At 39.3% G+C, this 72,089-nt stretch overlaps 1 protein-coding gene and 1 pseudogene across 7 annotated transcripts; both read right to left on the bottom strand.

Annotated features, from left to right (window-relative positions):
- Positions 1–3,061: 3,061 nt before the first annotated feature.
- On the bottom strand, positions 3,062–48,082 carry CD55 (CD55 molecule (Cromer blood group)). Of its 7 annotated transcripts, XM_034666947.1 has the most exons (11): positions 47,704–48,082; positions 46,723–46,905; positions 45,118–45,309; positions 44,643–44,742; positions 43,469–43,554; positions 39,906–40,094; positions 33,357–34,427; positions 30,511–30,531; positions 24,084–24,153; positions 21,941–22,049; positions 19,987–21,059 (listed from the first exon to the last, which is right to left on the bottom strand). In XM_034666947.1, exons 1-11 carry the CDS (start codon positions 47,780–47,782, stop codon positions 21,045–21,047), a joined length of 2,115 nt encoding a protein of 704 aa, XP_034522838.1. In that variant the 5' UTR covers positions 47,783–48,082; the 3' UTR covers positions 19,987–21,044. The 7 variants fall into 7 exon arrangements, 6 of the variants coding, with proteins under 6 accessions (XP_011234842.2, XP_011234847.2, XP_034522838.1 ...); XM_011236540.3 differs by lacking the exons at positions 19,987–21,059; positions 21,941–22,049; positions 24,084–24,153 and adding exons at positions 3,062–5,101; positions 5,833–5,914; XR_860840.3 differs by lacking the exon at positions 24,084–24,153.
- On the bottom strand, positions 42,038–42,138 carry LOC117803588 (annotated as a pseudogene).
- Positions 48,083–72,089: the final 24,007 nt, after the last annotated feature.

The raw sequence follows: 72,089 nt of genomic DNA on the forward strand, positions 1-72,089 counted from the left end.
AAAGAACATTTCAGTGATAACCAGCGTGGACCAAAGACTCAACCCCCAATACCCTGTCCGTTGGAGTTTGAGACAGCCCTGGGGTGGGTGTGGAGGGCCCAGGAAGGAGTGAAGAGGAATTTTCTATCAGCTGGGAAGGAAGAATTTAATTAAATTAATTAAATTAAAACTAAATTGACTTAAGAGGTTGAAAAAAAGAATGTGGAGAAAACAGAACCCTTATGCATTGCTGATGGAATGTAAAATGGTAGCCACTATGGGAAAACAGTTTGGCAGTTCCTCAAAAAGTTAAACACAGATGTGTTTGATCCAGCAATTTCACTTCTTGGTGTATATCCCAAAGATTGAAAGCAGGGACTCCAGTGGGTACTTGTACGCCAACGTTCACTGCAGCATTAGTCACAATAGCCCAAATGAGAAAACAGACCAAATGTCCATCAACAGAAAATGGATTTTTTAAAAAAGTGACATATACATACAATTGCATATCATTCGGCCTTAAAAAGAAATGGAATTTTGATTCATGCCACAACACGGATGAACTTAGAAGACGCTATGCTGAATGTAATAAGTCAGACACCAAAGGACAAATGCTGTGTGATTGCACTCATGTGGGGTCCCTAAAATAGACAACTTCATAGAGGCAGAAAGTACAACAGAGGTTACCAAGGGCTGGAAGGTCGAGAGGATAGGGAGTTCTTGTTTAACGAGCACAACATTTCAGTTTGGGATGATGAAAAAGTTCTGGAGATGGGCAGTAGTGATAATGCTTAAGTGTGATTAAAATGGTAAGTTTTACCACAATAAAAAAAATCCTTAAAAACACATTTATCTTTTTGCGTTCTTAAGTTTTATTAAGTGGGTTCAGAACAGTCTTTAGAGTTAAGTTAGCCTTCATGGTAGGGCAATAGCCTTTTAGGTTTCTTCCTGATGCCCTCTGCATTGCGGTCTCCCTACTCTTGCTAGTGGTTGTTCCTAGCCATGCTGAGCCTCGGGAATTTTCTGCCTTTGTCCTTCCGGTGCTCATTTCTCTGGCTTCGGGTGATTTCTCATACATGTGTAGCTAGTACTCAGCCAAATACTTGCGAGTATCCTTCTGTTGATTGCTGAGCAGCTTGTCGTCTCTCTGATGTTCAGCCCAGCGATTCTAGCCACCTCACGCCCCCCAAACTCCAATCTCGGCCTGTCAACTCAGCGAGGCTGCTGGCTCCCCGCCCTGTAGCTTGGTGACAGTGTCTAGCTGTTCCCGCGGTAAAGCTCACCCTGTCTGTTTCCCTTCTCACAAAGATCGCAGTCCAAGGCTGCTTCGTGTACAGTGTCTCAGGCGGATGACCCCTTCGGGATTCCTGGAGCTCTTTCTGTGTGTGGCCTCCTCCACTCTGGTACCCCCCCCGGGGAACTCCTGCTACTTGAGACTCCCTGAACACTAGTCTCTACGTCTTAAAATCTTTGAGCCCACTGTGTTCTGCCTGGGTTTTCCCTCTCCCTCTTGTGACCCAAAATATGTGTCCACTTAGGAGCCAGAGTGATTCTCTTTTCCTCTGTGTTATTTACTATCTGAAACTTGCTGTGCACATTTTATCCGGTGTGCTAGTTGTTCATGGTATCGGGGCACATCCGGGACTAGTTCGGCTGTCTGGCCAAATCTGGAAGTGTGAATTACTGTATTTTTAATTTTTAGAATTTGTTTTCTTCTTTTTTTAAAAAAACAGATCTGATCCTTTTCATTATGTCTTGTTCTTATATTACGGTTTCCACTCTTTACTTCCCTTTGAACATTGTAAACATCCTTAATGTAAGGCACGTTCGTGTTTTTCTCTTACCTGTATTTCTTTGGATGGGAGTCATCCAATTTACTGCACTCTCTCTCTTCCCTAGTTCTTTGTCTCCTCTTGTGGGGTACACATTTGTATTAGGAATTCTTCTTCCGTGGGAGTTAGTTCCACATGAATCAAGCGTACAGATTTGTGGAGGTTTTCTCCGTGGGGTAGGAGCACATTTGACTCCATCTGTCAAGGCCCCAAAGGTTTCAGTTTTTATAAGACTTATCATTTGGGGTTTTCCAGATAGACAGGGTAATGCAAATTCATACAACACACCAAGCGAGTTTCAGAGGCAGGCTTCCTATTTCTTTTTTCTCCACCCCCTTGCTTCTTTGCTGCCTCGCTGGCTTAGTGAGTGAGGTATTCTCTCAGATTTACAGAAAGGCCCATTTCTAGGTGGCAATGTTGCCTGGGACTTTGGACTCAAGTCTAGAGCTTCGTATGTGCTAAAACCACAGTCCCCATAGGGATTTACTTCATTCTGGCTCCTTCCTAGGTCACCGGGTTTAGCTCTTGCTCACTGCATTGATTTTGAATATTCTATTTGTTCTTTTACCTGGGGACTTCCCAGTCTTAATTTCAAGCTCAGCTGTTTTAAAAATTAATTTGGGTTTATCATATCCTGTTTTTCCAAGCCTTTTGCATGGGATGGGAAGCTTCAAAACTCAGTCCTGTCCACCATATTGCCTTGAAGGATGTGTGGTATTAAGAACTACATCTTACTGCCTCTCGAGTCATACAGTTTCTGGAATCATACTCTTTAACTTTTAATGAATGTATTATTTATCTCCTGCTTTGTTCCAGAGAGAATTTTCAGTGCCAGTGGTGAATTTTTTATATCCTTGTGTGATTATAAGGTCCTTACGTGGCGTGGAGCACACTGCTTTAGTTCCTGCACTCTGGGACACCTGAAGCAACACCAGCCTAGAGCAGTGCAAAGTAAGTATCTGTTGAAAAGAACAGAAGGAAAGTTTCTAAAACTTTTTAAAGAACTTGTGTTTATTAAGTTCAACTTCTTTAAAATAAAATGTAAGACAAACTTTCACTTTTTTTTATTGGACTGAGGATAACTCTTGGCTATTTAAATACGTAGACAATCCCTCAACCAGTAGATGTTTTTGATTTCCTCTATTAACCTGCTAAGAAAATAGAGCTTTAGAAAAAAGCTCAATAAAAAAATAATACTTCCCCAAAGAGGCAGTGCTTCAATTTGCTAAAATGGGAAGTGACAAAATAGATCCTCCAATTCTTTTAGATTTTATTGGTTATCACGAAGGAATTCAGATACACAAAGAGGCAGAGAGAATGACATCATAAATGTCTAGCAAAGAGTGTAAGAAACAAAACTTCCGAATGGAGATGCGGGGGCCAGGAAGGAGTGGGTGGTGGTGCTCTCTCAGGAGTCTGTTATTGGATCCCCAAGGGACATCCTCCAGATCTGGAGCCAGAGCAGAGTGAGATGTGGAAGCAGGGGCCCCTTCTGTAGGGAAGAAGCTCTGAAACCCCCTCACACTCGCTGCTGGTAGCTGTACAAGGTGGGGGGGGGTTGTCTCCCAGAGGGCTGTATAGCGTGGGCACTAGAGGGACCTCTGGTTGACCTCTCAGCCAGAGACTTCGGGAATAGTTGGATGCACCCCATTCCTCCTCATTTCAAGAAAATCCCTGAGAGACCCTTAGTTGGAAATTTACGCAACTGGATTGCCCCAGACTTCCCGAAGGAGGAGGAACGTCTTGCTGCTTTTGCAAAGAAAAGAATCATTTGGAAAACTTAGGACTCTGGATATTCTTTTAGAAAACTTTTCTAAGGGGGGGCACAGAGAGAAAGGGGGCACGATGCCAATGTGAGACACTTGAGGAGCACAGTTGGGAAATAATTTATTTGGGTGCTTGCTTCCTTCATCCGAATCTCGGGGAAACCTCTCTCCAGAAGGATTCAGTAGCAAGGGGTGAGGACAGGCTTAAGAGCCAAGTGGCCTCAGCACTGAGCAGAACAAGCTCCATGGGCCTTATTGCCAAACTGAGGACAGTGTTCCATCCCGTGGGCAACTCCTCCCTCCTACAGGGCTTTTAGAAGAACCCATAAAGAAAAAAACTCAAGCTATATATTGGAAAACACTGAAAGCACCCAAATGTCTGTGACTTCCATGACATTGTAAAAATTAGATTAAAGTTTACTAAGAAAGAGGGAAAGTAGCAATGATAATGGAGATTCTCCAGAGACAGGTAAAGACATCCCTCAAGTTGAGTCTATCCTTTTGGCACTTTAAGACAAAACATGAATTCTGTGGACAGAATGTTAAACCCAAAGGGAAGGAGGGATCCTTTCTCGGAAGAACTTATACCAATTTGGTTCAGTTATTTTTACTCCTCTGCAGGGATTGCCCAGACAGGTGACTCATTCCTGTACCAGGGACTTTTGAAGCCAAGGCCAGGAGTTAATTTCCAGCTCTTGATTAGACTGTAGAGTTCACTTACCCATGCTAGAATAAACCTTTGCTAGTCTTCAGTATAACTTATTTAATTTGCAGGCGAGGGCCTTGGGGTCCTGAAACACAGGCGGTCATACCACTCAGTGACAGCTGGGACTGCAATCTGATGTCCTGACACCCAGCCTCATGATTTTTTCCCTTACAACTCAAAAGCTCTTCTGGGCTGGGAACACGCTCAGAGCTGGCTTACCTGTTAAAGACAATTAAGGAAATACTGACATCAGTGGAGAAGTGACTTGTTCAGCTATAATGGAACCTTTCCAGGGGCAGGAAAATAGATATGGGCTAGCCTGTACTTATTACCTGTGATGGGAAGGAAGAAAGTGGAAGTTTACAAACTCAACTTTAGACCTTATATTTATTCTAAAGTAACAATCTGTGATTAGTTTTGAATGTATCTGGTTGGATTATTAGAACCACAAGTAATTCCAGTCCCTTTTGTGTTCAGTACTGTCTGAGAAGGAAGACTAAGTTTGAGATGAGATCTTTGGGTTTTCCTTCTCATTATTGTTGAAAGGAGCACATGAGGTGGAAAGGCAGGTGACAGAAGTTAAGAGAAATCGAGGTTACGATTCAGTTGCTCTTCTGTGTAGAGTATGTTCAGAATGTGTTCTCTACAAGTCCATTCGGCAGGTTCTGAAGGTACTGGAAAGCACAGTGGACCTCCAGGTGGGCTTGGGGAGACTTGTTCAGATGGTAGAGAACCTTGACGGGACCACAAAAGAATGTGACTCAGTTCCATCTCTCTTCCCTTTCCGTTGTCTCACTGTTTTATTCAACTCACAATTCCTTTGATGGGAATAGAATGAAATGGAAAATGGAAGTAAGAACAAGAGAAATAAGAACTTTTTAAAGAAAAGAACCAGAATTGGTCATCTTCGCAGCCGGCTCCAGCCCCCACGCACATCCACGCTCTGTACACGTGGTGCCTCATAAAGACAGTTAACAAAGACACACACTTAGCCTGTTTCTTTCTTTCTTGTTTGTTGGACTGCATAGCATCTTCTCTTTGTCATTCTTCGAATTTATGGCAGAAACCTTAATGTAGCAATAACTAACCCAATGGTATTTTAGGAAGATGGCGTAGAAAAAGTGTGGGAAGATAGAAAATATGTATTCATATAAATTGTATGTATATAAAGCCTCTCAAATTTCTGGACATTTTTTATTTTGATGGTCAGCTCCATTCAGCTTGATATATGCACTTTTCTGAAGTATTTTTCTCTTATCTCCTGCTAACCTTCTCACATTCAAAAACCTCATTGTTCTCTTTATTATGTAATTTTACAGTGACTTATATTCCTATTGGATTTAAGCAGTTGTACAAATATTAGCTCATTTAATTATCATAATTGCAAGTGAGGGGAGGTCTCATAAAAGGCACTAAATTTGGAATCAGGAAATCTATGGTACATGTCCATCTCTGACATTTACTTGTTTATTGAGATTGGATTATTTTTAAGATCTCTTTACACCACATGTTCTTCATCAGAAGACAGAGACACAAACATTTTTCCTACCTCCTGGCAAAGTTGTGGGAAGTGTTGAGAGACGCCATGTGTATAAATGCAGGAAGTATTGGAGGGTTCTCAAATGTTGATACTGTTACAGATAAAGAAATGAAGGCTCAGAAAGATTCACTTAGTAAATGAAGGAGAGTCATTACAAAGGTATCTACCTTTTTAAAAATCTTTTCAAATTTAAATTCAATTAATTAACATATAATGTATTATTGTTTTCAGAGGTATCGGCCTGTGATTCATCAATCTTATATAATACCCAGTGCTCATTACATCACATGCCCTCCTTAATGTCCATCACCCAGTTATTTCATCCCTTCACCGCCCCCCTCCAGCAACCCTTAGTTTATTTCCTATGATTAAGAGTCTCTAATGGTTTGTCTCCTTCTCTGGTTTCATCTACATTTTATACCTGAAACAATTTTATTTTTAAGAAAGTCTGAGGGCAGGGGCTCCTGGGTGATTCAGTCAGTTAAGTGTCCCACTCTTGATTTCGGCTCAAGTCATGATCTCAGGGTCACGAGATCCAGCCACAAGTCAGGCTCTGTGCTCAATGGGGAGTCTGCTGGAGATTCTCTCTCCCTCTGTCCCTCCCCCTCCTTGTGCACACACTCTCTCTCTCTCTCAAATAAATAAATAAATCTTAAAAACAAAAGTCTGAGAGCGATATGTAAGTGTGAATAACATTAGCTCGAAAATTTAGCTTGAGGCTGGCTTGCCAAAATGGTCAGATAGCTAACTGACTCCATCACATACGTAAGAACCACTAGCATCTTCATTTTTTTTCACATTCAAATAAGTGAACTTTTTTCAATTAACATATAGTATATTCTTAGTTTCAGAGGCAGAGTTCAGTGATTCACAGTCTTATGTAATACCCAGTGCTCATCACATCACATGCCCTCCTTAATGTCCATCACCCAGTTACCCCATCCCGCCACCCACCTTCCCTCCAGCAACCCTCAGTTTGTTTCCTATGATTAGAGTCTTTGTGGCTTGTCTCCCTCTCTGCCCTCATCTTGTTTTATTTTTCCCTCCATTCCCCTATGATCCTCTGTTTTGTTTCTTAAATTCCACATATGAGTAAGATCATATGATAATTGTCTTTCTGTGATTGACTGATTTTGCTTAGCATAATACCCTCTAGATCCATTCACATTGTTGCAAATGGCAAGATTTCATTTTTTGATGGCTGAGTAGTATTCCATTATATATATACACATCTTCCTTATTCATTCATCTGTCAATGGACATCTGGGCTCTCTCCATAGTTTGGCTATTGCTGCTATGAACATTGGAGTGCAGGTGCCCCTTCAGATCACTACATTTGTTATCTTTGGGGTAAATGCCTAGTAGTGCAATTGCTGGGTTGTAGGGTAGCTCTATTTTCATCTTTTTGAGGAGCCTCCATACTGTTTTCCCAAGTGGCTGCACCACTAGCATCTTTAATATACGTTTTTATACTAGAATTTTAGACTTCACACAAAAGGATCTTGTTAATATTCTAAAAACCGGACACTACTAATTTGAATAAAGTAAAATTTAAATAAAGTTTTCAGTCAGCGGAAAATATTTCCTCCCTACATAACAAGATAAACTGTGGAGACCCTGATGACATTTACCCAACAGCAGCCACAGTAATTCCTATTTATTCAAGGCTTCAGGTGTTTCCCAGTGCGACCATGCCCTTATTATACAGACACTTGAAATACATTTCTACCACTAGATGGAGACATAACCATAAGTGATCAAAGTTCACGTGCCTGTTTAAAAGAAGGAAAAAAAACCCCTCACCCTCCCTTCCTATGGGAAGGGACATACACATTAGTAATACAATGTGATAAATTTTTTGACATTCTTATATACTTGTTTAAATTTTTACTATTTCATTAATACAAAAGGTTGACATGTGTAAATGTTCCAGGTAATTTCCAGATACTGTATATTAATATCTCAAATCCCTGCGACTGAACAACAGAAGGTGGTCGGTTGTAAAAATAGAATGAAGTCAAATTGCATATGTACAGTTATTAGAACAGTGTCTAGAACCTAGTTTTCTATTTAAGAATGGTAAAAGATCTAATAAAAACTTATGTAGTGATACTTTCCATCATGGAATTAAAAAAAAATTTTTTTCAGAATAAGCCTAGATAGATGCATTTACTTCATCAATTCTGCCTAAAATTCTTTTCACTCTGTAGATTCAAGACTATCTTTAAACTAGAAATATCTTCCTTTGTTATGTCTCTAGTTATTGTCTACAGCGAAACTGTTTTTATGTACATTATGTGCTTATATGTGTATATATGTTTTTATAAATTAATATATATACATCTTTTTATAGGATATAGATCATAAAAGTGAGATTTCTAGGTTAAACATCATCTGTATTTAAATGTGATCATTACTGACAGATTACTGTCCAATAGTTGAAACAGACACTTCTATCACTGATGTGTAAGTTGCTCTACCAAAATGTTTTTAATACTGAATCCCTAAAATTTTGCCGATCTGATGAATGAAAATTAATTTATAATTTTTTGCTTGCACATCTATGAATACCTGAGATTGAACTTCTGTTCATATTTTTATTCTGTATATGCAATTTTTCCTCTGTAATTCTGTATTTGTTGTTTTATCCAATTTCTTATTTGAGTGTTTATCTTTTTAACTGTAGAATTCATTTTATAGTAGATATTAATTTGTTATCTATTATATTGGTTGTGAATTGTTATCTATTATATTGGTTCTCTCTAACTTACATTTATAGTGATTTACGCCATATATAATGTTGAAGGTAACCAACTATTTTTCTTTAGAATTTTTGGTTTTCTGGTATTGTTTAAGTTTATTCCATTGTTATTCTCAATTCTTATCACATATATATGTATATATACACTTTCACATAAAGATAATAAAATGATATATACATATTTAAATTTTAGATGCTTAATCTACCTGGATTTAACTTCAGTAAATGATGTGATGCAGCAATCTTTTTGTCTTCCAAAACAATACGCATTTATGCTGGCCTCATTTTTATAAAATACTCTATTCTTTTTCTACTGACTAAAGATATCAAGTACATCCTAAGTTAAGTTTTGGTATAATGTTAGATCTGTTTCTCTACTCAAACATTTCACTATATTGGCTTATCTACTCTGAAATATGTATTAAAACCTTTCATGACTAATTTAATTTTATAATTTGACAAGTCATGTTTCAAATAATTAGAGATAGAAAACGATGGCTATTACGAAATTACAGTAAATCTCAAAGTCAGCCTAACTCCTGCCTTCCTGTTGTTGCTGATAAACAACTTCACTTGCTCCTCTCTCTGAGGGACAGGATCAAGCTAGGTGATTCCTAGCTTTCCTGAAACCTAAACACAACACAGGGCTTCCNAGGGCTTTTTTTTTTTTTTTTTTTTTTTTTTTTTTTAGAAGCAGGTCCCCGCGGAGGAACCCGATGTGGAACTCGATCCCAGAATGCCAGGATCACGCCCTGAGCCGAAGGCAGAGGCTTAACAACTGCACTATCCAGGCATCCAACACAGGGCTTTTTAAAAAAAAAAAAAATTTCCATGACAAATTGTTCCATTGTCTTGATTTGAATTTTTTTTTCTTACAGTAAATAACTGTTTTCTTGGAGCAGTGTGGCATACTGTCCTGTTATAAATTACCTAAACTTAGAAAGACCTTTGTCTCCGAGTGGGACTTTCAGGAGGGGAAAGCCTGGGTTGGCTACTTAACTGTGTGCTCCCCTGGTTGGAACGGATTTCTGCCAATCTCTCCAACAAAGAGTCTCAGATCTGTATTATGTAAAAGTCATCCTATGGTTTGTAACATAGTCCCTGAAAGTATGGGCTTCTAATTGGTTCCTTTAATAATACTAGCCTTGGTTATAATACTTACATTCATGTATCTGTTTTGTTGAAGATACAGATACTTGTGAGCTGGGGTGCCTGGGTGGCTCAGTCAGTTAAGCATCGGACTCTTGCTTTCAGGTCAGGATCTCAGGATCCTGAGATCGAGCCCTGTGCCCGGCTACCTGCTGGATGGTGGAGTTTGATGAAGATTCTCTCTCTGCCCTCCTGCTCTAAATAAATAAATACTTGTGAGCTTTCTTTTTAAGAGCTTTGACGTTTTCTTTTTCCCCATTATTCAAAAGTAAAATCCAGTGTCCCTTTGGATTCCTTATTCAAACAGAGAATTAAGAGTTCTTTTCTCTTTTAAATTAACAACTCTCTGGGGACTGAATGATTAAACTGAGGCGGGAGTGTGTGCTTACAGGTAAGAGTAGCCTCCATCTGGGGCTCAGAGGGAAGACCATCTGTCTGCTGCCACCTGTCCCAGAAGCTGGTTGTCACTGAGGTTGGATCCATAGGATTCAGATCTTTTTTTTTTTTTTTTAATGACTTAAGGACATCTGCAAGCTTTTGAATTTAAAGAAAGATGATTAAACTGCTTAATTCCCCATTTCTGGTTCAATACTTCACCTATCAAACTGGGAACCCTGATCTGGTAAAAGAGAGGAATGATAGGCACCTCTGAGTTGAACAGCCTCTCCCTGCCCTGGCTCATTGTTTGCTATTTCATTTTTTTTTTTTCCTTTGGACAAAAATGGATGGTCAAAACCTTCACATTGTTGCCCAAGCATTTGATGAAATTCTACTACTGAAGATGATGTGTTTTTTCTTCTCTGAATGAAAGTCCATGAATTAAAAGATGGGGAGTGGGGAATCCAGGTGAAATTCATGAGTCCTAAACAGGGTCTCCAGCCTTCTGGAAGCACTTTGTTTTCAGGGTCCGCATATTTCCTGAGAAGTGAAATGGGCATATTGAAGACAACCCTGATATATTCTGAATATAGCCCAGTTCAGCAAGGAGGGAACGTTGATCAAGAACCGTTTATGTGCCTAGTTCTTTAATAGACAATAATGTTTTCCAAATGCAATGGTATATTAGTACAAAAAGACCACTAATGCATGTATAAATCAGAGAAGAGTCTCTAAGACTTCAAAAAAATGTAAGAAATCAAGAGAATATTTTGAATGTTTTAAATGTGCTCTTTTTTTTTTTTTTTTAAAGATTTATTTATTTATTTGACAGAGATAGAGACAGCCAGCGAGAGAGGGAACACAAGCAGGGGGAGTGGCAGAGGAAGAAGCAGGCTCATAGTGGAGGAACCTGATGTGGGGCTGGATCCCACAACGCCAGGATCACGCCCTGAGCCGAAGGCAGACGCTTAACTGCTGTGCCACCCAGGCGCCCCTAAATGTGCTCTTTCTGAAATAAAAACAAAAACAATGAAACAACAACAGAAACCTCTCTAGTTTGAAGAAAATGGAAGCACCTATCTTGCAATCACTGTGTTTGCAAAGACAACCACTGTTTATATACAATAAAGAAATGAATATTCAAGGGACAAAGTCTTAAGATGTTTTTTTTTTCTAAATGTTGCCTTCCAAATAAAAATACTGGGTTACTCAAATGTTCTAACACCATTGGCTAAAGATAATAGGATACTTTGATGAGAAGAGAAATAGAATACATACACATTAGCTGTGTAGAAAAATCTAAACTAAAAATTAAAATGTTTTTCTGTCCTGTTATAAATGCTTTCTATCCTTTCAGGAGTTTTGGGTGAGGAAAAGGAAAATCTGTGGTTTAAAGGCCTCAGTGTTTCTACAGAAAATAATACATTAATCAGCAACATTCCAATAATTAGTAGTCATGAAGAGGCCAGAGGAGAAAAACAAACATGGAAGGCATTAGGCCTAATTTGGTTTTTATAATAAAAACACCACATTTAGAAATATAATATACATATAAATAACATTAGAAATGTTCGTTATTTTTACTTTTATTTAATTTAATAAACACATAGCATATTGGGCCAGGCACTACTCTAACCACCCTACAAATATTGGCAGATTTCATTCTTATAAAAATTCTATAAGGTTCTACTGGAAGATTTATAAATGAGGAAACAGAAAGGTTAAGGGGCGCCTGGGTGGCACAGCGGTTAAGCGTCTGCCTTCGGCTCAGGGCGTGATCCTGGCGTTGTGGGATCCAGCCCCACATCAGGCTCCTCCACTATGAGCCTGCTTCTTCCTCTGCCACTCCCCCTGCTTGTGTTCCCTCTCTCGCTGTCTGTCTCTATCTCTGTCAAATAAATAAATAAAATCTTAAAAAAAAAAGGTTAAAAAATCTAGCACAAAATCACACTGCTAAAGATCTCGATATACCTTTCAGTTTAAAAATTAATATATAAAATGTCCCTTTAAAATATATGAAAGTGAAATTATTTAGTGTTCTATAAACAAACACAAAATAAATAGTGAATACTATATTTAGCTATTGCATTAGCTGGAGCTGCCATAACCAAATACCATAGGCTGGGTAGTTTACGTAACAGAAATCAATTTTCTCACCATTCTGGAAGCTGGAATCTTAAAATCAGAGTGCCAGCTTGGTTAGTTTTGGTAAGGGCTCTCTTCCTGGCTCACAGCTGACCACCCCTTCACTGTGTCTTCATACAGTGGTGGTCGGTGGGGGAGACAGAGAGAGAGGGCTAGCTTTCTGATGTTTCTTCTTATAAGGGCACCAATCCCATCATGAGGCCCTTTCCTGTGACTTCTTAACACTAATTACCTCCCAAAGGCCCAATCTCCAAAGAGTTGGGGAGTTAGGGCTTCAACATATGAAATTTGGAGTGGACACAATTCAGCCCATAGTCGTCATCTTGCAAGTGATAACTTGACACTCCCATGATGAAATGACCATTGAGACTCTGCTACATTCTGCCAACTCCTCCTGAATCAGTAAAGACCCAATTGTTTTTGGTGTAGTTTGTATGTAACTATATATTTCATGTACTTCTTTTTATAATATTGCATTGAAGAAACTGAGCTTGTGTTATCTTTGGATTAGATCTACTAGAAATTATTCACATCCTTCTGGTTTAAGGCTCTAGAAGACCAACCACCACCAGCCCTGGGGCTTGCAAATATGTGTGTGTGGGTCCCTGTGACAGCTCTCACCTATTTCTTCCAACTGTGGTGCCACCCCTAGCACCTTTGGAATATGGCACCTGGGGATGGCGAGAGCGGTAGCAGATGTCCTTTATCTTCTGTGCCCCCTCGGTGGCACTCAGAACAGTCACCCACTCCCTCTGCTGGCCATGTGAAGGCAGATCTCCAGAGGTGACCACTTCTATCTCCCCCTCAGAATTTTCCAGACCATCGCTCCTCAAAGCCAATAACCCCTCCTTTCAATGTCCTTTCTTGCCTCCAATTCATGTGGAGCTGCCATGCTGTCCTTGCTCAGCCTTAGGCCATGCTGGGAAAAGATGGGTAATCTTTATATTAATGGCTGCTTTTTTTACTTCATCCATAGACCTTTGCCTGTCCTTCCAGATGATGGCAAGGTGTGGAAGGCACAGATGCAGTCCACATTGAAAGAGTTCCCATTCCAAGAATGCAGTGATTATGACCTAAAGAGTCACACCATAGGTTAAGATATACCACATACCATAAACTCCAGAGGGTAAATACAACATGACTAGAAAATGAAGTATTATTTACATTTTCACTGTCCGGAAAATGGATAACACTTGCATTTGTGGTTATCATCAGTGAGGCACAGTAACAACCTTTGAATGTCATTGGAAGCCAATGCTCACAGGTGGCACAATGAATGATCACTATAATGAATAACGATATGATTAAAAATGAGTAAACGGTATTAGGGAACCACAGAAGGAAGAAGACCTATATCCATACGAATAGCTTCTAAAGAATTATGGCATTGTGAGTAGTAACAATGTTGCCATATTTTCCTGCCACTAGGAGATATAAAACTACCCAGGAGTAGAACATCGGGCACATTTAGCAATAAAACAATGTGGGGGATCTAGGATCCAAACCAACAGAGATGGTACCTGGACACTATGAATAATGTCATGTACATTGATTAAACAATAAACACAAAATCAAGTACTTTTCCTCTACCTATTATTCTAAATTTTCATCAATAAATGACTACACTTCACACGAGATCATGGATTTTGTAATGTGTTTTTAAGCCAAATTGCATTTATAGACAGGGGATTCTCAAAAAAAAATTCCTCGGAGCCCTGCACACAGTGCTTTGTGTGGAAACGGAGCTTAATCTAACTTCACTAAAGAATTTTGAAGAGAATGGCTAATCAGATGAACTAGTTATACTGTCAGAGGCAAACATAGAAGATTTTGATAAAGAATTATGAAGATCTGAATATCAGAACAAGCCTGATAAAGAATTAGGAAAGATTCAGGGCTCCTGGGTGGCTCAGTCAGTTGAGCGTCCAGACTCCTGGTTTAGGCTCAGGTGGTGATCTTGGGGTTATGAGAGTGAGCCCCGCGCTGGGCTCTGCGCTCAACGGGATTCCTGCTTCTGGATTCTCTCTCTCCCTGGATTTGCTCCTCCACCTCAAATAATTAAATACAAATCTTAAAAAAAAAAAAAAGAATTAGGAAAGACTGGAGTGGCAGAGTCCACTCCATGTAACCACCAACACAAAATAAATCCCTGCAGACTGCTTACTAAAACTAGGACGGTGTTTAGTGACTGTAGCTTTAATTTTGTGTAAATAGAGAAGAAAATCCTCTATGGCTCTGTGACCAGTTGTTGGCTCCCTGCATGTATTCCTATTTGTATTATAGTTGCTTTGCTCAATAATAAAATCAGCTACTTCTGTATTTATTAAGATGTTCCTTTGGGTCTTGATTTCTCCCTTTCCCAATACTTCCATCTGTTTTCATATCTGGGCACAAATAGAAAACTGTGATATTTCTATGTCATCCAATGATAAACTGAAGGTATCTGGGAACCCCTATATAGGACATGATGAAAAAATTCATTACATTAAAAATATCACATAGTTATGATAAGAATAATAAAATACAAGAATAAGGAAAGGTCTTGTATATTGAATGTATATGAAATTTACAAATAAAATATTTCAAATTTTTAAATATTTTCAAACTTCAGCTTTCTCACTTACGTAGATTTTATGTAACTTTTTTATAGAATTTTGTTCTTGAAATGCTCTATATAATTCGTGATTATGAGTCTTTAATGAATCTTTTCAAAATCTTGATGGTCCTATCAATGAGAAATTTTTCTTGTACAGTTTGAAATGTTTTTGATTATTCACAATTTATAACATTTGAAATTACATTTGACCTTGAACAATGCAGGGGTAAGAGACTGACTCCCTACATAGTAGAAAATCCATGTGTAACTTTTGACTCTCCCACAACATAACTACTAAAAGCCTGGTGGTGACCAGGAGACTTACTAATAACATAGTCAATTAATACATATTTTGCATGTTATATGCATTTCTTACTGTATTTTTATAATAAAGGAAGCTAGAAAAAAATGTTAAGAAAAGCAAAGGAAGAGATAATACATTTGCAGTACTGCACTATTAAAAAAATCACATATAAGTGGACTTATGCACTTCAAACCCATGTTGCTCAAGGAAGGGTCAACTGTATACATATTTCTTTGACTTAATATTTTAAATTTACATGTATTGCATCATTCTAATGTGTCCTTTTTTTTTCTTTCAACATTTCACTTTTCATAGGAATATATGATGAGAGCATACATTGTGCTTAGGAATTCTATTTTTCAATAGTGGTGGCCTAAGATTTGGACTAATTACTCTTCAAGAAACAACCAAGGTAACTGGATTTCAAACATTAGAAATTATCTTAAACCCATTGATAAGCCAACAAAATAGCATGGGGATTGCCAGAGATAACTCTGATTGCAAAACTGAACCTAGAAAAGAAAGGGAGAATATCAGCAACAAAATTAAATCTGCCCTAGGGTCATTTACTGATATCAGAAAACTTACGTTTATCCTTTTAATTTCTTTGGTCCAGCGACTGGTAAAGGACTCTACCCTCAGGTTCAGAGTGAACCAAAAGTAAACCAGGCCTTTTCCGAACCCAACCCCAGAAGATGGTAGGGAAGGTGGCCATAGTGTTGAATGAAGCAGAAGAAATTTAAAACGAATCATGGAACACTACATCAAAACTAATGATGTACTATATGGCGACTAACATAACATAATAAAAAAAATGAATAGAAAAATAAAAACTTAACCCTGAGAATTTGTGGCAAGTGCCCAGTCATGGTGAGGATTCCCAGCCCAAGTTCTCAACACTTGGGTGGGTCAGGAAAGACCACGTTCTAAATGTGGTTTAAGGTAGTGCCCAAATGATACTGCCAAATAAATTTGGTAGATGGTAAACTAAAGTATATCTGGAGAGAGTATCTTCACCCTATGCCTTAGCGAATCCCAGCAAGTAATTCTGCAAAGAGGAATGGATAGCACAAAGGCAATTGAGCACACAAGGAAGTAAGCCCCCATGAGTGAGAACCTGCAGAAATAAGGGACAGAATGAGATGGTGAGTAGGAGGTAAAGAAACAGATCAAGATTGAGAATTCAATTTAGTTAATTAATTTGGCAGTGGCAACTATCCCGTAGTAGGCACTGGAAGCAAATAGATCGGAAGCCCACTGAGTTTTTGTATAGTCAAAGAAATTAAGATCCTGGACTTAGAAAACATTTGGCTGGTCAAGCTTTTGGGTGCCCCAAATTTCACAGGCAGTAAGTGGGCTGTAACAGCTGTATACTCCAAGGAGAGCAGAGCCTCTAACCTCCACTCGTGGTCATTCTGACGTGGCCATGGAGGAGAGTGAACAAAAAGGGGCAGATCCATAATACTTGTGACAGAGGGTGTTGGCTATAATGAGGCTGAGAATATAAGAATCAGAGGGAAAGCAGAGAACACGGGATTCCTAAACCCTTACTGATATTCCATACATAGATATGTTTGGGCCAGCAGAGTTGCAAGTGCTGTGAAAGGCAATTCCACAACAAATCTCATTCCAGCGCCGCTTTACGTATTTATAGATTCCTCTTCATTTGTGCACTTAAAAGAACTAAAACTTACTGAGCACTTCCTATGTGGTTGGCACTATTCTAAGCACTTTACGTTTATTAACTAAATTCTCATAATTCTCATAGCAATTCTATGTATTCCCACTTTACAGCTAGAAAGGCACTTTATAGATAGGTAACTAAGGTACGTAGATAAGGAATTTTCCTGAAGTCACCCAGTTGTTAAATGGCAGGAGTATGATTTGAGCTCAGGCAGTCTGTCTCCAAAATCCATGCTCTTAACGACTTAACTATGTCACTTCTCAGGATGGAGTCAATTACCCCTCCCCACCTTAAGGGCTTTAGAAATTCTTCCTTCTTTCTCCTGCATCATATCCATCAGCATACAATGTGATATTATTTTCCCCATATTTTAAAATAAAATCTCTCTTGAGCATACGGTATGTTCCACAAACATTTCTCTGCCTGAACTTTTCTGTAAAACTCTTCAAAAAAGTCCATATTCATCTGTATTGTCTATCTTCAATCTCTCTCATCCCAGTCTCTGTTTTAGCCCCTCCATCTGGGCTTTCCATTGCAACCACCCTACTGAAAGAGCTTTGCTCAAGGCCACCAATGACCTCCATATTGTAAACGCTAATGTTGAATATGAGTCTTTATCTTGCTTTTTCCATTTGGGTTCGTTGACACATGTTCTCTTATTGATGACTCCCAAATACATAGCTCAAGCCTGGACCCCACTTCAGAGCTCCAGATTTGTATTTTTGACTACTTATGTAACATCTCCACTTTGATGTCTAAAAGGCATCTCAAACTTACCATATATAAAAACAAACTCTTGATCTTTCTGTTACAGAAGTCTTCCTAAGGGAAGTAAGATTAGGAAAGAGGGACAATCGCCTTTCTGTTGATCAAGTTAAAACCCTTGGTGTCATCCTTAATTCCTCTTTCCTTTTTAACTGCACACCTAATCCTTTAACAAACCCTGCTAGTCCCAACTTCAAAATATAACATTATAGTTCCCATCACTCACCTCTGAGTCTTTACCTCCCCACCCTAGAAACTGTCAGGATGCTTAAATCAGAGACTTCGAGCAACATATGTCTTCTTTGTGGTTCACAGGAATCTTCTCTCTTCCTGATTCTGCTTCCACCTCCCTCCCCACAGCTTAGTTAGTCAATGATGAGAGTACAGGATTTCAGAGAAGAATAGCAAGAAAGAGGGCTGTCCTTAAGTTGCTCTGCTTCCACAGGTCATGATGCTCCCCTGTAGCAAGGAAGACCAAAATGTGGCTAACTGCTTGGAACTGAGAAAGAGAAAACTATAGGGAAAAAGCATTTTAGTAAATTTCCCTACTTGAGTGAAAGAATAGTTACTCTTTTTAAAGAATATTTGGGAAACTTGAGATGGACGGAAGTAGATGCAATGGGAAATAAATAAGGAAAAGAATACCACCGCTTCTCTCAACACTGAGGCACACAGGGTATGAAAATGAACCAGCCAGCACTGGGGTAGTTTGCAAAGGAAGCATTGGCTTTAGGGAAGAGGCTGATCTTAATTTAGGCAAGGGAGTGGAGGGAACGCTCAAGTTGTTGGAATAGGAAATAAGGCATTTCCACTTTGGCATTAACCAAAAAAAAAAAAAAAAAAGCTAAGGTGTGGTAGGACAAAAACTGTTAATGTTTAAGTGTTCCAAGAAATCTGATAGTGATAGTAGGTTAAATATAATAAAAGGCAAACTTCTGTGGTAAGCAAGTAAAACTTGCCACAACAAACCAGCAGCAGTGTCAAGAGTAAAGGCAACATGATCTTTGAAATCAAAGTATAATCTCACAGGAGAGCTTGTCTTGGGAAAAAATAAAATTATTCAAGTTCATGACAACAGGACACAAAGTAATTATAAATCCTACAAGAAAATGCCATTACCCACAATCTGCCTGCTGTTTATATTATTTTCTTCAAGATAACTGCTAAATATTTTTTTCAGCTTTACCTTTATCTAAATAATAAACTATAGAGGCCAACTCAATGTATTGTACTGCTGAAGTTTGATATTTCCCAATGTCTAAAATTCTTGCTCTTATAAACCTGTGTTCATTGATTCCAACTTTAAATTTAATCAAGGCAGAGTAAATATTGGGAACTTATAATTTTTATTTCTACACTAAACACGTCTTCTCTCTGAGCCTTTCCTCCTTTGAAACTGCCGCATTGTTTGCAGGCTCCATTCCTGCTCGGGGAATCTCCTCTATTTGTCCTTCCCTAATTCACATCTTGTCTTGAATGCCTCCCTGCCCACCACTCACCCATGTAGCAAAGAGAGCTTAGGTCCTCCCTGTCTTCCGTACAGGTGATGACTATAACACTTGTAATTCTACACTCTTTCTCTCAGTAAGCGTTAGTTTGGGTTTTCCTGTGATAGACTTCAAGCGAATTGAAGGCAGCCACTGTATTGCAGTTATCTTGAAAAGCTCACACCTAGCACATGGTAACCTGCACAGAGTAGGCTCTCAGGTGTTTTTCTGAAAAACTGAATCAGTGTTATCCTTGCTACTACCCTAGGAAGCACCAGACTGTCACAGCGTAGGCAGAGGAGACCCTCCCAATTAATAAACAAATGAATTAGTAGTTGGATATGTGGCTATACACAGAACTTTTAGGAGAGTTAAAAGAATTTCCTAATATTAGAAACTATTAGGAAGTTATTGTTAATCTTGTTAGTTGTGATGATTGTGGTTTGGTTGAAAATATGTCCTTATTATTAGAAATACATATTGAAGCATTTATAGCAAAATACCATGATGTATATGGGATTTACTTTAAAATATTTCAACAGCAAAATAGACGAAACAATATGACAAAATAAATTTAGTTATGTGAATATTCTAGTCTATTCCAACACTTAAACATAATTGGTAAGACAATAAGAATATATAATAATCTAGAAGTTAATGTGATTGCCCTTAGGTAAACCAGTAACAAGTGACACAACTCTAATATGAGAATATGGCATGCTTGAGAAAGTACAATATGGTAAAATTTCAAAGTAAATGAAAATGTTTCACACCAGGAGAAGCAAAGGACAGCATTCTAAACTACTTATGGGAGGCAGGAGAAGAATCTCTTATTTAGAAATGCATTATTTATATCTAAGAAAATAAATTTCAAATACTACATGAGACAAAAAATGTAATCAATTATTTATTTCTATTTAGGGAAAATAAATTTTTCTTTACATATCTTCTTGAACTTGTCTTGCTATACATGTAAAACCAATGCATTCACTGACATAAATAAATATAAATAAATTAACCTCAATATTACAAAAGAATAAGATTTACAATTTGGCTATGAACATCTCACTTCAGAAATATAGACTCTTATGTTAATATCATCATATCTCTGGATATTTTTAGAGACATTAAATTAATGAAGATACCTTTCACCCTTTCATAGGGGTCTTTCTTCAAGAGGAAAAAAAAAAAAAAAAAGATTGTCCTTAAACAAAATTACAGCCAATCCATTTTATTTACAAGTGAGAGGCTAAGTCCTGATTGGATACAGTACACTGTGTGACAAAGAAAGAGTTATTCCTTCATTCTCTATTCCTTCTTTGCCACCAACTAACCCAAGAAAATCAGTGCTCTTGAGTCATGAGCATGTTTTTCCTTTAAAATATTTTGTTAACCCATTTACTCATTTCAATGGAATAAGAAAAGAAAATGCCTTACAGTCAAGGCTTATTTTATAATACGGTTCATCTCTCTTTGGCAAGTTTGCTCAGAAGAGACTGATTTTAGGTTTTTGGTTTCTTTCCAGTACCCAATTACTGTGTTTAATTTTTAATTTTCTTTGTAAACAAAAATAATGTTACACATCTAGTGAAAAAAAATCATGCATTTCCTTTTTTCATGTTCACGTTCTAAGTCTGACCGAACCTCCACACTTTCCTACATTTTGAGGAAAGTAATCACTCGAAATTTTGCAAGTTGTTCTATTTTCAGGAGGTTTGGGAGTGTACCAGGACAGATTTGCTTCTCCTTGCTTCGATGATTTTCCTATGCACCTTAAAGACAATGATAGCATGTGAAACGAAGAGCACTATTACATTTATTTTGTCCACTCCTCCGGAAAGGTCTAAGAAACTAGAAATAGTCTGCATACTTGTGTGCACTTTCTTCTTAACTCTTCTTCGGCTAAATCAGCTAGCCAATGGTTACTAGCGTCATAAACAAGACTGTCAGTGTTACACATGTGTGTCCTGAAAGTTAAAAAAGAAAGTCAACATCAAAATAATTTTATTGACTGATGGTACACATTAATCTTTGGGTTACTATGTGATAAACAATGAAAATTAATCGTTAATGCAGCATGCAAAACAAAGGCAAAATTAGTAAGTCATCCAACCTCAGCCAGTGTGGATTTTAGCGTGTAGTAGTTATAGCAACACCAACTAAAATATGACACTTGAGTTTTTTTAGTTTCTTGAAATTAAGTAGCCAAGTTAAAATTGGTTAAGATACTCCCAGATTAAAAGTCAATGAAAACCCCTGACACACGCAATAGAGAAAAGTTTCATCAAAAGACACCTCGAGGAAGACACCTAGAATGTTTCACAGATAAGTTTATAGTAAGTTATTTTTGTGTCATAATTTTGTATAACGTAAAGGAGATATAAGATCTGTAAGCAAGACTTACAAAAGATACCATAAAACAAATCTTAATATTTCCTACACACTGGAAACTCTAAAAGCCACCAAGTAAAAAAGGAGAAACAAATATAATATAAGCCAATCATCTCACGATGCAAACAGTCATAGTGAAGGCATTCCTACTTTTAAGCCCTAATGTATCCACCTTTGGGTTTTTTCCCCAAATATCTGTGGCATTGCTAGCATCCAATCATTTCAAGAAACTGAGTGCAAAGCACAAGATGAGATGATGAGTGGAGAATGGAGGACACGTCATGCTAATGAGGGATCCAATATGTTAGTCATTCACTCAAGAAAGAAAAACCAGTCTGATGAGATAATAGAGGTTTGAGCCCCTATTATCCTTGAACAGTCATGGATAAAACCTACATCAGGTGTACTGATGGACATTTTGCAAGACACAGAAATGTGACTTTATTAAACCATATACCTTTTCTGATTTACCAGAACGTCTTACTTCTGAGGCAGCACCAGTCACAGTTAAATTACAGAACTTACTATCTTTGCATGCTTTGCAGTTTTCATAAGTGTAATAAGAGCTGAATAGTAGAGAAGGAAAACACTAATTGAATTATATAATTTTAATTTCAACCGAAAAGCAGTATTAGCATTTCTTTACAATCACATCCCTTTTAAAAACTAAAACTTACGGAACCCTACATTTCTAAGAGAGGTAAGGAAATCCTTTGGTGGGCAAACGCCAAGGGTCACCAAGTGAAGGTACGTGATCGCCTTCACACTTATTAACTCTTTTCCCTGCCCCTATTAAGATCCAATTTTTAATTAAATCGGTATGAGATCAGGAGCATAACCAGGAATGTACGAAGTTAGCTCTTAACTTCAACAGCTTTTACTTCCAAAACAAAGGCAAGTGGAGTGTTTTCAAAGTGCACATGAAAAAGGCAAGTGTTTTCTTAGGGGTTTGTATGAGTGTCCTCTGATTCAGAAATAGAGGAATTCGGTTAACTGCAAACCCCAATGAAATTCAAAACAAATATTCCCTCCTCTATGTTTCAGCACCTTTAATCCCGCTGAAACAATCATGGCCAATATTTTACTGAAAAGTATGTAAAGAAACTGAAACCGCCCAGAGAGCGCCCAGTGAACTCCACATTCCTTTCCCTCCCCCTCACCTACCAGGCCCCACAGGCTTTGCCAGGGAAACCAGGCTTTGCCAGGCTGTATCAGGCTTTGCAAGGCAAACCCATAATGCTCTAAATCAAAAGGAGAGCCAGAACGAGGGCAAGGAAGTACACAGGGGGGTGGTTTACTTTTTTTCCACAGTAGTTTTGCTCAAGCATTTGAACCAACTTAACTCACTTTATATGACTTCGAATTCTGTTTGTTTTTGGTGGACTCTAAACCACATTCTTAAAAAGTTTCTGAAAAATCTGAAGTTCTATTTCACCACATTTGCTATTATAGCATCTAGAATACTTTACTGGCAGTAAACAAATATCTACTTAAAAGCCCACAAAGCCCAGGACCCGGTAGTCAGATAATTTTACTAAAAGACTGAACCATTTAGTGACTTAAAGAACATTTACATACTTCGGCTTATAATTGGCTTCAATAATACTGTTAATTTAAGGAGAAAGGTAAGAGTTACAGAGAGTAAAAAGTAGATAGCTCACATCAGCCCCCAAATTAAAACAGGACATTTAGTGGCAGCATTAAAGTAGAGTTATTTTTAATTAATGAAAAAAAATAGGCATTAGGGCAGTTTAGAAATAATTCAAGTTTATATAAGTTTTCTGAACAGTAAAATCTATAAAACAGAGGAGGGTGAATTTAAATAATCCTGTGTCTATAGGATGGGTCAGAGCCAACTATGACATCATACTTAACATGCACATTCCATGCAGGTCAGATTATTTCAAATAATACTGTTTTTTTCCTATGTGCCGCCGTTCTACCCTCTGAGGGCTTACCATGTGCCAAGCAATGTTCTACCTTCTTTACAGGGGGCAACTCATTTGATCCTTACTACAATCCCCTGAGGCAGGTGTTATATGTCCCCCAATTTACAAGTTAAGAAAAGGAGCATCAGGGAAGTGAAGTTGCCTGTTGTCATCACAAGGCATGTAAACTTCAGCCCTGGGACGATTCAAATCAAGCAGTCAGGCTCCTGGGCTGTTTATATTTGTTTCGGTATGTTTTTATAAATACAACTCAAAAAAAGGCCTAATCACAGGCAACCTGCCAAACCTGTTAGAGGCTGATTTTTCCCTAGGTTTCTGCTTCTCTGCAACACACATAATATGACCAGAAATTGTACTGAGTAGGGAAAAAAGGTGAGTTGATTAACAGATTGCAAGGTGAGAATGCGACTTTCAAATCACTTTCCTTTGACATGTTAATGTCCTTGAATCCACTGAAAAATTGAAAAAAAGCAAAAAGAGACACAAATCTATCTGTTCACCCAGAGCAGTAATGACAGAGAAAAGGAATAAAGAGAGAGCATGTCAAAAAATACAATTAAGCTAAGAGAGTTACCTTCTGATAGAGTGTCAAGTTTTACTGGAAAAAAGCTAAGAACACATTTTTCTTAAATCATCAGAATTTCTGCTCACCCTGATTTTCCATAGTGCCAGAAAATTTTGACTAGAATTAGGGTACCAATTACAGTACCAGCAACAAGTCCTTGAGGGGGAAAAAATTTGGTAACACAGTTAATAGAAACACGAGCAAGTACAGATACAACGCAGTTTCACAATGACAAACACACTGGTTATGAGCCAAGTTAAAGAAAAACAGGAGACATGAATCATATTTTGTGTGTGGCTTTCGTATGTCACTAGTTTGACAGTAAAAATTGCATGCTATTTATCCTGCTTTTGGTCAAAGAAAAATGAAATCAAATATTTGAAGTATCACCATGCTCAAATAAAATGTGCTTAACCCATTGGAGAGGTTTCTGAAGTGTTTCAACCCCTACCAGGCTCAATTGTAAGTGCTTTGATCGTTGGTCGTTCAAACATGATGACTGAGTTATGTAATTTTAGCACTAGAAGGTATCTTAGAGTTCACTCTCATTGTGCAGATGAGTGAGCTGAGTCTCAGAGAGGGGAGGGCTACAAATGTGGTTAATGGGAAGGCCATTTATTTTGGTTCCTAGTAAAGATAAAAGCTGTAGGCATTTCTCCATCACAGGAAAGGTAATATCACCCGTGCATGGAGGTTAAAACATTTACGTTGTTTACAGAATATGTTTTGTCTGTTGTAGATACGATTTCATTTAGGAAAGCTAATATTTCCTTTTGAGATTAAATGCACTATTTTGAGTTGAATGATAAAAAAATAATTGGTCAAATAAGTTGGTCATCCGTAATTTTTATACTTTGATTTTTACACGCAGTCTTTCTTCTCCAAACCACCTGTGTGCCCTTTCTCCATACCATTCTTGGTCTCCCTTTTCCTCCCTACTCCACCCTGCAATGTCCTTGAGCTCTATTCTTTGGATCTGTATTGCAAAGGAAATTACAGATGACACTAGGAAAGCAACCAAATCACAAATTGGTTCCAAATCAGCAAAACAGTCATGTTACACAATTGTACTATCATATGGATACATGATTGAACAAAACAGCTATTTCTACCGCAGGTAAATTTTTTCAGTATTTTACTCAATTTCTTTAACTGATCCCCTAGCACCATATCGTTAGCTTGGAAAGACCGTATTCGTAAAATAAATCATGGCTCCTCAAAAATTTGGGGATTCTTTTCCCTTCACCACTCCCATTAACTCCACCATTTTCAAGGGTTGTAAAACCATCCCATTTTCAATTTGAATGATAAATGAAGACAGAAAATTTTAAAGTGATCTAAAGTATCTTGATGGCAAAACCAAAATCTTATTCTTAGAATACTGATCAGCACATATATAATTCTAGAAGAATGTGCGCAGAGACTGATGTTTCCACAGGAAGCTAGATCAAAATACAGAAATATGAAAAAACAGGATTCTACATAAATGATTCTTCAGTAAATTAATAGGCGTATTACCTCCCAGGTTATAAATAAAGAAGACTTTAAAGTATAAAGGCAATAGTTGTGATCTCAAAACTCACTTGGTACCTATGGAAAAACCAACCCAAGGGTGAATCAAGGTCAATTTAAGACTTACAAGTCAGAATAAACGTCACAATGAAATTATAATTATGATACCAACACTCTTAATTGTTAATTGAAGAGCTTTTAGGTAGGATAATCATATAATTTCAGGAAATGGGTTTCTCCAACTAAAAGGAGTATTTTAGCAATGTTTCTCACTATATAGAATGATATTTACAATGTTTAAGACTTTGTAAAGCAGTTTGCCACCTCATATCCCATCACTCCAATAACCAGCACAGTACTTGGCAAATAGTAGGAAGTGTTTAGAAAATACTTATTAAATTGCATTGAATGATCTTCTTTTTGCAGGTGAGAAAACTGAGACCAACAAAGGATAAATCGAACAGTTTATCAACAGAGAAAAACTGGTTTCTAATCCCAGGTTCTGGTCACGATTTTAACTGTTCATAGTATGCTCAAGAAAAATACCTGAGGTTATTCAAATACAATTTATATTAGATGGGTATGACATTAATATACACAGTATTATCTTCATTCCTGAAGAAACTGAGTCAGAATTCCACATATAAGATCTGGTATAAATTTAAAGGTTCTATTTCTGAAGAAATGTGGGTTTGTCCAGTCACTTCAAAAGGTCGCACTTATGCATCTAATAAAGCAGAAGTGTAGTTTATATGCAAAACTAAAAAAGTTGTTAATAGGTTGTTCTTCCTTATAATCCTCCTTAACATAACAGAACAAAGGAACTGAGGTCTGTGGACAGATGAAGTCACCCCAGAAAGAGACTTTTATAGAAGGAAAAAGAATGTGCTTCAGTAAACCTCAAATTTTCAGATTGACAAATCAGAATCCAACACCACTTCCTCAGCAACATCCATAGGACCCTTGAAGGGTTTTGTTATGATCACTGGACTGTCTGTGCCTCTGTATTTTTTAAGGGAGGGAAATTCAATGCTTCTCTTGTCAGCCTAAGCAGATCAATGAAAGATCAGATGATTATGTTGTCTGATTTCTTAACTTTGAATAACTTGTAGATAATTGAAGTCACTTTAAAATGGGATTTGAGTTCATCCTACAGAGAGACAGGTTTAATAAGACACAGTGAGGACCTGACATCATAGTATCTGACACACTTCAAATTACTACTGAGGATTCAAGATTCTTGAAAGTATGTCTCCACTTGGGCTCGTCAGTACCATATGCCACATGCAGGTGGATGTAGAAAGCCCAAGTTAATCAGCATGTGGTATTTGAAGGATACAGAAAGAGCATTTTATTTTTTTTTTAATTTTTTTTTTAAAGATTTTTATTTATTTATTTGACAGAGATAGAGACAGCCAGCGAGAGAGGGAACACAAGCAGGGGGAGTGGGAGAGGAAGAAGCAGGCTCATAGTGGAGGAGCCCGATGTGGGGCTCGATCCCATAACGCCGGGATCACGCCCTGAGCCGAAGGCAGACGCTTAACCGCTGTGCCACCCAGGCGCCCCAGAAAGAGCATTTTAGATATGTCCCTGAGTAGTCTCTCATTTTTTCTTAAATATTCCTTCAACTGACCTATGAATCCCCATAAGAGATTTATGAACATCACGAAATAGGCTTTCAACAATGGTGGGGGGGTGGAAAGTAAAGAATCAGGACTACATTAATTGTCAAATTTGAGTTGTGCAGATTTTCACATAGGACAAGAGTCTTTCTACCGTTTCAAGTATCTCGTGCTGGAGAAACGAGTCGCCTGCCTCTGCTGAAGCACCTAATAGAGGTGTGACCTTGGGCAAGTTGCAAATCTTGCAAAAATTATTCTTTCAGATAAAAAATGGGACATAGAGGGGCGCCTGGGTGGCTCAGTCGGTTAAGCAGCAGCTTTCCGCTCAGGTCACAATCCCGGGGTCCTAGGATGGAGCCCAGAGTTGAATCGGGGTCTCTGCTCAGCGAGAAGCCTGCTTCTCCCTCTGCCTGCCACTCCCCCTGCTTGTGCTCTCTCTCTCTCTGTCAAATAAATAAAATCTTTTTAAAAAAGTAAAAAACTTTAAAAAATTAAAAATGGGACGTAGATACATTATAAGGTCCTTTGAAAAGTAAAATAAAAACAGAAAAATTCCATGGGGCGCCTGGGTGGCTCAGTTGGTAAGCGTCTGCCTTCAGCTCAGGGAGTGATCCCAGGGTCCTGGGATCGAGCCCCACATCAGGCTCCTCCCCTGGGAGCCTGCTTCTTCCTCTCTCACTCCCCCTGCCTGTGTTCCCTCTCTCGCTGGCTGTCTCTCTCTCTGTCAAACAAATAAATAAAAATCTTTTTTTTTTTTTTTAAGATTTTTAAATTTCTTTATTCGACAGAGATAGAGACAGCCAGCGAGAGAGGGAACACAAGCAGGGGGAGTGGGAGAGGAAGAAGCAGGCTCATAGAGGAAGAGCCTGATGTGGGGCTCGATCCCATAACACCGGGATCACGCCCTGAGCCGAAGGCAGATGCTTAACCGCTGTGCCACCCAGGTGCCCCAATAAATAAAAATCTTAAAAAAAAAAAAAAACATAAAAATTCCAGTAGAGTACTTGCCACACAGCAAAAATGCAAATATTACCTTAATAAAGGACTATTCTTACTCTTTGGTGTGGCCAGAGGGAATGATAAAACGGTCAGAAACCCATTTCAGGAAAATGCCAGTGACTGCACTGCATGATACTTTAAGCTATTTACTCAATGGTTAGGACTATACTGGAGTTTTCATATTTATTATCTCATTAAGCTTCAAAGACTTTAAATAGGGACCATAAATGAGAAGACTGGCCTCAGAAAGATTAAGTTCAATCACTTGGGTTGAGTAATTACTAAATTTAAAAAAAAGAAAAAAAAAGAACCCACAAAATTCAAACCGAGGTCTGGCTGACTCGAAAACACAAGCCTGTCTTCTTTACAATGCTGGCATAAAAAAACAAAAACAGAAACAAAAGCAAAAACAAAATACAACTATACAGAGCATGTATTCTCAATGGGGGTGGCGTTATCCCCAAAGGGTGAACAAAATCTTACTCTTTTATGTATAAAGTATAGAAACACAAAGAATATAAATAGATTTACAGTATATCTGTGGTAGTAAAATTTCACTGGGTAGTGGGGGGGGGGCGGTGATTAGGGAAAAAAAAAAAAGTCTGAAAAGTTCCCTGAGGGGGAGAGGGCAATAATGAAAAAAAGATTTTTGAGAAACACTGATACAGAGCCAGCCGAAGAGTGGATTTAGGCCTCACAATAAAGTCTTCACTTAGTGGCAAATAAGGAAGTTCTGAGATTAGTCAGTCTCTCTTTCTTAGCAGAATTAAATAGGAAAAAATTCAAATACTTCCAAAGTTCTAGTATCATCTATATCACTAACATTGCAGTGTAATCAAGAAAAGCAATTTCTTTGTAAGTAGAGTTTGCTGATCTTTAAAATAAGAAAGGTGGCAGGAATAAAATGCACAGTGTAAGGAACTTAGTCAATGACATTATAATAGCATTGTATGGTAACGGAAGGCCGCTACATTTGGGGTGGGCACAGCCCACACTTACCCGATTACTACGTTGTATACCTGAAACTAATGCCACATTGTGTCTCAACAACAATCAAATTTTTTAAAAATTGATAAAAATAAAATGAGAAAAGTGTCCCGATTCACAAAATAAATTGAAGAAATTAAGATAATTTTTAGGTTTATATTTTGCAAGTATAAGATCCCAAAGAAAAATATTGCCACATGTCTGATTTAAGAGGGAAAGAGCTCCTCTATATTTTTGAGCACAAGTTGGAATTGCAACTAACTTTAAGGGAAAGTTTCTGGGAAATCATATAGTACATACTTTAAGAATTTCAGAGAAAATAAGCACCTCAAACCTTCATTGGACGCCACTGAGCGGGTGAGAAAAAGCCCATCGACTAAACTCATCACTGTTCACATTAAATGATGAAATCATGAAGTTTTCATTCAGAATACATTTATTTCTATTTAAAATATCAAACAAACAAAGTGAATTCCAACTGTTCAGATCTTTCAAGATAAGTAGTTTAGCTAAGGAGAGGTTCATTCAAAATATAAAAGAACGATAAATAGTAATAATGATAATAATGATAATAAAATACCTACTTTCAGCTTCAATCCCTTGTCTCATTCATGCATGCATAGATAAGAGACTTTATAAGGATGTAATTTTAAAATACTCACTTTTTTTTATAAGTGTATATTTTCTATTGGGCATTCCTTATTAATACACCAACTAAGCTGTATTGCTTCTTAAACATTTCTCTTACCATCTTCTTTAAGAGTTACTAATCTTCTTGTTAAAATGTATAACATCAAACAATATTTATGAACAACAAAAAAGGGCTGGAACAAAGGCAGAAGAAATTGCAACACAGATATATCCTTATGTCCATAGCAACAGAATAATTTTAAAGCTATCTTTGCTTTAAATCAATGACAGGGAAGGGAAAAGGAAGAGGATGTAATCAAAGGTAGCATTCTGGCTTATTTGGAATAGAAGTCTAGAAACAGTCAAGGAGTAGTTTGTGAGTACTTATAAAATATTTGAGGCTTAAAAACTGTATTGACAACAGCCTCCTTCTTGTTGTTTTTGGCCCCTTAGAATGATGATGCTTTGAGACAAAAGGCAGTCAATGATAATTGACTGGCTGGCCAAATGATCTGAAGTTGCCCTAAAATTCCCTTGGAACAAGAACATGATTGGGAATACTTAGGAACATACCGGGTACCTAACGGTGTCCACCAAACATGTCGATAAACTGCCTTTACCCGACTTCTCCTCGACACCCTTAAACATTTCATTTTAATAGTATTCCTAAGACAGTAAAAAGACAATATTCTCTTCCAGGAATATGGATTGTACATCCCACACCGATGACAATTTTTTTTAACTGCCGAAGACCCAAACTTACCAGTTGCAATGATGGCGGCATCTGAAGGAAAAAAAAGAAAAAAGAATTACAAAAAAAAAAAGAAAAGAAAAAAAAAAGTAAAGCCACTGATTTGCTAGCAATTTAACATCTATATCCACAGAGTGTACTTGAAAGTTCAAAAGTAACTCTGATTTCCATAACTAAAAGAAATAATTATAAATTTATGAAAACAGTTATATATTAAACAACAGATACAGCAGTGCCTATATCTACTCAAAGAGTCAACACTAAAAACGCGAAACATGATAAAGAGTTAGTGAATACTGAAACAAACACCATATAATTCGGTTATAGGACTTGATGGCAAGAAATAAGTTTGAAAGCTTATGTAGTAAATAATCACGATGCAATCCTAGGACCAAGAAACTATCAGAAACTGAAGTCTCTCTCAGCAGACTCTATCAAAAGCTCAAATTACCACAGCACCTTAATTTTTTACCTTTCAAGGACTATGAATGGGGCAATGCAAAAATTACTTTCAAATAAATATAATAATATGCTGCTCTCCTAAGTAGCGAATGGATTTACTCAAAAGTACCCCTGAGACAGGTGACATTACACAGTAGAAAAGAGCACAGGATCTGGAGTAAATAGGTGTTTAAACTGCCAACTTTCTCCCTATTAACTGGGCACTATATGAATCATACAAATTAATCTCTGAGTCTCTAAATTCGTCATCTATAAAATGAAGCTAAAAAGGCTTATGTCACAAGGTTATCTCAAGGACTCGTGTCCAGGGAGGGGAAGTGTATGGTACATAGAACTAACTATAAGGCATACCAAGCAAGTGGCAGCAATTACTTTCTTTTTCAAAATGAGCAAAAAATGGTATATAAGATTTGAAGAATAAATTAATGGCATAAAAGAGAGCGATTTGACCCCAAATATTGGTTGTATTTTCATCATAATTATTGATTCAGGTTTAGTTTATTTTTTTCAGGTTTCATTTACATCTGTTAAATTATCTTGTATTCTTTTCTTTGCAGAAATATTTCAACAAAGTAAGCACTCTAAAAAATTTACATAAGGCGAGACTTCTTTCTCGTTGCCTTGCTCTATGAAAAATCAGGTATATTCAACCTAAAACTTTTAGGCCCAGACAGGTCATAAAAATTGAAGAAGTCAGTAAACTCCTACAAGTGTTAAAGTAATGACTAGATCTAAAGGTGTGAACACAAGCTATAAAACCAATGTGGAGTGCCAAAAGTCAAGTTAGATAATGAAATATACAACATACTGCTTATGTAAATTACACACACACACACACACAAAACAATATTGTACTACGAATGGATACACACCTGCAGCATAAGAATTAAAACATAGATAGGATGCTTACACACCAAGCTCAGGGCAGTCAGTGCCACAGAGGGAGAGAAAAAGTGGCACATCATATAATATCTGTAATGTTTAAATTCTTAAAAATAGTCAGGTAAGGGCAAAAAAGGCTTCAAGATAACAACTGTGAAGTATATGAAAATATGGTCACAATGTGTAAAACTATTTAAAAAAAACCCACGATTATTTGATACCATCGAAGAATGATCAAAAACGGGGAGGGCTGGGTTAAGATTTTGTGTATGCGCATGTATTTGGCTTTTTACGAAGGGATTCATGAAATATACAAAGGAAATTTCAACAAGGATATCTGTAATGTTTCAAGGTCTTAAAAAATTATCTGGGTGATGATGGCAAAACAGACTTCATCACAGCAGTTATGAAATCTGGACAAAACCTGGAAAAGCAATCATAACATGATTTGAAGGCAGTGGTGGGCAAACTAAGACAGGCAGAAATGGGTCAAAGCCGGAAGAGGGAGAACGGTATGGAATGAGGTTTGCATATTTGCCGTGAGTGAAGTCCCTAGGCCATGCAGTGTAGGGAGCAGAATGCAGGTGTCATATTGGCTAAGTAAGAGGATAAGTCAGAGGATGGAGTTCGAGATCATCAACAGAGCATCTGGAAAGTGAGAGGGCAAATCTGAGGGGCTGCTAATAGTTGATTTGTTGACATTTGTAGTGGTTACAAAAATATTTGCTTTAGAAAAGTAATTGAGTCATACATGGGTGTTTTATGCAGTTTGTGTGTGTGTGTGTGTGTGTGTGTTGACTTCAATTAAGAAGTTTAAAAAAAAATTAAAAATTATCTCCTGGCTCACAGTCCTGTTGAGATTTTCCAAGAAACAAAAAAAAAATAGGTATCTTTAATAGAGAATAAGAATGTCTATAGAAATTTTGGCTATCCATTAGGTAAGTTAATAGACAAGGGGACATCATGGTAGCCTGAAGAGGCAGTAACTGGTAAGAAGAGTTTCATTCATTCACTCAACGTGTATTACTGAAGTCTACAGCATATTTTACTCCACTTTTATAAAAATTGTCATTTAAAGACCCTTGTGTAAATATAGACTATTTCAAAGATTTCTGTCTTTCCAGTTACTTAGAAGACAGTGTTGAGATGCTTTAACAAATTAGCAACTCTATGGAATCTGAAGAGATCCTTCAGCATACTTAAGGCATGGGTCTCTATCAATAAACCAGACCAAGAAAATGGCCATAAGGATGGTACATATTTGGTTCTCTGAAGGGTCTTGAAGAATTCAAGGACTCCCTAAAGCTCATATAAAAAACAGAATTTCTTTGCCCAGCTTAATTTAGCATTGTTTTCATGGAGCCCCAATCTTTTTCTATATTATTGAAAAATGTTTCGCCCAAGCATACTCCCAATCTGCCCCTGAAGAAAGTCAAGAGCATTAGTATGAAAAACTCTTCCCACCATAGCACCTTAGATCCCTACTCAGGAAAACCTGAGTCATGTCAACTAACCTGAAGAGACGGTCCCTTTTCCTTTAGGTGCGTTGGTTGTCCTGGGAGTAGCTGAACTCTGTTTTGCTGTAATATGAGCAGAGGTCAATCTTTTTGTTGTATGGAGACCCTTAGTCACTGGGGCATGTACAGCAGTGGACTTTCGTGTTGCTGGAAGACTCTGTGTAAATGAAGCTTTCGCTGTGGTGGATCTGTGGGTGGCTGGCATGGCCTGTGTAGCAGACACATTTGCCATGATGGGGTTCTGGGCTGCTGGTGGGGTCTCTGTAGATTGAGCATTTGATATGGGGGATTTTTTGGATGTGGCTGAATCTTTTACTGTGGTGAGTTTCTGAAGAGTTGATGGGGTCTTTGTAGCTGAAACATGTACTGTGTTGGGTTTCTGAGGAGTTGGTAAGGCTTCTGTAGCTGAAGAATTTATTGTGTTGAGTTTCTGAGGAATTGATGGGGCCTTTGTAGCTGAAACATTTACTGTGTTGGGTTTCTGAGGAGTTGGTAGGGCTTCTGTAGCTGAAGAATTTGTGTCGGGTTTCTGAGGAGTTGATGGGGCCTTTGTAGTTGAAACATGTACTGTGTTGGGTTTCTGAGAAGTTGATGGGGACTTTGTGGCTGAAACATGTACTGTGTTGGGTTTCTGAGGAGTTGGTAAGGCTTCTGTAGCTGGAGAACTTATTGTGTTGGGTTTCTGAGGAGTTGGTAAGGCTTCTGTAGCTGGAGAACTTATTGTGTTGGGTTTCTGAGGAGCTGATGGGACTTCTGTAGCTGGAACGTTTACTGTGTTGGATTTCTGAAGAGTTGATGGGGCCTTTGTAGCTGGAGCATTTATGGTGGTGGGTTTCTGAGGAGTTGATGGGACTTTGGTACCTGAAACATTCACTGTAGTGGGTTTCTGAGTTGATGTAGCTTCAGTACTTGGAACACTCGCTGTGGTGGGTTTCTGAGTTGATGGAGCTTTGGTACTTGGAACATTTGTTGTGGTGGGTTTCTGAGGAGTTGATGTGGGCTTGGTAGCTGATGCAATCACTGTGGTGGATTTCTGAACTGGTGGTGTGACCTTAGAAATCTGAGAACCTTATGAGGAAGAAAAATATTAAAAAATATTAGCTTAATAATGCTGTCAAGTTAAGATTTAGGAACAAGTTGCTTGCTCTATGAATTCTCTCTTTCTCCCCCACAAATACCTAAATATGAATGCGACTTTTAGGAAACCAAGTCTGATTATGATTTTCCCAAGGAACTGAAACACTGCATTGTTTTTGCTTTGATATAAAGTATACCTGCAGACAACTAAAGTACTTTACACCAAAATAGTACTGAGGATCTTAAACTGTTTTCTGCATAAAGAAAAGAAACCAGGGGCGCCTGGGTGGCACAGCGGTTAAGCGTCTGCCTTCGGCTCAGGGCGTGATCCCGGCGTTATGGGGATCGAGCCCCACATCAGGCTCTTCCGCTATGAGCCTGCTTCTTCCTCTCCCACTCCCCCTGCTTGTGTTCCCTCTCTCTGGCTGTCTCTATCTCTGTCGAATAAATAAATAAAATCTTTAAAAAAAAAAAAAAGAAAAGAAACCAAAGTCAGAGTTGCCAGTGATCTCATTCTGTGACACACCCCAAATTAAGACATTTTCTCTCACAAAATGTTTTCCTTTGCTCATGCCAAGACCAAAGAACCAGATAGAATCACTGGACAGACAGAGATAATCACAACATAGTTCTTTTTCCCAATGCTTTCAGGACATGTTAGTGACCTTGGGAACTTGTTCTGTTTCACTCCTTTATTCAAGTAATACAGTCAATCTGAAAAAAATAACTCTTTTTTCCTCTTGTGCTGGTTACCAACATGACACATATTAGTTTAGTCCCCCTTTGGATTGCAGGTCAGGTACCAAACATCTGAAGTGCGACCTTGATTAACATCCTATTCTGAGAATCGCAACTCTAACAATTTAGTACAATTTTAGGTCTTCAGTGCCTGTCAGACTTCGGGTTGCTTACACACTCCCTCGTAAGGCAGCACCAAGAAGGGCTGCTGTCTACACCCACACTGGAGACTGCTGTCGATTTCTCTAATGCTGCTAAGCTGTGACTTTCTCATCTCTACAACGAGGATAAAAACAAAGCAGATTTGAGAACTTTATTGTAAGGAAGGAGAGAAATAATTTAGGTAAGTTATTGCCCACAACGCCTGTCCCTGAAGGAACACATTTTGCCACATTGCTGCGCCATCAGCACACACACCCTGCTCCACGCCCTCATTTATTTCTGCTCCTGTAGCTCCCTCGGAGGACGGTGGGGACGGGATAACTCATGGAGAATACCTAGCCAGTAGCGCAGGACTGAGCCCTCAAAAAATGGTAGATGGTATTGTTAGGATATGATTTACATGGACTTTTCCTGTAAGGTGCTCACATATAAAATTTATTCTTTGCTCTCTACCATGTTAGTTCTCATTTTTGATCCAGAAGACGTACATGTTAGTATAGTGTAAATTTCCCGGAAATTGCTTTTCTCGTTGCCATTTTGTTATTTGGTGTCTAGTTTAATTTCATCGCCATCAGCACGCTCCAGATTATTTCAATCTTCTGAACTACACCGTGATTTAGAGCCCAGCCTAAGGGCAATGTTCCATGCACACTTGAAAAAAACTTTTCCATCTGTCCTTGTAGGGTTCAATGCTCTTACTATGTCAATTTTTTAAGAAGTTTAACTGTTGCTTCTATATTCTTATTGGCTTTTGGTTGCTTATTCTAACAGCTATTGAAATAAGTGTGTAGAATTCTCATACTATATTCATGGATTTATCTATTTTTCTTTCTGTCCGTTTTTTGCTACATGTGGATTGAAGCTTTTTTTCCAGTGCTCATAGATAGTAGATTGTGATAGATTCCTGTTGAATGGACTCCCTTTAGCATTATGAACTGTTGTATCTTAAAGTATTCTTTGATATTATTAGAACTGCACCAGCTTTTTTTTTTTTGGTAGTTGTTTGCAAAGCATATTTTTCCATCCTTTACTTTTGACCATTCAGTATTCTTATCATTAAATTGTGTCCCTTGTAGCCAGCAAATAGGTTTTCTTTTTTTAATCCAATCTGACAACCTTACTTAAGTTACACTCTGTGTAATTACTGATATCGTTGGGTTTATAGCAAACACTTTACTATCAGTCGGCTCTTCCACCCATCTAGTTTATGTTTCCCTTCCTCTCTTGTTTGCTTTCGGATAAAGTGTTCATTATCATTCCTTTGTTAGCTTATGATTTATACTTTCTTTCACTATTATTTTCATGGTGGCCCTAGAGATTACAGTATATATTAGACTATAAGTCAATTATGCAAATTAACATTTTAACAACATTTTAGTATTGCCAGAACCTTGTAACCCTTAAATTCAATTTACCTCTTACTGCCTTTTGCTCTGTTGCTATTATACACTTGTATTGGACATACACGTCAAACCCCAGAAGACGAAACATTTATCATTTTGTACAGTCCTAGTCATGTACCTTTGCTAGTGTTTTTCATTTCCTCTTGCATTTTCATGTTTTACTTGGGATTATTTTCATTCTACTTGAAGGAATGCTTTTACTTTGTCATTCTGGGCAGGTCTGGTCTGCTGGTGACAAGTTCCCTTAGTTTTCGTATGAGAACATCTTCATTTTGCATTCAGTTTTAAAGGATATATACATTGGGTAAAGAATTCCAGGTGACCAGTCATTTTCTTATCCTTAACTTGAAGGATTTCTTCGCATTGTCTTTGGCTTTCATAATTTTTGTCGAGAAGCCTGTGATCAGTTTTAGTGTTGTTCCTTTGAAGATAATGTTGTCTTTTGTCTTCTGGTGCTTTTATCGTTGTTTTGAGTTGTCAAAATTTTTGCCACGACATGCCAGGAAGTGGTTTTATTTTTATTCTAAGAGCCCTGAGAATCTTTGAAATGTGTTGATGTATTTCATCAGTTTTGGAGAATTCTGTCATCTCCTTGAATACTTCTGTTCCTCTTTCTCTCTTTCTCTGTCTGTCTCTCCTCTTAGCTAACCTATGTTAGAGCAGTTTCACATGTCTCAAATATCTCCTAAGGTTTTATCTATATTTTACATCTGCCTCCCTTTGTGCTTCTGGGCATTAGTAATGAATCTTTTTTCCTGTTCCAAATACTGCATCCCAATGACTGTTCCACCTACTGTGCTCTTCATTTCAGATTTTATATTGGTAGAATGTCTACTTTACTCTATTTTTATAGATTCTAGTTCTTTGTTGAAATTCTCTATTTCTCTTCTCCTTTAATACCTTAAACATATTAATCAATAATTTTAAAGTCCTCATCTGCTAACTCAATTATCTGGATCTCTTTTATTGGATTTATTTTCCCCTGATTTGGTTATAACTTCTTGCTTCTCTCCATGTCTAATAACTGTTTTATTATATTACAGATGTTGTATATAAAACCTTCAGATGGTATGATCTTCCAAGAGAGGTCCCCTTTTCTGATAGGCAGACTGGTTGGAGGTGATCACATCCTCAGCCCATGAGGGACTGAGCTGGGTCTCAGCCTTAGTAAGACTCAGTCTACTCCTACTCTTGCCTCTGTTCCTTGGGAGTTGTCCCTCTGGGCTTTTCCTCAACAGCCTGGGAATCTTTGTTTCCTCAGCCCCAAGAAACTGTGGGAGAGCCAGGTCTGTCCTTCGGGGGCCCCCCACCCAGCAATCTAGCCTCCTTCCCCACACATCTTCAAAATGGGCACAAATGTGTTAAGGGGGACAGGAGTGTGTGCTTGATCCAAGCTTCTTCCTCTGATATTTGTTGCCCAAATACCATAAGGAGCTGAGAGATTTCATTTTGTACTTCGGAAGTTTTGGGTCTAACTCCCCAGTGTCCCCTGCAGCCCCAGAAATCAGCAAATGGCCCTTGGGAAAAACTGGCTCTGCATTGAGGACCTCAACTTTCAGTATATTTTTCTAGCCCACCACAACCACTAAAAGCTTTGCCCGTTTCTCTCTTTCCTGGCAGTGGTCTTTTATGGGAGTCACGATGGATCTCCAGCCCAGAGTGGCTTGTCTTTGCTCCACCCCCAGGAATTCTAACTCATTCAGTCCTGGTTGTCCCCACCCTTGTGTCTCGTGCCTTTCAAAATAGGACTTAAAAAAAGAAAAAATCTTCCCTGATTTTGTAGTTATTGTAAAGGAAATATTGGCCTAACATGGCCTACTTGGGGACTAGCCTAGACTTGTAAGCTCTAAATAACTGATAATTTAATAAAAGAGGGGAAAATAAATATGAAGGGTATCACATAGCCAGATTAAGAAGCAAACACATATCAAACTTCTCCCATAATTAAATTAATTCTAACAATATAATGAAATTTTCACCAGGCAGTTGTCACATCTCCACATCAAAATAACCATTATCAACAAGGGTGCAGAGCCAGCATGGTGACGCTGTGCCTTTGCTCCAGTAACTACCCTGCAAGGAATTTATTGTACAAAATGTACTTATACATCTGTACGATTCCGGATGCCCAATATTTGCTGCAGCATCTTTTGTAAGAATAATTTAAAAAACTAGAATCAAGGGGCGCCTGGGTGGCACAGCGGTTAAGCGTCTGCCTTCAGCTCAGGGCGTGATCCCGGCGTTCTGTGATCGAGCCCCACAACAGGCTCTTCTGCTATGAGCCTGCTTCTTCCTCTCCCACTCCCCCTGCTTGTGTTCCCTCTCTAGCTGGCTGTCTCTATCTCAGTCAAAAAAATAAAAAAAAAAAAATCTTTAAAAAAAAAAAAACTAGAATCAAAAACTAAATTCCCCTCAATAGGTTAAGTAATTGATATATCCATATAGCTGCTATGATTAAAAAAAAATAAATATGGATATGTATGTTTATTTTCTAGAATCAAATGCAAACATTTGTTAACCATGGTTACTTCTGAGAGAAGGATTAGGGACAGAGAGATTTTTACTTTACATTTTATATTTGTCTGCATGGTTTTAATATTACTTCATTGTTGATGTATACTATTTATAACAAATAACTGCTTTTAACAAGCACTGATATTTAAAAATTCATGCTAACATACTTCCAAGTATAATTATAAAAGGAGCTCAAGTCACACCGGCACTCACATATCACACTGCTTAAAAAAATACCGCCTCCTGGGATCACCAATTAGATCCCTCAGTTTAGTCTAAGATTCCCTCCCAACTGAATAAAATAAACCATTTTATATACCTTTTGTATTGATATTAACTTATTGAAGGTGATATGGTAAGAAATAGCAAATGTAAGCTAACTCACTAAAAACATGAGACATGTTACGTGTATGTGTGTGGGCGCTATATGCTATGCGTGTGTATATATTTATTTATTTATTCATATATTACCACATATTCTCCATATCAGTGGTTCCTCTTTCCTTGGAAGTCATAGACCCCTCTGAGAATCTGATGAAAAAACGTGCCCCCCAGAAAAATGCATTTCTTAAGGAGTTCATAGAATCTCTGTAGCCCATATATAGACCTAAAGGTAAAAATAAAACAAAAATCAACAATGCAAACTCATTACCTTTGCATTCAGGTGGCGGGCCACTCCATTCTCCTTGGTCACCTTTAACAGTACAATAAATAGAGCTCTCTCCGATCAGGGTGAAGCCTTCATTACATCTATATTTTATAGCCTGTTGATACACATAAGTGTCCCGTAGATCCAGAATGAATCCATTGTTAACTTCTGGTGGTTCTGGACAAAAAATTTCTTTAAAAAAATTCCAACATATTTTACGTTAATAAAACTGCCAATTACTCACTTTAATAAGCAAGATTAAAACATGTTAAATAACTTACTTAAAAAAAATAAAAATCTACCATTTTTCTAAATTCAGCACTATCGACCAGGGAGCTCAGAAATACCTATTAAGTAATGAGTCATGTTATTTGGAGCTTTGGATACAAATGGTATAAAACATAAATGCTCACTTTGAGACCAATGTATAGAAATAAGATTTAGAACGTATATGTGAAGCAAAAATTACAATAAAGTCCTCACACATTGCATGTCAAATTGTGCTAGAAAAAGCAAATACCGCCAGAGTTCAGAGGTGAAGGCAGGACAGAGATTTTAAGGAGGCAATGGAACTTGAGTCTAATACTGAGATGCACCCTTCGGCTAAGAGAGCAGAGAAGAGGGCATTGCTCTGCATTCCAGGGGGAAATGATGCCAAATGAAAGGACCCTAGAAGTCAAGTGGCATCCTTGGGAAATAGGAACAGATGATTCTGACAGAGCGAAATATCAGAAGTGGCAGGATTAGATTTTGACTTTTAGGATAAATTTTTTTTAAGCATTTATTAAAGCACAGCCTTTTACTTAAAGTACATGTATTGAGCAGTGCATTTGGAAAACAGGTGCAAGCAGAGTTGCTCTAGTCATATTATAAAAAGAGCCCCAGCCCCCCGCCCCGGCTGTAGCCCTGATAAAAAATGCAACGGTTCCACATTGTCTAGAGCCAGGAAAGCAATGGGATCACTTGTGTACATCAATGATGTTACATCAAGTGGCCTTAAGTAACCAGGGCATATTAGAAAACCTATAAATTACTTTTAGGCCACTGATGAAAGCAAGGAGCAAGAGCAGATTAATCTGCTTTACACGGGGCTAAGGTGCATGACAACTACACATCACCATCAGTGCCATTCAGAGATTTCCTGAGCACCTAATACATACCAGGCATTGTTCTATAAACAGAATTGCAAAACTAAATAAAATATTAAGTCTTAGGTCTTAAAATATAGTAACGGGGGTGCCTGGGGGGCTCAGTTGGTTAACCGTCTGCACCTGCCTGGGCTCCCCACTTAGCGGAGAGCCTGCTTCTCCCTCTCCTGCTCCCACTGCTTGCGCTCTCTGTCAAATAAATAAATAAAATCTTTAAATAAAATAAAATACAGTGACAAAAAAGATTCAAAGATTTTCATTTAAATACAAAATAGCAAGACTCATCACAGAAATGTGCACCATGGTGTAGAAAGAGAGAAGAACAGTTAACCAGCAGGGAGGTCAGGGAAAGCTTCTAGAAGGTCTATCAGAGCAACCCCTTAAAAAGAAAATTAAAAAAAAAAAGAAAGAAAAGAAAAGAAACATAGGAAAAAGAACAGCTAAGCAAAGAAGGGGCCGAAGGACATTCCAGGCAGAGGCAGTAGCAGAAGGAAAGATGGGGGCAGGTTTTTGTGGAAAGAGCACAAAGTATGAGGGAAGACATAAGCGTGAAGTGAGTAGACCATGGCTCCCCTTGTATGCTTTACTAAGGAGTTTGGACTCTGTAAGTGATGAGGAGACATGTATAAGCCTTAAGGCGGAAGAGATAAGTCACTTCCGTGTTTCAGATGGATCAATCTGGGTAGAGTGTGGATGAAATATTAATGGAGTCCAAGAATGGAGGATGGGGGCCATTGCAATCAGTGTCACCTCTGAACTCAGGCAAGTGGGACTCCTGCCCCAGTTCCCACACTTTACGAGGCCATGCTGTGGCCCTCCTCTGACTGAGCTTCTCCCTGACAGTGGGGTATGGGCAGGGCTGAGGATATGCTTAGGGAGAGCTTCTCCCCCACCCCATTGTAAATCATGCTCTAGAAACTGGCCCTCGGAATTCCCCCCTGCAGGGCCTGAGAGGGTCCCTTCTCCCTGTCCATATTCTTTTTTTTTTTAAATATGGAACACTATAAACTTCTGTGTCATCTTGGAGCAAGGACCACGCTACTCTTCTCTGCATCATTCCAATTTTACTGTATGTGTCACATGGTCCCAATGGTCGAGAAGAGTCTATACTGCGGATGTGTGCACCTGCAGTCCAAAGTTCAGTGCCGTGGGCGAGGGGACAAGGTCCCAGGGTACATGACTTGGGTGTGTGGTCCAAGTTGTGTATTTGCATGCATCAGAGGCTTCTCACAGTGCCAGAAGGGGAATACCTATTCGAGTAAGTTTGCTGTACAAACTCACTTTAGTATCACTCACAACATCTCTTACTAGATGGTGGAAATGGGAAAGGTGGGTGGTGGGTGGTGGGTGGTAATGCTGAAAATTTCGAAGTACTAATAATGAGAAAAAGGGAAGTAGCAGACGTGGGATGGCAGCGCTCAAGGTGTGTGCCCTGTAAGGGGTACCTAGGTGTGACCAGCTTACCCCTGCAAGCTCTTGCTTGGCAAGACTTCATTTTATGTGTCTTCCTATCAACTGACCCCGTGCATCCCCTACCGCAGTGCGTCAATCAAGATGCACTTGTCAGATCCACTAAGTCTCGTCTAGTTTTCTGCTCCTGATAACACCAAAAACTTGAACTTAGCAATAATTTTAGCAAAGATGGGAGAAATCATAAAGCTTACATTTTTAAGCATTGCATTTTTTCTTAAGAAAAAAAGAAAAAAAAAGAAATCTGTTGTACATATTTTACTCCTCTCAATTTTCAGGAGACATATGTCTCCAGTGGATATAAATTTGACTGGATACATGCATTTATGATACGATTTCTATGCCCTACTCTCCCTCTGAGAAGATAAGATTCTCAAATGCAAAGATCATATTTCTTCGTTATTGTACAACCTTATTTCTCTAATCATGAAAAATCAATCCCATTTCAAAACATTTACAGATAATTAGCTCAGTTCATAAGCTTAAAAGAGGCAACACTGAGTCCTAGAAAAATGATGGGTTTGACGTCCAGAGATCTGGGTTGAAGGCCTTCTCTTGCCACTTATTTTGGGAGGTAGGGTCAGGTCATATAGCCTCTCTGATCAAGAGTATTTCAATTCATAAAATTAATAATGGGGGAAGAAAAACCCTGTTATCTATTTTTCTTGACTGTTAGAAGGAAAGGTAGGATAATAAATGACCAACCACAATATACACCTGTTTGCTGGGGGCTTTTTGTTTGTTTTGTTTGCTTATTTGTTTGTTTTGGAGTTTGTTGGGTTTTTTTAATCCTTTATCATCACAGCTAATAAATTAAGAAACATCGCTAATAGAGATCTTTAAATTAGTTAAGACACTGCTACATTGGATAATTCTTCATGACAGAAAGTAATTTACCATTGACTATTCAGCCTCACAGCTAGAGTGCTTAGGTTTTTTCAGTCTTACCTTGGCATTCAGGCAACGGGTCACTCCACACAACGCTGTCGTCTACAAGGGAACAGTAACTAGAAGTGACACCAACTAACCTGTACCTAAAACAACGAGGGGAGAAAAAAGTTAGGTCCCATCCACCTGTTTGGCTTCCCTTAAATTCTCCAAAATACCATCTTAAAATATTTACTACACCAGTAGACGGAAACAAAACAATAGTTGATCAACGTTCAACGTTCACATGGCAGTTTAAAGGAAAAGAAAAAATTAAATTAAAAAAAGGTGATATCCAAAGGGTAAAAAAGTATAAGACATGCAAAACGTTTTTTACTTGAGTGGGGTCCACAGGAGAAAAAAGGAAAATGTTTTGAAACATTTTAAAGTGATATAGATGCTTGAATATTTTATATTTCTGAATTCTAAAAGATCAACAGAGGCTTCACAGGATAATAGGACATATTTATATTTTAAGGGCTCAAAGTACTCCCCAGATTTGATAATAATCATATTAATGATCTAAGCATCTCTGTTTCGTACAGAAGACGCCTGATGTTGATATTTATTTTATAGAGAGCAGGGACACACACACAGAGAGTAAAATATCATAATTCAATATGCGGATATTTAATGAGAAGATGGACATGAAATTTCCATCAGTCTCTGAGACACTGATGATACCCAAAGAGTGAGTTCCTTTTCCCTATGTAGAGAACTTAGAAAAGACCTCAAGTCAGCATGATATTTTTACACTAGGAGTAAATGTTTTTAACACATAATATTTTGTAACAGGCAGTTTGCATACAGAAAAAAATATGCAAATTCATTATTTAGGTAAAGTAAGGATTAGTTTCATTGGAACACTTGAAAGATTTAATTTCTGTAAGTGCCAACATATTACAAGTTTTTTCCTTTACTAATCACATTAAAAATTTTATAATGAATCCTATACGTACAGAAATCTAACAATTGAGAGAATTTGGTGTTACAAGAAATTGTCCTTTCTTGCCCCCATTTTATTAAATTTAACCATGATGAGCTCATGACGAAAGATCCTTGAGCAGAGGAATTGTTTTAATGAGACTAGCTTGTAAACACTGACCACAAATTTAAAAACTTCCATCTTAAGTCCTTAATCTGTCTTGACATTTGTTTAATATAGAGTATAAATAGGTAGTATGCCAAAACTTACCCCTCGTTACACGAGAAGGAGATGGACGCACCGTATAATATGTCAGTTGGTATGCTGACACGACCATTTCTTAAATCCCCAGGATTAGGACATGATTTTCCTAGAAGAGAGCACAAATCGATTTTTTTTCATTAAATTATCAGGCACTTCTATGCAAATTCATCATCTGAACTATTGACAATTCTTATCCTTAGACTTGTAAAATCCTGCCTGCATTTTGTAAGTTTCAAATAAAGCACCATATTTAGAATATATGTTTCTTACATTTTAGGTAACCTTAAACTAATTAAATGTGAAATCTGTGAGTAAATTAATACTCCCATCTCACAAGTATTTATAAAATCACTCTAATGGTTCTTTTCAGAATCATTCAAAGTAATAATAGATACACATAGACTTCCAGCATGAATGAAGGAAGAAATACTATTTCCCCAAATATGACGTGATTACGAATACTCTGTAAAATTATACTCACTTTTACAAAATTCATCTGGTTTGGACCATTTAAAATTCTGAAGACAAGTTAGCTTTCCTGAGAGAGAATGGTCCTTCCGGTAGCCGGGACGGCAGTCATATTCCACAATGGAACCCTCTGGGAAATAATTCTGTTTGGTAAAAGACGTTTTGAGAGATGCAAAAAGTAGCCTGGTTGGAACGTCACAGCTACCTAAAAGTATTAACAAAAGCAACAACATAACTAATATCACCTTATTTGATAATCTGTGTTTAATTATCCAGAATTATTTGGTCCTTCCATCACCCCTTTTTCTGTACTTCTTTGTACATATTTGGTATTTAACTATATTGATACCACTACAACATTTACGATGTGTCGAGCATATTCACATATATCCTTTTATTCCCTACTTAGTACATCTGGTACCTAGGTATCACTCTGCCCACAATTCAGGAAATATGACCCATTTTAGGCACATTCAGGCACTGACGCTTACCTTCCCTAAGGAGGACAGGGGTGAGAGGAGAACTAGTATTTCCTTAGACCCCCAGGGCTAATGTCCTGATTAGCAATAATAACAACAGCAATATTGTTGTATGTACAAATACACAATACACTTCTATGTGTTTTATACATATAAATTCATTTCATCCTCACCACAACCCAGAAGGCCACGGATCAGATGAGCCCGTGGTGTACATAAAAGTATTATAAACGGTAAACATCTCGGCAAAGGTGAATGTGTAGAGGCATGGTACAGTGGAAGGGACTTCGGATTTATAGTCCAAAGACAAGTTTGGACCCTGGCTCTCCTGCATAAGAACTGCTGATCTCAAGAAGTTACTTAACTTCTGGGGAACTATTTCCCCTGACACCACTTCCTTACTGAAAAATGGAGGTGAGAGTCCCGACTCCGCTCATGGGGTGGAGTCAGCTACGCGGAACCCTTATAAACCCTAGGACAGCAGACATGCATGAAGGCTTAAGCACTTCAACCACTGCTTTCTATCCTGCACACACAAAACGCAAAGGTTCAAGCTGATTTCACAAAACATTTATGGCAGTTTCTCTATTTCCCGTACCTTCTATGACTCCAGGTTGTCCAAGGCTAGGAACCAAGTCTCATCTTTTATCTTTACTTGTCTCTGTCAAAGTTAATATAGGACTATGTGTCTAGTGCTAGATTTTGAAGGAAATACAGAGAACTTTTTAAAATGCTACCACAGAGCTCTATTTGGGGAGTCCTACTTTAACAAAACGAAATTTAAGAACACAGAAGACCTGTGTTATGTGTCGTGAGGTGATTGCCAAACATATTCATATATAATTCACCCCCTAAATTGTACCTATTGTTTATTTTCTGTTCAGGAGATACAGTATGGGGGGGGGGGGTTTGCGGAGAAACAACAACAGAATGCCCAAACCTGTTAATGAAGAAGCAGGACCTATTCTGGGAAGTAATGTTGTCAATTAGCTGCAGTGTGAAGTGCCAGGTGTATATACCCTGGGATTTCATAATGCTTGAAAACTATCAATTACCACTCATGCTGAAGAGGGATAAAATTAAGCTATCAAGATATAGTCCATTCCCATAACTTATATATACAAAAATGAAGAACTTACGGTTACAAAATTCTGCCAGCTCTGACCATGCATTGTTGAGACAGACCACTGAGTCCGCCTTGCCAGGAACCTTTACAAAGCCTTCTTTACATTTGTATGTTACTGTGGTTCCTTCAGGAAAACTCGAGACATCTCCCATAGTTAGTAGGGCATTAGGTACCTCTGGGGGACGGCTGCAGTCACCTAGGGAGGGAAAAACAAAAACAAAAAACCCAGAACTGAAGGAAATAACACTTTTCAGTTCAAAGCAACATTCCTTTTGCAAGAGGAGTAAGGGAAGCAGCCAAGACTTTTGATGCACTTGTAACATTTCCATCCAGTTGCTGAAGCGACAGACCAAGAACTTGCTAGGCTGCCTGTCTTGTCAATTCAGTACTAAAATAAGGACAGAATCAACCCCTCCCTTTCATTATTTAAAAAAAAAAAAGTGGTTTAGAATTTATCTCCACCTTGATACTGTTACTAAGCACACAATAAAGACAGACGCCCCCGTGGAACGTTACACCTGGAAGAGAAGACGTGCTAACGTGTAGCGTCCCGGGCAGCACACAACTGGACTCTGTTTAAGAGGTTGGAGGGACCAACTCTGGCCTCCCACCCTTAAAGAGATGTTGGGGGATTCAGAATTCACTCTTTGAGTCCTGCCCTTCGGCTTCGCCAGGTTTGGCTGCTACGCAAACTCAGCCTGCGCTTCCTCAACGGTCCCCGCCTCACTCCTAAAGTCCTGCTAGCTGGGGTCCAGCACAGCAAGACCCCAAACCGCAGGTTGGCAGCGGAGATCCTCTCCCTGTCCCCACGGGATCCTGCTAGTAGGAAGCCCTGAGCCTTCAGGGTGGAGGATTACGGGAACGATTTACCCGTGCCCACATTCCTCCCCTCCCCAGGTCCCCAGACTTCTCGGTCGACGCGGAGACGGATCCAGCCCCTCCCACCCAGCCCAAGGGTTCGGCCAGCGGGGCTGGGCCCCCAGCCCCCGCTCACCCTGCGCGGCAGGTGGACACAGCAGCAACAGCAGCAGCAGCAGCGGCGCCGGCGCGGTCAGCCCGCCAACGAGACACATGGCGCGCGGGGACCGGGACCCGGAGTGAGTGGAAGCTGGCTCCGGCAAGGAGCTGTAAGCAGCAGCAGCGCCTAGCCGGTCCGCCAGGCGAGTTAAATTAGCGCCTGGGCGGGGCTGGGGCTCTGAATCACAAAGGGTGGGGCGACGAGACGGGTGGAGGAGAGTGGCTCGCACCGGGTGCTGGGCAGGGCGAGGGCGGGGGGCTCTGGCGGCTCCCTCCCCTAGAGACCCTAGACTAGGGAAAGGGGATGATGGGCCGGGAGAAGGGCTCTCTGGCCGATCTTCTGGACTTTCTCTCTTTGCTAGGGTGGGGCCTGTGACGAGCTCCCATCTGGAAATGTAAATTTCTGCTTTCCAAGTAAACAAAACGCTGGGGGGAACGGAGCAGAGGAGCGTGGCTCGAGTGGCGAGGGCTTCGCTCCCCGGAGGAATTAGGTTAAGAGGAAATTCTGCGCTCTTGAGTGCTGCCAGGCTGAGCAGAAGGTGCGGTGGATTCCCAGGTAGCCCTTGGAAACTGAGAAAGTGTGCCCACCCAGGGACCTGGTGCCTTCAGCTGGAGGTCTGCCAACAAGGAATAGGAAAAAACAGAGTGTGTTGTCTCCTAGCACACTCGGTAATCTGAAAACAGCAAGTGGGAAATGGCCCAAGAAAACAGGTCAAGCAATACAGCAAGGAGTGTCCATTGTTCATACTCTGTTTGGGTGGGAATCACTTTCCCTGCCAGGGTTCTCCTTATTTACCAAGGACAGCTCATGAATTCCACTTTGGGAGTATTCTAGTCCTACTGCTGGGAGAAATACACCATCCTGTGGAGAGTGAGTGTGTGATGGGAGGGGAGGAAAATGCCAAAACAAAAACCAAACGCCAGAAAACTAAATGATCGGGTGGTGGTTTTAAGAGAAGGTTTGTTAGAAGACCTTAAGTCTATTCCAGTGGTTTGCAAGACTAGCCACACATTAGGGGGAGCTTTAAAAAAAAATCCTGACGTTCAAGCTACACCTCAGACTAGTTAGATAAGAATCTCTGGGGATGGGAATGGGGCAGCAGGATTATTAAAGCCTTCCAGGTGATGACACTGGGCAGCACACATCTATATGGGACTGGTCAGAGTAAAGGTCTCCCCTCCCCCTCAGGCTGGCACTGTCCCTGTCAAAAATACAAAAGGACATTGATAGAAAGTCCAGTTACTCATCTCCATGGTCAGTAACTCCAAGAACACTTCCCTTTAGTAATTCACCTGAGTCCGGTTAGCCGAGTCCATCCTGGGTTTCTTTTCCCCTCTTAACCTTCCCTGGTTGAATGAAATCCTTGACTTGGAAATACGCTTTGGTCCATGGATCACATGTGGCGGTATTTGTGGCATCCAGTCATGATATTCTTTCCTAAATGTTTTTGATCACTCTTTTTCAGTTAGTAAGAGCTTTATAAGAAGGAAAACAACAGATTTATCTGTTTCTCTGGCTCATGCTTACTGTAGTGAACTGAATGAACTGTGTGTTACCCAGTCCTGGAGCCAATTGTATAGGGATTCTGAGAAAGGAACTCCTATAGGTTTTCATGGAAACCTATCAGTATTAAAACATTCTAGAGTTTAGAAGCTGAGTAGAGGAACTTTTAAAATTATGTAGCATTGGGGTGTCTGGGTGAATCAGTTGGTTAAGCACCTGCCTTCAGCTCAGGTCATGATCCCAGGGTCCTGGGGTTGAGCCCTGCCTTGGGCTGCCTGCTCAACAGGGAGTCTGTTTCTCCCTCTCCGTCTCCCTCTTCTGCTCTCTCTCTCGCTCTTTCTCTCAAATAAATAGATAAAATCTTAAAAAAAAAATAAAAAATAAAATTATCTAGCATGATCTTCCTATTTGATATTAAAACACCTTGTTTTTACTTCCGTAGGTGATATAAAAACACAACATACAGGGGCGCCTGGGTGGCACAGCGGTTTAGCGTCTGCCTTCGGCTCAGGGCGTGATCCCAGCGTTATGGGATCGAGCCCCACATCAGGCTCCTCTGCTATGAGCCTGCTTCTTCCTCTCCCACTCCCCCTGATTGTGTTCCCTCTCTCACTGGCTGTCTCTATCTCTGTCAGATAAATAAATAAAAATCTTTAAAAAAAAAAAAACACAACATATATCAGTGCCCAGCAGTGTTTTGGAACTGATACCAGATCTTTGTTTACTCTCCCATGACCTTACCCACTGTTCTTGTCTGTCCTAGCATTATAGGCAGGCAATCTTCATTCCTGCTTGAGCTCATAGAATTGGTGTGAAAGGCAAGGTGGTGTTATGGAAAAGAGCTGAAGGTCAAGGCCAGTTGTGGAGCTGTTGAAGACTTAACTTAAAGGCCTGTTAGAGCTCCCTAAGTCTTTATGAAGTGAATGTAATACCTTTTTATCCAGGAAAACAATGAGCTCTGGATAGTGTTTAAAAAAAAAAAAAATCTCTAGCACCCAGTTTAGCTACAGTAAGTGCTCTACACATTCACCTTCTAAAATATTTTGTTCTTGATAATACTTAAAAGAAAAAAAAGGAACTTTTCCGAGAATAACTGGGTGGGACTCTTTAGTAATATTATGACCACCCCCAAACATTACAACATTCTGAGAGCAAAGGGAACGAAAGAAATCCACTATCCATTTACTCAACTTAGCAAAAAGATCTGTGATGAAATTCTTTGCATTAAGAAAAATGAAATATGCAAGTTTGCAACTTACTGAGAATTATTTTAAATAATGACTTCAGTGTGTTGTGTTCCAATCACTTCATACACATGACACCATTCCACCAACACCGCTTCGCCAAGTGGAGATAATTGCCCACATTTTATAGATGAGAAAAAAAGCTGACAAGCTAAGTAATTTTCCAAAATCCATGCAGCTGATAAGTGACCAGGCCTGAAACTACACCACATTTGTCGAATTTCAAAATCTGTGCTTCTCCAAATCTACATCACTACACTCTTTTTATTGGACCCAGTTGGCGAAGTTTCTTCTGTGTGGAAGACACTGAATTCAGTATTTTGGGAGGTGCTTTGGGAACCCAGCTGCTTCTGGCATCAACATTTGACCCAAGTCTTCATACCTGATCCTCTAAAAACCAGCCGTGTGTTCTCAGTGAGTCACTCTACCCCTTAAGGCCCCACTCCTATACCGAGTAAGCAAGCGTATGGGGCTGAAATAGTCTCTAAAGAGCTTTCCAATTCCAAAACAATAAGTTTATGTAACTAGGTCAAAAATATTTTTAAAAATAGCAAATAAGTCAATGACTTTGGCAGAAGTTAAGGAACATGGCTCTCGCCCTGTCCCAGGAACCATATAATGACTCAATCGAAGACTTTGAACAAACTGGGGAGCTCATTGGATTCTGAGGCACATTAAAAATGTGCCAACACATCTCTTGTGTCCAAGACTCTACAATCTACTGGGGAGGTTTTATGTGATTAATGCGATGAGAATACCACAGTCAATGTAGTGCAGGGGATCAAAAAAGAGAGAAAAGGCCATGGCCATTGGGGTGAAGGAGGCTAACGGCCTAGTGATTCAGCTAAACATGATGAATGAACATCAGTGCAATAGGGGAAAACTATGAAAGGTGATAAGAATGGTATGAGCATGTGTTTGCAGTCAGGAAAATGTTAGTTGATTCCAAGAATAGCTAGAGGCCTAAGGGAGAATGTGGGCAAGCGAACTAGAGCAATGGAAGAAAGTGGTTGAAGAGGCTGAGAGATAGGCTGTCAAGAGGTGTGAGAGCTTTAAACACGAGGCTTCTTCCTTTTCGGTGACTCAGAAGCACTGAGGGACTGTTGAAGATCTGAAGCAGGGAAGTCCAAGGTTCTCTGGGAAGCTGTGCGGAAGATTCTGCCATGGGAGCGACTCTGTCAGGAAAGACCCAATTTCCCTAACTCTGTGGTAGTTCAGGCTGTTACATTTGGAGAATGGAAATGCCTTTTAGTTTTCAAATGAATAAATCTATAATAAAGACACAGTCTTGTTACTCTACGAAACCCCTGACGCAATTACTATAACCACGTAAGTGTTCCTGTCTGTTCTGATCAAAGTTTTGAAGGAAGAACCCACAGAATTTGCTGTGTGATAAGATAAGGAATAAGGAAAAAAAAAAAAAAAGAGCATTAAGGATGACTCAGAGGTTTGGTGTCTGTGAGACCAGGGCCCTATTTGGAAGAACTAGCCATTCTAGAGTCAAGAGGGAATTTAGGGAAGAAATAACAAATTTGGCTGTACACTGGCTGGATGTAAACTGTGTTGGCAGGTGTCCGCGTGCAGATGTAGGCTTATGGGGAGACTGAGTCGGAGCCTGGATGAGACAGGGCTGCAGGCAATGTGGCCAAGCAAGACAGTGTAAACTGAAACGCAAACAGGCAATCCCCCACATTCGAGTATAGACACTACAGCGGAAGGAGAGGGGAGTGGAAAAAGAAGAGGATGTGCAATTTCCTGAAAGCCCAGGGATACCAAACTGTGAGCTAAATATTATCACTCTAGTCGTAGGTGAGTCAACTGGTGTTTAGGGAAGTTAAGTAACTAGCCCCAAACCACAGGTCTTGTGGGGGTGGAGCTGGGCTTGGGATCTTAGACCCTGTTAAACTGCTCAGGCATTGGCTCTTCCAGGCATCCCCTGCTTACATTGTCAGACCCAGTCCCTTCCTCTACACTACAAGTACTCCATGTGTCTTTAGGCCTCCAGTCCAAGAGATCTACCTATTTCACATTCGCATTCAGAACTCAGCCTAGAATGATTCCCAACTAATCTTAACATGGCAGAGGAAAAACAAAAAAAACTTTTTATTGAGGTATTTTGCCATGCAGCTGCAAATGAGGGCAGGTGAACTGTGCAGAATAAACGGTATATTTTTTATTATTTTTTATTTTTAAAAAAATTTTTATTATGTCCCCCCACCTCCCTCCCTTCTGTAACCCTCAGTTTGTTTCCCAGAGTCCAGAGTCTCTCATGGTTTGTCTCCCTCTCTGATGTCTTCCCCTTCAGTTTTCCCCTCCCTTCCCCTGTGGGCCTCCGCGCTATTCCTTACGTTCCACATGAGTGAAACCATATGATAATTGTCTTTCTCTGCTTGACTTATTTCACTTAGCAGAACCCCTCCAGTTCCTTCCATGTCAATGCAAATCATGTTATTCATCCTTTCTGATAGCTGAGTAATATTCCATTGTATATAATATGTAAGTGATGCATTTTTTAAAAAGCAAAGTGGCAGACCCCTGTTTCTCGTGAGGGAAGCTCATTCTCCAGGACTTCACTAATCAAGTTGCCAGCTCACTATAGCAGATTCTGAGTTTGGTTTTTCTCAGTAAGTAAACGTTTAGCAGCCCCTAGTAAAGTGGCCTCATACCATGTGACATTTTCACCTGCCCTGCCTCTGGCCTCCTGTGTGTGAGGAAAGGCTCAATGTTCAACGGAAGTATAATGCTTGACTCATATAAGCAACTATTTCTTTGCCAAGCCCTAATTTCCTGAGATTGTAGTGAATTTTTGCCCAAGTGGGGGAAGGGGTGGCAGGAGCCAGAAAAATTATGTGGGGGGTGTATGTGTGCGTGCGTGTGTGTGTGCTGTGTGTATGTGTATTTGTGTGTGTGCGGTGTATGTATGTGTGTAAATGTGAGTGTGTGTGTGTGTGCGTGAATGACAACATAGCACTGGGACAGAGTGGGAGGGTTTGGGAGTCAAACTGACTTAATTTGACATGAGTCAGTCATTGCTCCCTTACTTTCTGTGCGGCCTGGTTTTCAAGCTGCTCTGTACCACACATTCGTCATTCATGGAACAGGTGTGATGGTGTTACCTACCTCTCGGAGTTTCTGCAAAGGATAAATTAGATACCATATGTAAGCATTTGGTACATGGCTTGGCCATGTAACAAAATACTAGCACCATAAATATTAGCAATAATGGATAGCAATGACTGACATGAATGAACACTTCAGATACCAGAACTCACCCACTTCTCATGTAATCTATAAAAAGGGACATGTCATGACACAGAATCCGAAAAATCTATAAGAGAAGTAGAAAATTTCCAGAAGAGATGCTAATAGTGTTGAGATCATTCAGTTTTTCTCCTTATTCTTTCCCCACCCAGTGGAATATGTTCTTTGGGAAAGATTAGGTCATTTGCAAAGGTCCAGATTTGTTTAAACATTGTTCTCTTTCCCTCCCACCAAAGTAGTCCATCTGCATTTTGTTTGCCTTGATTTATGATCTTTCAAATTAAGAAGCAGCATTACACTCATGAGAATCACACAAGGATGAGGAGAGAAGAAAGACATTTCCATTTAAGGATCGTGTACTGTGCGCTCTTAGTTGGAGACCTAACCTTCCTGCTTACCCATTACATCAACGCCGTGAGTAAACTATTACAACATCCACTTTGACTTGAAGAAACAGAAGTTCAGAGGGAAAATGACTGGACCAAAGGATGTAGATAGCAAACCCAAGATTTGAACCCAGGTCTAAGGAATTCTGAAATTATGCTCCTTCCACTACGTGTGTCCCCTTATGTTCGGTGCATAATTAAGGCTAAGCGTTTCCTTGATATGTCTCAGGAGTATTCATTAGTGGGTAAAAATTTTCCTACCACTTTTCTTTCAGTTGTCAAATAAAAGTCATTTACCCAAATGACAAGCACTTCCCTAGGACAAATTGCACTTTCTTACACAAAGCCAAACAGGCTGCTGTAAAGAAGACATTTCACTGCAAACAAACAATGATAGCAATTAGTCTTGAAAATGCTACTCTTTTCCTCAAGAGGAGGAAAAGACCACCTCCACCTCTAAGACTTCTGTGATACCCTTTCTTTCTCCCTCCTGCACATCAATCCTCAAGTTTTAGAGCCCTTGGACTCTCCTTGCTGGTACTTTCTTTGTTTATTCTGCCATGTATAGGCTAATTGAGGTTCGAGTCTAAATCCCAGGGAGATTTGAACTTATGAAGGGCAAGTATAATGTCTAATTTATCTTTGTGTCTTTTACTCTCTAGTGAAATACCATGCACAGTGTAGGCACTGAATAAATGTTTGTTAAATTATAGTTACTAGTCCATCTTCTTTATGATCCTAGGATTTATGGACTCCTTCACTAAATCCTGCAGATATGTTAACATTAGCCCTGAAGACATTATTTTGACCTCTGGCCATTTTTCTTTCTTACTTCATAGCTGGGTAAACCTTCCCTGACCTGTATACCAGCTCAGAATTTTAATAGGTAGAAGAGAGAAGAAAGAATTTCCCAGGAGGAAAGAGCCTATATAAGATGATTTTGAGTTTATACAGGAAATCAATGGACGTGAGCTCATTTTCATACACATCACCTGTCTCCCTAAGGCAAACCCGCTTTACCTCAAAGAATGGTACCATTGTCTACCCTCACCTCGGTGCCTCCACATCTGTTGCTTCGAGACATTTTACAAAAGAAGATATTGGAATGACCCAAATAAGCACAGGGGAAGAATCAAAACTCAACATGATTATTCATCGGGGAAATGCAAATCAAAAGCACAGTGAGTTACTACTAAACACCCACTAGAATAACTAAAAATTTTAAAGACTGAATAAATCTAGGTGTGGGTAAGGATACAGAACAACTGAAATGAGTCTCCTTCCTTGCTGATGAGATTATAAGATGATACAACCATGTTGGAAAACACTTTGGTGACTTCTTATAAAATTAAACAACTACCTTATGACCCAACAATTCCATTTCTGAGTGTTGACCCAGGGGAGTAAGAACATGTCTACAAAAGACTTGCACATTAATGTTTATAGCAGCTTTATTCATAACAGCCGCAAGTGAAAACAATTCACAAGTCCATCAACAGCTGAAGAGATAAACCGATTGTTGTACTTCCATACATTGGAACTTCCATACAACTACTCAGCATTATAAAGAAACAAAGTGGTGATGTACAAAATATGGACAGATCTCAAAAACATCCTGAGCAAGAGATGCTAGGCGCATGAGAATATATACTATATGATTCCATTTATGTGATGTTCTAGAACATACAAAACTAATTTACAGTGGCAGAAATCAGATTAGTGACTATCTAGAGTAGGGAGTGCAAAGAGTAGGAGGACTGACTACAAAAGGGCAAGAGGGAACTTTGGGGGAGCAATGAAAATGTTCTTTATACATATATATTGATTGGAGTTGGGTTACATTACATATCTATACATTTATCAAAACTCATCAAACTGAATAAATGTCCATCCATAGATGAATGGATAAAGAAGATGTGGTACCGATATACGATGGAATATTATGCAGCCATAAAAAAGGGTGAGATTGTGCCCTTTGTGACAACATGGATGGACCTAGAATGTATTATGTTAAGTGAAATAAGTCAGACTGAGAAATACGAATACCATATGATTTCACTTACATGTGGAATCTAAAAAAATGGATAAACAAAAAGCAGAATCAGAACTATAACTACAGAGAACAAACTGATGGTTGTCAAAAGGGTGGGGGTGGGGGCATGGACAAAATGGGTGAAGGGGAGTGAGAGATACAGGCTTCTAGTTATGGAATGAGAGAGTCATGGGAATGAGTTCATAAGAAATATAGTCAATGATATTGTAATAGCACTGTATGGTGACAGATAGTAGCTACACTCCTGGTGAACATAGCATAATGTATAACTACGTTGCACCCCTAAAACTAATGTAACATTGTGTCTCAACTATACTCAAATAAAAAAAATTTAATGTTTCCATTTGTAATTTGTAATTCCAATCTGTAATTCCATTTATGTAAATTACACCTCAATAAAGTTGATTAAAAACCACAAAATGAATTCAAAGACTTCAGTTCTGGAATTTGTGGGCTTTAGCTACAAAGACCCAAGTAAGGCATTTTGCCAAGGATAGCACAATCAAATATACTTTTCCCCTTTTTTGCCCCCTAATTTAGTAGATCAGTTTTAAGTAATGTTAACCCTTCTTATGAAATAGTCTTAGCCTATATGGAACAAGATGAATGGGTTTTGCTGACTTCCAAAAACTGAATTATTACATAGGTACAAGAAAATTGATAGGACAAAAAAAAAAATCATAATCATGTTCGATCAACATTTTGATTTGGATGGTATAACCCTGGTTGTTTATTATATTCTGAGAGGCACAGGATCAAATCACAGTGCCCACCATTACCAGGACAACCATGGGAGCTCCCAGTGTGACTTTCCACCAAATAAGAATGAAGGAGATTCCATTATCCATATGGTTTCCACCCTAGTCTGCTCTTACCACTCCATCTGAGGAGCTGGTGATGTTTTCAGAGCTAGTGAGGAGAGTTTCTGGATCTTTTGCAAATGACCTCTCCCTTGCTCAGCCAATCCCCACTAAATCTTGTGCCAGGATAATGTGGAGGATGGAAGTGATGACAGCAACAATTAAGATATGTGGGAGAAACTTCATGGCCTCAGGGGCATTTTTCATTGACATCCCAGTTAATTCGCAGTCTGTGAGGTAGATGTTAGGGCCACCTCCCAAGTGACTTTCAAGCATTACCTAAATAGTCCAAAGTCATACATCTGGTAATGATTGGGACAAAACTTGAACCCAAATCATCTGACCTCAGATTTGGTGCTTTGAGCGTCAGGCCACTCACACTTCACAACATACTGCAGAATGATCCCTGTAGGCACCAGTACTCACTTGGCACCAGAATTTTCACTACCGGTGCCAGGGGCTACTAACTGGCTCAGATATCAGGGGCTACTAACTGGCTCAGATATCTCTTCTTAATAACGTCTACTGTTTTCTATTTATTCAGAATTTCAAACAACAATATGATAAGAATAATTGCACCTATACTTCAGAATGGACTATGTCTACACCCCTAGCTAATTTAAATGTAGATACATGTAAATCTAAATGCAACATAAAAACACACAAATATAGGTGTAACTATAGTGTGCTTTTGATGTTAATTACCAACCCTAGTTTGCTTCCTTAGATGTTTTCTATGCTCTGGTTAATTTCCCAAGAGTCATTATCAGTTGTCCTTCAGGGGCAACAGTGTGGTTAAAAAACGGTCATTTTGTTGCCTCACAAAGGTTTTGCTGTTTAACTCTTTGATCCCCTCGTAAATAGAAGTTATGTTTAAACTGGTCATTTATTTCATTGTCCATTGTTTTTCTCAAAGATTTTTATCTAGGAAACTAGCCTAAGGAGGTAATTCACAATACAGAAAAAAGATCTTAAGCAGAAAGATTACACTATGTAAAAAGAAAATTTAGAATGTATTTAAATACCATTATATTTTGGGGGCACCTGGGTGGCTCAGATGGTTAAGACTCTGACTCTTGATTTTGGCTCAGTTCATGATCTCATGGTCCTGGGATTGAGCCCCAAGTAGGGTCCACGCTCAGCACTGATGGAATCTGCTTGACTTTCTCTCCCTCTGCCCCTCCCCCACTCCCGTAATAAATAAATCTTTTTTAAAAATACCATTATATTTGGTTAAATACCTTTTAGGACATATGCTCACATTATTGGATGTTGTATAATTATTTAGAGTCATGTATACAAATAACTTTGTAACAGATTATGAAATGTTTTCTTTTTCTTCTATTTATTTTTCTATTTCCCATATTGAGCATATATTACTATTCATTCTAGAAATCTTTATTTTCTTTTTAAAAGAAATCTTATAGCTGATTCAAGATCATAATTGCGAAGTATTTGATTATTCTGGGATGTAAGTTGTTTGAATCTAGTAATGTAAATTTATTTTTTAAAAAGCAGATACTCTACTTAAACTTCTTACAATTTAACTGCATTTTAATAATATCTGCCCCATACTTTCATTAGCTCTTTCCTTTTAAATGGCTTGGAGTGTGGGCTGTTCTTATCCCCAATATTACCTAAAATGCAAATCAGAGAAGGAGACAAACCATAAAAGACTCTTAACTCTAGGAAACAAACTGAGGGTTGCTGGAGGGAAGGTGGGTGGGGGGATGGGATAACTGGGTGACCGGCATTAAGGGGGAAACTTGACATAACGAACACTGGGTGTTATGTGCAACTGATGAAATCACTAAACTCTACCTCTGAAACTAATAATGCACTGTATGTTAACTAATTAATTTTAAATTTAAAAAATAAAGTAAATTAAATAAATAAAATGCAACAAGATGCATCAACGTTTGTCCTCTGAAAAGCCCACTAACTCATGAGTTATTAAAGAAAACCATGATAAGCACAAGGTGCTGTAAGGAAGTGTCAAATCACTGTATTGTACACCTGAATTTAATATAATTCTGTATACTAATTCACTGGAATTAAAATAAAAATTTAAAAAGAAAGGAAGAAAAACTTCGAGGTCTGGCCATGTTTCTCAATAAAATCACATGAAAAAATGCTAATTCAAAGTCCAGGGTCTAATGGAGCAGTGCTTCAGGGAGTAGTCAGGACTAACTTTTTATGCATTAATTAAGCAACTAGTCATCGTACCCCCACTTTGTGCCAGGAACTGGGCTCGCTGACCCTTTGATGGGAGTATTTCCTGTGGATAAAGTAATAGGGCTCCAGGGGGATCCTTCCTTCTCTAAAGCAGCCAATCCAGAAGGGTTGCCAGGGATCAGAGGTGCTCGATCTGGGCATAGAGCACTGAAGTTTTTACTTCTAGTTGAAGTTTACACCATTCCAAATATGTAATGAGTCTAAGCTTCCAAAAGGGTGTTCCAAATTAAGAATTTTTCTGGGATGATAACAACATATACTTAACAAGTTTCTTCGAGAAATGTCAGTAGTTTTAATCTAGTAGCTCAAATGATGTAGCTATCTATTCCTCACGGACCGAGACAAAAACGTTTAAAAGGAATGTGAGTTCTAGTGGGGATGATGCAATTTGAAGTCAATTTCGTCTTTATTTCTTTGAGCCAAAATCCAATGGACCATTTCCCGAGCGTGAGTCCTTCAAAGTCCCACAAACTGTGGATAGCAACTTTAGTTTGGCAATGTTTAGATGAAGAAACCTGAATATGGAGAGTATTTCCAAAGGAAGTCTTTTCTGTTGTGAAGGATCCATAATGTCCAGTGTGTTTGCAGGATGAGCAGATAAAATATGCAGTTGTGGCAAACCGGCAGCCTGCAGGCTGGACCCAGTGCTCCGTGTGCACTCTTGCCTCCACTCGGCCCTGGATCCCATCCTACCTCTCCTGCTCTAGGACATTCTTCCAGCAACTGTCTCCCCACTTGCCTGCATCATAAGCTTTTTCTCTCAGCTGGATCTTTCTAGTAGCAGATTCTGTTGTCTCTACCTCCAAAGACATGGCAAATCTGACTCTGTGTCCCCCTACCAGTGTCATTTCTAGCTAGAGTTACTGCAGTAGCAGGGTCTTGGGTCTCCTCGTTCCTTCCCTGACTCTGTAGAAGTGTGCTTTCAACATAGCGAGCACAGAGTCCGTCCTCAGCTCCAATGGACCAGTGACTCTCCATCTCACCCAGGAGAATGGCCCAGACCCGCACTGTGGCTGACAAAGACCCAGGAGGACCCTGTCCTCCTTACTTCTCCCCTCATCTTTCCAGACTCTTCCTCGCAGTCTCACTGTGTCTGCTGCACTGGCCTCTTTGAACTCACTGGGCAAAGTCCTACCTTGGAGACATTTGTTGTTCTCTTTCACGTGAATATGAAAGTAATTATCCAAGTGGCAGGCTCCTTTGCTTCCCTAAGGCTTTTACTCAGACCTTTCTTTCTCAGGAAGGCTTTTCTCTGCTACCCTATTTAATATTGCAGCACACTCCAACGTCACCCATCCCACACTCCTGCTTTCTATGTCTTCCGTGCTTGCGTCCCCAACTAACATACCCTATATTTCCCTCATTTCCTTTGTTTATTTTATGTGTCCCCATTCTTGAATGTAACTTCCATCCAAGAAAGGGATTTTTGTCTCCTCTACTCACCGCAAAGTCTGCAGATTCTAGAATGGTGCTGGCGCATAGTAGGTGCTCAACACAGATTGGTGAATAAATGAACTCATGCACAGGGTTTTAAAATCTGGAAATTTCCCATAAAACACCATGTTTCTAGTCCTTCCGGACCTGTCAGAAGATTAGGCAACACGGAGACTGCCAGGGGTGACACGGGGCTGTTTCCTTCTGATGATACGCGCTCTCTGTCCCTCCCACTGTCTCTCATCTGCTAAGGAGTGTGTCTTATCTGACCTGGCAGCAGCACCCACTTCCATCCTACTCATGCTGATAAGGGAACAATATTTTCTCTTTTCTTTTCCTTCTTTTCAACAAAGAAGTAGCAAGAAGGAAATTAAAGGGAAAAATTAATTTCATTTGTGTCTGTTTCACGGATGCTCCGAAGGTCATCTCGGGTCTCTCAGGCTGAGCATCTATGTGCCCTGTGCGTTCTGTTGCCAATCTTCTTCCACGGCCTGGAGAAACACTGACCAGACAGAACTGACCTCTGTCTCATGCTTGCGGTCTAAACTCTCGCCTGAGTTCCAGACTCGCAGAACCACCGCTGCTGGGACTTCTCAGAATCATCTCAAGTCTGTCCTCTGAGAGTGTTGTTCGCATCTCTCTCCCTAACCAGCAACTCTCCCCTCTTCTTCTTCATCCTGCAACCAAAACTGTGTCTCCTCCAGTGTTTCTAATCATAATTAATGGCCCCCACAGAACACCAAGTAAACATGGGCCAGACTCCTGCAGTCATCGTGGAATTCCTGTATGTTTCTCTCATTTTCAATGTACATTTCCGCCACCAAGTCCTAGGAGTTTTACCTTCTAAACATCTTCTATTCTCCTCTCTCACTTTTCCTTTACCACGCAAGTGTTTTTTTTTTCTTTTATAATAATCTCTTAATTGATCTTCTGGCCTTGAGTTCTCCCAACCCTCATCCCTACTCCTCTCAATCCATGTTGTCAGCATTGCCATCTAAAAAAATTATGGGGGCGCCTGGGTGGCACAGCGGTTAAGCATCTGCCTTCGGCTCAGGGCGTGATCCTGGCGTTATGGGATCGAGCCCCACATCAGGCTCTTCCGCTATGAGCCTGCTTCTTCCTCTCCCACTCCCCCTGCTTGTGTTCCCTCTCTCACTAGCTGTCTCTATCTCTGTCGAATAAATAAATAAAATCTTTAAAAAAAAATTAAAAAAAATAAAAAAAATAAAAAAATTATGTAAAATCCTACATACCCTTGACTTTCTATAGATTAGAAGCCAGACTCCTTAGCATGGCATTCAAGGCCCTCAGAATCGGCTCCCTCCATACCTTCCCATTGATACAACCTGCTTCTTCCCCCCACATACCCTATGCTAAAGCCCAGCGAAACTCCTGGTTCTTTCCTGTATGCTGTGCTCTTTTCTACTTCAACTACTAGGCCCTTGCCCAAGATTTTCTTACTTCAGGATGCAGGCTAACTGTTGTCAGCTTCAGGAAATTCTCCACGGCCTTTCCGTGGAGACATTCACAATGCTTTTTACAATATTCTATCACAGCCCTTAACAAAGATCTGTAATTACTTCTTCCACTAGACCATGGCCTCTCAAGGAGAAAGATCGGGAGTTAATCACCTTTATGTCCCTAGCAAGTAACTTTATCTAGCAGTGCATGATCTATGAGATAAACTCAATAAATATATAAATGGGTGAATCTGTCAAGGACAGAGATTTGCTTCAATTCTCTCTCCTTTCATTAGAACTTTGTTTCAGGGCTTGTGTACATAGTAGCCATCAACTCTCGAGCTTATAATCATAATATATCAGATTACTGAGCCATAAATGAATGACTTAATGTCTCTAAGTCTTTCCTAAGAATTGTGAGTCACAAGGGCCTGGGTGTAGTGCATCATATACTTTGTCGTAATATATTACGGGGCTGTACAAACAAGTAAACCAGTCTACGGGGCACAGAGCAGAACAAGGGAGAGCCTCAAACTAGGGTGTACTCAACAGGCAGAAAACATGACTTAAAGAAAATACACAGGCAAGGGAACTAAATATAGGCCATTTACACAATGCTAATTCATTTCCTATTTAAATTTTTCTTCTTAAAGAAAAAGTTAAAAATATCAACCCAACCTCACCAATTCTGTGGTTTCTATTAGTAAATAACATGTTTGTTCTGCTCTGTAGTTTCAGATAATTTCTCTTCCACCCACACATAAGAATGTTTCCCTGCCCCGATGGAGATTGTTCCATTTAGCAATGCTGTCCCATGCCCTCTGCTCAATGTCAGCTGCAGACCTCGCTTCACCACAGCTCTTGATTTGTTGAAGACTTTGGCATCCCACACTCTTCTTCTCCATCCAACATCCACCCATTTTTCTGGATGACATCATATCCATGTTTGACATTCTGGACATTTATTTCCTTCACATATTCATTTCCAATAACTTCTATTGCAGCCACTCCTTCCCATAGACACGCCCTGGGACTTGTCATCACCTGGAATTGCTCCAGCTGCAAAAACATTTTTTTCAGACATTGGACTCTGAACATAACCTTGAATCAATCACTCTCAATCTATAGTTGTTTGTCCTCACCGAGACCTCCAACTCACTGATCCCTCTACTTTCTACCCCCTCTCAGCTCCTGCCTGTTTTCCTTCCTTCCTTTCCTGACGGATAGTCTCTGGCCCATTACTTCTCCATTTTTCTTTCCAACACCCTTAACTTTCGTACCTTGTTGTTCTTCCACTGTACCTGCCTGGCCAAACACCAAAGCTCCATGGCCCCCCTTGTTGCCTGTATCTACCTCTTTGGATGATCTCCTGGAGAAAATAAGACACCCAACAGACATCAAACGATCTGAACCGAAGAACCAGCACAGTGTTTCTTCATCAACTCCCTGCCATCCTCAACCTCACCTATTTCCTACTTCTTCCACTTTTCTCAAATAGTTATCCTTCTCCCCAACCGGTTGACTCTTCACTTTCAGGAGAGGATTTCCCCTTTTAATTAGCAGCTCTAAGGCAGGCATTAGCCCCCTCCAACAAACATAACCTCCACAGTTCACTTTGCTAGTGTTTTAGAAGAAAGGCTCTGTCTCTTGAGGCCCTGGAGGCTGCCTCACAGCATTGCTGCTGCTTCTCCTCTGTCCCAACCCACCCAGAGAAAGCATCTCTCAGCTGACAGTCACTGCCCAGATCACATGGACATGGCCTCCTCAAAGTCATGCTAGGTTTCAGCAGAGGGGTGAATGTGCAGCAGGCCACATTTTCTTTTTCTTTCCAAAAAAAAATTCTCCATCCATTTATTCCCTGCAACATTATCATGTAAAGTTATCCCCATGCAGGAGGGCCTGGTTGGCTCAGTGGGTAGAGCACGTGACTCTTGATCTCAGGGTTTTGAGTTTGATCCCCATGTTGGGCATGAAGGCTACTTACAAAAAAATAAAATATAAAAATGCAGACAAAGCTATCCTGATACATCAATTTTTTTCTGAAGAGTTGGGGGTACATATAGAGATCCTATGATGTAAGAGGAAATTAAAAAGACAAGCAAAAACAAAATTAGTAACTACTAAAACTCTTGGCTAAACATAATTGTAACCATAGTCCAAGAGAAAGCAAAAAAAAAAAAAAAAAGGTGAAACTATTCACAAGAAGTGCCCTCGTGGGTGGATGGACCCCACTGAATAGTGTTGCCCCCTTGTCCTCTAGAGCCGTAGATCAGTCTTACCCTTGAAAGGTCCTGCTTCTTTAAACCTCACAGTATGAATATCCATCCCAATTTAAGGAAACTCCATGCCCTCCCTTTGGGGTTTGATCTGGCCCTGGGATCCAGCCCACCAACCTCCAGGCAATGCATGTGAGGAAATGACTAGAAAGATGAATTATCAGATCCAGGAGGGAAGAGCCATGTCTGCCTTGCTCTTGAAATACAAGACCTACCACAGAGCTTAGTTAAGATTTCAATAAATATTGGAGGCAACAGAAGAGAGAACAGAGGAAGAAGGCATAAACAGAGACTATCTTGACGTCGACTTTGCCTAAGTTGTGCACTGGGTATTCTTGTATTTTCTTCTGACAAATGCAGGTAATCTTTGACTCCATCTCCTTTTCCTTAGCCTCTCATTTACATCTTTGGAGTTCAGCTGGGCCTTCTATATTGCCCATTTATTCTTGGGCCTAAAGCTCTTGGTCCACCCAAGACTAGCAGAATAAGTGTGGATTACATCATGTATCCATCATCCCTGTAGGGGGCTATGCTCCTGATGCTTACCCATGAGCCTGTATTTAATGGCAAGTTAATACTTATTTTAGCAACAGGAACAGCAACTTAATGTTAACATCCCTCATAATTTATGCAGACTCCTCCCCCCTTGTTATCATATAAAAGAACATCTTCATTAAAGAAGCTTACAATATTGAGAGGCAGCAGTTTTTACCCATTTCTTGCCAACAGGTAAGCTGGCTGGGAAGGGAGAGAAGGAGTTGGTAAGAAATGAAAATAGAACCCAAAGCGTTTGACTCCTGACTGTCTCTTCTAACTGCAAGCCCAGAACTGCCCCCTACCCCACTGCGGCCTGCCAGGACCTATGTGAAAATAAGCAAACAACTTTTTAGCTTAAAGCTAGCTGAGTCCAGCTCTGTAAGAGACAGAGACATGGAGAATCATTCCCTTTGAAGAGAGATTTCCCTTCAGGACTTTGGACTTTCCAAAGCTGTATTTCCAGATGATTATACTCTCTCCATCCAGTTTATCTGCAGTTCCAGGAACTCTCCTCCAACTTAAAGACCATTTTTGACCTCAGTTCCACGAGGGGCCCTGTGTGCGATTGGTATAATGTATAATAATTGACTTGACACCATTTTCACATCATCACGGGGGGAGTTTTAATATTTCATATGTAAATATGTAAAGCTAACATGTAATTTGTGCATGCTCTCATGAAAGTGTGCTACTGGATCTATTGGAGAACACACACAGTGGCATAACTTGAATCAAGGAGTTTCTTGGGCCAGCATGTGAGACCTTATATGAGGTTTTATAGTCCCTTACTTTCAGTCTGAACAAGTGGTTTCCAACCCAGTACTGTAACTGTTTTTGGATGTCAGAACCTAGATCCTTATATAATAGTGGTTTTACTTTTTAGAATCTTTTGATTTAAAAAAATATATAGTGATTAAAAATGCTACCACAAATTCAGAAATATTAAGATTCATTTTACTTTATTAGCATCTATATACTTTTGTAAATATCATTTTATTAATTTGTCAGAAAATGGCTTCACCAAGCACAAAGACCCAAAGACACCCTTACCATATCCACAGCCTGTCATCTGGACCCACTTTTTCTTCCTGCCACGCTGGACCTTTTCTTTTCCTCTTCTTTCTGGCCTGGCTTATCTCTGAGATCCATCTTCCACCCCAATTATTAACCTACATTCTCTCTCATTTCTTTTCATTGTGCCCATCCTTCAGTACGTTCTTTGAAATTCAATGAGTTCTGATTTAACAAGCCTCACGGAGCATTTATTATGTGCCAGATACTATGCTAGGCACATCCATGCCTTAGTTACATGTAATCTTCACATACATCTTCTCAGTAACACTTTGAAGATGCTTTCATCACCCCCACTTTACATAGAAGGATATTGATGACTTGGTCAGGTTGCAAAGTTGTTAATTACCAGATCCCAAATGCATCTTCAAGGCCTTTGGTTTTTCCAATGTACAGTCTCTCTTATGATACATACGTCCTGTTGCTCTTAGCATTTACGTGGATCACACATCACGTAGCATTTGTTTGGTGCCAGTGTCTATTTTAGGTGCTGGTTGAAGGCAAAAAGAACAAGTTCCACATGTTGAGGTGTTTCTCACTGCATAAGTATAATAAAGTAATGGCTTTTTTAAACACGACTTAGCATACCCAAAAGTCATTTTTTTTAACTTGAATGCAAATGTAATTTCTCCATTTAAAAAAGTTAGTCAAGGATTCATTTCCCCTTCTCCACATAATAGGGATTTACTACATACATCCTTATTAACAGATTCATTGAATAAAAGCAGTCAGAACCAAATTACGGAGATCCGATACTTATTTCAAATTCAGTGCCTGCTAAACCTTGCCAGGAATATGCTGGCCTCTGTGGAAGTCTTTGTAACCAGGCAAACATGACATTGCTATGGCATTGTCGCTTGGAACAAAATAAGGCCCTAAGGTCTTTGGGGAGCTGAGGCCACTTTGGACTTCAGATCAAATTGGAGTCTAAAGAAGCCATCCATGAAGTACGGCACAGGCCGAGTGTCGTTCACACACGTGCTCACGCGCCCACCAGTATATATGGCCTCCTCTCTTACTCTTCTCAGTGTGTGACAGGCTCTTCTGTTAGCGTGTCTATCTTGTCTCTTGACAAAAGAGTAGCACTTCAACTTCAAATATTTATTTTGGAAAGCAAGACTGACTTCTTTTAAGACAATAAACAACTAAAAAGAAAGGACATAAGACCAAGAGGTAAAAAAAAAAGAGCTGCTTTCTCTGGCATGGAGGGAAGCGTGAGTGTGGAGAAATCTGACAGAGAACTGAGCAAACCCCAGAAGCATGTAAGAACTGGGTGTAATTACAACGGAGTGCGAGGACTCTGACGTCTGGAGTTGGAAATCCTTATTCAGGCATGAGCACACATGGAGACACATTGGTAGGGACATGGTACTGAGAATTTTTAAGCCCATGTGAAAATGGTGCCAGGAGAAAAGAAAGATGGATATTTCTGCACAGCTGAAATTTTCATTTTCCTCTGAAGAAGAATCTCCTAGTTCTCAAGCACTTCTGGCCTCGGCACAAAGTCTTGGGCTGAGAATCAAGAAATGTGAGTTCTAGTGTCAAATCTCATAGACAAGTAGGCTTACTTTAGGAAAAAGTCAAAGAATAATGGAATTACAGCCTTGAAAGAAACTTCGGAATTTTCTTAGTACATCACTTCATTTTCTAGCAGCTGAAATGGAGCTGGGACCTTTCTGTGCTTTAGTTTTTCCATCCTGCCAAATGCATTCATCATTCTCCTACCTCCATCACAGAACTGTGGTGAGGGCCTGATGAACTAGGTATGAGAGTGGCTTATCCCTGTGATCTCGTTCTTCCCCAGATTCCTGTGTTATTTACTGTGATTCCCATCCTCCCCTTCTCCTTCCCTCCCTCCCTCTCTTCTCTCCTTCTTTCCTTTTTTCTAATGGCCTCGTCTTATTCTTTACACTGTATTTGTCTATCTTTGATCTTACCTTGATTCTGAAGGCAAGGAGTTATGTATTAAATAGTAGAGAGCCTGAAACAGATTTGTTGAGCATAACAACAACTGAAATCCACCAAGTGATTATAAATGCACTAGGCACTGGGCTACTATACATGACAAATCTTTAGATGTGGGTAGCATTGATCTTTTTCCATCTAAGGAGACTGAGAACCAGAGGTTAAGTGGCTGTCCAAGAACACACAGTTAGGAAGTAGTGAAGGAGGGACCAGATTCAAAGTTCTCTGGCTCCAAAGCCCTTATTTCTGTTCATGCAAATAGGTTTGATTAAATTAAACATGATTTTGAAATGTTAGGCATAATTATGACAACCCTTGAATTTCCCTCAGGAAATAAAGTGCAGGAAAAATCAGGAGGAAGCAAAGAAAAAGAAGATCCTTTTGGTATTATTGAAACCAACAGTCAGAGAACTGGAAAACCATAAATATATCTCATACCCCCAAGGAAATTTTGTTCAATCTAATCTTCTACCCCTTTCTTCAGCCTAGCTACCGGCCTGTAATATATGTTGTCTGGCTCTTTTTTTTAATATCCAAATGAGGGATGAATTAAAAATTTTTAGATGCCTTAAATGTCCAAATGTCCTCCATTTTACATTCTTCAGATCCTCTTACCTCTTGTCTCTCTCTGGTAGGGCCGTGCAATGGGCTCAGTCGGGGCACTGGTTCTCAAGGCTGGATTCCATAATGAGTGGAAAGCTACAAGCCGTGCCCTCAGGGAGCACTTGAACCCTGTTCTCTGCAGCTTCTATGCTTTCAGGAGGCACTGGCCACCAAGGATACCTGGCATTAAAAACAGCTGCAGTTTTAAATGGCAAATCCTCCAGGAAAAGACTGTGTTTATACCTTTCTCAGATTTTTCTACAATTTTTAACTCTTTTTTAGCCCCTACTCTTTAAATTACACCTTGTTAGAAAGAGGAAATTTCACCAGAAGAAAACTCTAAAGAACAAATGGTCCGAGTAGGTGAAATATGAACCCCCCTCTGTTTTTAATTCATTTAATACGTATTGATTGTCTACTCTCTGCAAAGCTTTGTGCAGTGAACTTTGAATTGATGGGCATTCAGGTACCAAAGACATTGCGAGAGCTACACCATCACCTGCACAATTACATCTGGACTTCCCCAAACTTTCCTGTCTCCCATTTGCCATTGTTTCTTTCTTTTACTCTATGTCCTACACGAATACTGACCATTTTTTAAAAAATCTGCTGGTCAGAAAGCAGCACAAGATTCATCGCAGGGAGATATGAAGGTGCAAGACTTATGCAGGAAGATGAGGCTTTACAAGATGATAAAAATACACCCATCGTGTAATCCCATTGTTTATATTGGCTTTAGTTTTCCTAAGAGAGCTACTCTTTTATTATTTTACAAAACCCTTTTTTTTTTTGAGAGAGAGAGAGAGAGAGAGAGAGAGAGAGAGAGAGTGCTTGTGTGAGCAGGGAGGGGGAGAGGGAAGAGGGTAGAGGGAAGGGAGAGAGAGGATCTCAGGCAGGCTCCATGCCCAGTGCAGAGCCTGATGCAGGGCTCAATCCCACAACCGTGAGATCATGACGTGGGCCAAAACCAAGAATCAGATGCTAACTGACTGAGTCACCAGGCACCCCTACAAAACCCATTTTTAAAAAACCAGTACGTATTAAAATTGAGATATATTTTTGTGTTAATATTTTTGTCACTATTCAGTTTGGAACTCACTACTGACAATTTCTCACTTATCAGACCTCAAAAATATTAAGCATTTAAGCTTATTATTCAAAATCACGATGCTGGATTAAAACATGGCAAGCCATCTACCTTCCTCTCTCCACAAAAAAGAAACAAACAAATAAAACATATAATCTTTGAGTACTTGGCTTTCTAGAAGTTTTTGGGCTTTTTTGTTTCTTTATTTGTTTTGTTTCTTAAAGAAACTCATTCTCATTGAAATAATTTTATTTTATTTTATTTTTATTTTAAAGATTTTATTTATTTATTTGACAGAGTTAGAGACAGCCAGCGAGAGAGGGAACACAAGCAGGGGGAGTGGGAGAGGAAGAAGCAGGCTTATAGCAGAGGAGCCTGATGCGGGGCTCGATCCCATAATGCCAGGATCACGCCCTGAGCCGAAGGCAGACGCTTAACCGCCGTGCCACCCAGGCGCCCCTCATTGAAATAATTTTAAACCACTTTACTGAAGTATGATTGATATATCAAAGCTGTGCAAATCTAACATATGCCACTTGTTCAATTTGGAGGTAAGTATACGCCCATGAAATCATCACCACAATCTATGCCATAAACACCTCCATCATCTCTAAACGTCTCCTCCCATCTTTTTCACTTATTATTAGTGTGCGTGTAATCAGATCACCTGTCATAAGATCCACCCCCCTACAAACAAAAAAGCAGACTCTTAAATGCAGAGAACAAACTAGTGATTGCCAGAGGGGAAGAGAGGGATGGGTGAAATAGACAAAGGAAATTAAGAGTACACTTAGCACTATGAGCATTGAGTAATGAATAGAATTGTTGAATCATTATGCTGTACACCTGCAACTGATACATACTATATGTTAATTATACTTCAATTTTTAAAGAGATACCAACTTCCTGTTGTAAGATAAATAAGAAAAAAAAAAAAGAATGAGTCTCAAATACAAAATTATTACATCAAAGGCTTTTGGTAGAAATTTCCATATTACTTTTCAAAAGACTTGTACCAGCTTGCTATTTTAAGAGAAAGACATCAGTGTTGGGGCACCTTGGTGGCTCAGTCAGTTAAGCGAACAACCCTTGATTTTGGTTCAAGTCATGATTTCAGGGTCGTGAAATCAAGGCCCAAGTTGGGCTCCATACTGAACACAGGGTCTGCTTGGATTTTCTCTCCCTCTCCCTCTGCCCCTCCCCACCCCCAGCTCATATACTCTCTCTCTCTCTCTCTCAAAAGAAAAAAAAGTGAGAAAAACATCAGTCTACCACACCCTAAAATTTATATTCATTATTTATATTCACTACTGATCTGTGAAGGCTCTACAATTGGGAGGGACTCATGAGTTCCTATGACTCTGACAGTAGGCTTGCTGTCAAAGTTAAGAATTTACCTTATCTCATTTCATGTTCCAGAAACTTAATTTTTACAAGATGTGAGTTATCTACAAAGAAAAATTTCTAAATGAACGAACAAATATTTCCTAACAAACTTCCTATGTGTGAGGAACTGTACCTAATGCTAGGGAATATGCAGTCCTGGCCCTCAAAGTACTTATTCTCCAGTAGGAGAGGTAATGTGATGAACCGACCTTCCACGGCATCCACTTCTCACTGTTTTGTATTACTTACACAGCCAACACAAAACAGAAAGTAGTAAGAGCCACAAAGGAGGTTCAAAGAGCTTAATAAGAGGACAGAAGAGAGGGATGCATTTGATGAGATTGGGAAATCTAATATCAATTGATTTGAGCCTTATCCGCTTTTATGAAGAAGAATAAAATGTCAGAGAGAGGGCTTTGGGGCCTTAAGATACTGTTAGAGAAGGCTTTGGCAGAAATAGGACTTCCTTGAGAAATTTTGCATTTCTTTAAAGCATTGTATAGGCTGGGATGAGGAAGTTCTCGTTCACTGTCACATCTTTTCCACTAGTATAAACTCTTTCCACAGTGTTTCAAGTAGAATGGATATGCAAATAAGTGCTCTGTTCCACAAATACTCTTGATATCTATGTATTTTAAGGCCTTTCCTTTTCTTATATTTAATAGAGATGAAACTGATTCTCAAACAAAAGGAAAGGCTGAGACTTTGGGCTCCTAGGATCCTGGTGGCGTGTGCACACACTGGGCAAGAAAATGAAAGATGTTCTGGTTTTATCTTAGTACCATTCACATGTCGTCCTTTTCACTCCCGGAAATCTAGAGATGCATTATGTAATACGGCAGCTGCTAGCCACATTAGCCGTTTGAATTTACTTTTCAACTAATGATAATTCAAATTTAAAACGTAGTTCCTCCATCATACTAGCCATGTTTCAACTCCTCGATAGTCCACGTGGTTACTGGCTACTATACTGAAAGTGTACATAGAAAACATGCCATCAC

This window comes from Ailuropoda melanoleuca, chromosome 8 (assembly GCF_002007445.2).
Source record: "Ailuropoda melanoleuca isolate Jingjing chromosome 8, ASM200744v2, whole genome shotgun sequence".
In the NCBI taxonomy this organism is placed as follows: Eukaryota; Metazoa; Chordata; class Mammalia; order Carnivora; family Ursidae; genus Ailuropoda; species Ailuropoda melanoleuca.

What these genes read in the sequence shown, in the direction of transcription:
- CD55 (XM_034666947.1), bottom strand. Translation starts at nt 47,782, where the DNA reads ATGTGTCTCGTTGGCGGGCTGACCGCGCCGGCGCCGCTGCTGCTGCTG. An exon ending in AAAAGGGACCGTCTCTTCAG is followed by an intron (nt 30,532 to 33,356) that starts GTTAGTTGACAT and finishes TTTTTCCTTCAG; the next exon opens with ATGCCGCCATCATTGCAACT. An exon ending in TGGCACTATGGAAAATCAGG is followed by an intron (nt 22,050 to 24,083) that starts GTGAGCAGAAAT and finishes TCTACTATTCAG; the next exon opens with CTCTTATTACACTTATGAAA.